The sequence below is a fragment of the Symsagittifera roscoffensis genome, chromosome 5, assembly GCF_963678635.1.
Source record: "Symsagittifera roscoffensis chromosome 5, txSymRosc1.1, whole genome shotgun sequence".
Lineage (NCBI taxonomy): Eukaryota > Metazoa > Xenacoelomorpha > Acoela > Convolutidae > Symsagittifera > Symsagittifera roscoffensis.
In genome coordinates, this window is record NC_087066.1 from 40,083,098 (window position 1) to 40,145,510 (window position 62,413).

The 62,413-nt window shown below is 35.8% G+C and overlaps 2 protein-coding genes across 3 annotated transcripts in view; both read left to right on the top strand.

Annotated features, from left to right (window-relative positions):
• Window positions 1–23,961, top strand: part of LOC134845453 (phospholipase DDHD1-like) — a 332,903-nt gene extending 308,942 nt beyond the window's left edge. Inside the window, exons 9-16 of one of the 2 annotated variants that reach the window (XM_063862341.1) lie at window positions 1–45; window positions 433–566; window positions 1,461–1,745; window positions 2,563–2,758; window positions 9,032–9,238; window positions 12,024–12,059; window positions 13,832–14,007; window positions 23,414–23,961. The exon at window positions 1–45 is cut by the window's left edge and continues 114 nt beyond it. In XM_063862341.1, the coding sequence (XP_063718411.1) occupies window positions 1–45; window positions 433–566; window positions 1,461–1,745; window positions 2,563–2,758; window positions 9,032–9,238; window positions 12,024–12,059; window positions 13,832–14,007; window positions 23,414–23,473 (1,139 nt within the window). In that variant the 3' untranslated portion in view covers window positions 23,474–23,961. The remainder of the gene's footprint in view (window positions 46–432; window positions 567–1,460; window positions 1,746–2,562; window positions 2,759–9,031; window positions 9,239–12,023; window positions 12,060–13,831; window positions 14,008–23,413) is intronic. The other variant, XM_063862342.1, reaches the window with a different exon arrangement.
• A 7,739-nt stretch (window positions 23,962–31,700) lies between these two features.
• LOC134846249 (nuclear receptor subfamily 2 group E member 1-like) lies at window positions 31,701–39,734 on the top strand. Its single transcript, XM_063863521.1, has 6 exons — window positions 31,701–31,819; window positions 32,247–32,390; window positions 33,834–34,076; window positions 35,931–36,625; window positions 38,450–38,696; window positions 39,234–39,734. Exons 1-6 carry the CDS (start codon window positions 31,807–31,809, stop codon window positions 39,497–39,499), a joined length of 1,608 nt encoding a protein of 535 aa, XP_063719591.1. The 5' UTR covers window positions 31,701–31,806; the 3' UTR covers window positions 39,500–39,734.
• The last annotated feature ends 22,679 nt before the right edge of the window (window positions 39,735–62,413 follow it).

Sequence of the window (62,413 nt, forward strand, 5' to 3'; positions counted from 1 at the left end):
ATACTGTTGTGAAAGAGATACATCGACAGTACAATCTATTCATCGGTATGCACATCTTTGGCTCTTTTTTGATTTCCCTTCGTCCATGTAAAATTACAAAATGAAGCTGTTCAAAAATTGTTTGCATGGCATTTTTCGATCCTATGTTACGATGTGATTAAACAGATTTTCTGAAATTGTATCGATTTTTTTATGAAAATGTGAAAATCTTCAGAAGGGTTTGGGCCAAAGTTTTTGTTCTTTGACGAAGCTTTTGAAATTTATTTAAAACTCAATTGGAGAGCATGGCAAAAACTTTATTTTCAAGGCTTATTTTAGCCTTTTCTTTGTTTTCTTTACTGTTTCGAGCCAATTATTGGCGTTTTGTCGCTTGTTTGCGAGGTACAGCTTCGCCTCTGTGTAAAAACTTGATTGTGTTTTTCCTCTTGATAGAGTACAACCCTGAGTTTGTGAAAAATGGCGGGAAAGTGTCTTTAATTGGCCACTCGTTGGGATCCGTCATCTGTTACGACATCTTGAGGAACTACAGGACTATGGACGACTTCGTGGCCAATCTGCAAAATGAGGTGGCGAACATTTTGATTTGATTTATATGACCTTTTTTCTCTAAACACTGCCTTGCATGGAATTCAGCACCATAGTGTAACCATTGGTCTTCCAAGGTTGCGTTATCTTAAGAGTATGACAAGCAGTGCACATTGAAAACAACAAGTGACCAAAAGTTTTACTAGCAGTTGCATCGGGTGGGGGGATAAGGTACGGGAGGTGGTACGGTACGAGACACATAGCTAAGACACATACAAGTTATAGCCATTGGGAGCTTGTTGTGTCGTTTTGTCAAATAACGATGTTTTAGGACTCCTTACAGTCTTGTTTCTTTTTCAACATGAATTTCTGAATAAATCAATATAAATTCTTGCTAAAAAATAAAGTTCAGACTCTTATATAGGTCGCGATTTTTTTTTCGTTTTTTTTTCAGGAAGTCTTTAAAATTTTGTTCAGGCTCAAATTTACTGTGTAAATTTACTGAGCAAAAGTGTAAAGGTCAAGAAAAATGTGATCAAATTCAAGTTTCGAAAATAGAATTTAGTTTCAGATTTCCCAGCAGAATAAGAATTTTACCTATTGATCCAGTTTTTTCAAATTGGCTCAATTTTGTCGACATTGTCAATCATCAATTGTTCCAGAAATTCTATGAGTCTTAAGGCGATCTATTTTGGAAAATTGAATGTTTTTTTTTGTGTATTTGCGTTTATTGAATCTTTCCGAAGTGTCTCTTAGCTATGTTCTATTTCCAAACTAGGCTATATTTCCAAACTAGACTATAGTCAGAATGTTTTTGTGTATTTGCGTTTATTGAATCTTTTCGAAGTGTCTCTTAGCTATGTTCTATTTCCAAACTAGCTATATTTACCTCGATTTTATTGAAATGATCGTTATTTTTGTTCATATAATTTCAGGCAATGGCAAACTCTTCCCAACCATCTCCGGAAGTGGCCAAGTATTTTGAGCTCAAAAAGCAGCTGCTACAGCTAGAACAGTCCATTGCCAAGCCCTACTACGATTCATTCGGACCGCGGAGCCTCCCGTTCAACGTAGAAAACTACTACGCAGTTGGATCTCCCCTCGGCTGTTTCCTGGCTCTGAGGGGAATCAAACCCTCCCAAAATGGATCAATTGAGAATCTGCTTCCGAAAAATGCGGCAAAGAGGTTTTACAACTTGTTCCATCCCTATGACCCTGTGGTAAGTTATTGGGCGAATCTAGGATTTTTCGAGGGGGGTATTCTATTTTTTTGTTCTAAATTTTTGTCGACCTTTTTTTAGTCCTACCAAATTGATTTTCCGAGCTCCCTCAAATCGCGATTAAAACCCTATTTTGAACAAATTTTCTGGAGGCAAATTTTGGAAAACACTTTTTGAGCGTTTTCAGGCTCTTTTTTGTGAGTTTTGACCATAAAATCGTGTTTTTTTTTTCCGAAAGGGTGACCCTTTTGGTACTCAGGGGGTCAAATCCGCGCCCCCCGTAAATCTGCTACGGATGAAAACATTCAGTGCTACTTGAGTGACTCTTAGTTTCCAAACAAGATTCTTACTCTTGCGAGCGTTTGTGTTTTCGTGCAACTCAACTTTTTTCTAACCGAATTCGCAATCAAAAGTGTTCATTAAAAGTATTCACTTATTTGGTGGCACTTTTGCTGTTATCATGATCTGTAGCCTAGGAAATTTCATAGCATCTGTTCTCTGCTTTATTTGTGGCTAGTGTTTGTGATTTATTAAGCTTCCGTGACCGTGTGGTTAGTGTGTGAGACTCATAATCTCTAGGTCACAGATCGAATCCGAAACGTAGCCGAATTTTTATTTATTCGAGGCTTATATCTAACTTTTTTTATTGCGCTTCATAGAGCTACCTTTTGTCGCGTTCTGGCTTTTCTTTGCAAAGCACAGCTTTCCCTCTGTGTTAATTTTTTTTATTTCAGTCGTTTTTTTTCTTCATTTTTCCCTGAATTAATTGCGACTCTTTTCCAACTTTCTGTTAGCATTGTTTTTAACTTTGTCGTAGGCGTTCCGATTGGAGCCCTTGTTGCTGCCCCATTACAAGCGAGTGAGGCCAGTGGGGGTGCACGTGCACAGTCAGAGTGAGATGCCAGCTTATGAGGACATGCAACAGACAGTGTACGAGGAGGACGATGACACCACTGAGATGCAGTCTATGGGACCCAACAATAGTAGCCAGGCCAACACTGGAAACGCATCTGGTGAGACAAAAAAAAACGAAAAACGGGTCCTTTCTAGGATTAAAAAAAATGATCCGGTCCCTCCTTGCTTTTTTGTGCCTTGCGTCCGGGGGGGGGGGGGGATGTCATCTTTTTTGCCGTGGTTGATTGATGTCATCTATTTTGCCGTAGCCGGTCTCTTTTTGAGGAGGCGGATTACTGGGATCCCTCTAACGTTGACCTAAGTTAGAGGCCACGCATCATATACCCTTTTCTATTAACCCGCTGGCCCAGCTCTCACCTTTCACCTTGGATCTTTTATTCCATCACTTTTGCCGCAGCCGGTCCCACCACCCTGCCCTGGCCGCCAACTGGGATCTTTTTCAGGGCCTCCCCGCTGTAGCCCCACCCAATCCTAATTATAATAAAGTTATAGGCATCCGCACTGTGATTTCATTATTGCACTGGGGTATAGTTTGCTGGAAACTAAATGGAAAAGAGCTTTTTCTGGTTATCTCATGCCCTGTAATATTGTCTTAAAATATCAACATCAGAATTGAAGGCAAGAAGTATTTATTTCAAATCTATTCACTTGTTCATACTGGCATGTCTTATGATCATTAAGTGGTTGATCATTTCGATAGTTCGTATTTTTTCAGGAGATGTTTTTCCTATTGGTTTTATAGGTCGTGGTCGTTTTTTTTGTTTTTTAAGCTAAAAACTTGTTAATTATAAAAATTTTGAATTCTTGAAATTGAAAAGGCTGCAATGTGATATTTTTTTCTTTAAATTTTGAAAAGTGTTCAAAAAATCATTTTTGTTTTGGTTTCTATCAGTTTATTACACAACTGCGATGAGCAATTTGCAAATAAAAGTGTTCATTGAAAGTGTTATAGTTGTTTACATGGAAATTTCACTGTAGCAGTGGAAAATTCGGATCTTTTCGGTACCCCCATTTGATTTTTTTTTCTGAAATTCAAAATAAGAAAAAAATGCGTCTTTTTAAAAATGAATTTTCTTGTTTTAAACTGCAGTAAAACCTGTCAGTTTTAACAAATGAACAAATTATAAAAACATTTACATGCAAAATGCCCTGTGAACATTTTTGAACATTTTTATTGTAAAGTTACAAGGGAGTGGTAAACTGGAAAAGAGCTGAAAATGCGTACTATCTGTTCTCTGCTTTTTTGTGGTTAGTGTTTGTCATCAATGAAGCGTCTGTGACGCAGGGGTTAGTGCGTCAGATTCACAATTTCTAGGTCACACTAGGTCTTAAGTTCGAATCCGAGACGTATCCGTTTTTTTCTAATGCGAGGATTATTTGTACTTATTCTTATTGCAATTTAAAGAGCTGTTTTTGTCCTATTCCTGCTAGTGTTTGCGAAGCGCAGCTTAGCCTATAAATTGTCTCTTGGTATCTTCTATCAACAACGGCAGTTTTGGGAGTCGAAAGTTAGACAAAGAATTTCTCGAGCATTTAAATTTCCGTGATTAATGCTATTCCAAGAGCCGAAATTTCCCTGGGGAAAATGTGTTCCGAGACCAAATTCTAATTCGATTCAAAACAAATCATTTAGAGTTCTAACCCGTCGTACAAAATATCAAACTGATTAAGTGTTAAAACTTTAAGATGGCCACTTTTAGGTTAATACAAATGAGCTTGCGAATGGCTCATTCAAGTGCTAAAGTGACGTGCAAGGATTATGGAAATGAACATTTTCAATGAACTATTTTTTGAAACGTTTTGAAGATATCGACAACCTAATATCAAACTTAAAAATATTTGACTCTTGTAATGTAAATGTTGCTCATTTTTGTGTTCTTGTATCTTAGCCTTGACGCATAAATGCTACCTAACTAAAAACGGCGCTTAATTTGAAGTTAAAAGCGCTCAAGTAATAATTTCAAATTTAATAAGCGTAGTGTATTACCACAGAGTTACTTTTTTCCAAACTAATTATCAAATACAAGGGCTCTTTTGGTGGCACTTTTGGTATACTTCAACTTAATTACAGTAGCATCAGCTTCGTATATTATCAAGAACCTTCTTTTTTTCAAATTAAGTCGCAATATTGGTGCCACTTTTTGGGTACTTTCACATTTTGTTAATAGCATGTGCTTTGACATTCGAATAGTAATTAGTTAACACAGTTGATTTGATGCATTTTTAATTCATCAATTGAACCGAAAAAAAGCTATTTGTTTCTAACAACATAACTCAATAAAAATTCGAATTCTGAAATATCTCACAATTTTCTTGAAATATCTAATTTAAACATAATTTGGCTTAAGGTTTTGCGATTTGTTACATGCAAAGTTGGTGTGGATGCCTTCAGTTTGTTATATTCCGAATTGTTATTTGCAAAATTGTGTCTATTTGTATTTGGTGCCACTTTTGCTGAATCGCATCGGCAATTTATTAGCATCTGTAGCTGCTTTGTTCGTGACTAGTGTTTTTCGGTGGTTGACCGTGCGTGGCTGAATGGTTAGTGCGTGAGACTCAAAACCTCTTGATTGCAGTAGGTCGCAGATCGAATCCTAGACCTAGCAAATTCGCTAATTCTAGTTTTTCTTATTGCATTTTCTAGAGCTGCTTTTTGTCGTGTTTTGCTAGTGTTTTGCTAGTCGTGTTTTGCTAGTTTTGCTAGTGTGTTTTGCTAGTCGCTTCTGTGTAATATTTCTGCCTATATAAGCATAGGGAAATTTGAAAAATTTTCCTGCGTTATGTTCGGCTAGTGTTAGTTTCTGTTTAAAAAATTATGATATTATGAAAATGTATGGGATTTGTTGCTTTTGGGATTTGCGAAGATTTTGAGCTTTTTTGAGCTTTTCGCGGCAATTTCAGTTTTTTTTCTCAAAAACTTTCGGACTTTGGTAAGGCACCGCCCCTGTAACTCTCAAAAACTTTCGGCCTTTGAAAGTTGCAGTGGAGGTGTTTTTGTTTGAACTTTTTCATCTTCTCAAATAGTAATTTCACATATTTGAGATAGTTTTGAATTAAAAGAAAAAATCATATGGATAGCGTTTCATAAGCGGCCATTCCCTAACTCTGTTAGAAAAAAATTTGGCCTCAAAAAAGCTAATTTTTTGACATTTCGGTTATTTTTTTCCAAACTTTCATGCCAAATCTAAGATTCAGGGTTCAATCGCAGGAGATAGTGGTAGAAATTTGTCTTGCATGAAAGCTTGCATAAAGTCCACTTTTTGAAAGCTATTTCCTTGTCAGTACATATGATTAAAAATTTTCAAACAGGTGCATCAAGCATTAGCTGGGCCGCTCGTTTACTTTCAAGCGACCGTGGAACGGATGCGAGGACGTGAGACTCCTAACCCACTGGTCAGAGATTCAGATCCGGATTATTGAATTAGTTTTATTGTTTGTTTGGTCGAACATTTGCTGAATAGCTTTGGCAGTTTGATAGCAACTATAGCTGTTTTTTGAGATACGAAGAAAGTAGTTCAGACTCCTATTTAGGTCATGATGATTTTCAGTTTTTTTTTCAAGAAAAGTCTTTAATTTTGTTTAGGCTCAATTTTACTTTTACGCGGTTAGACTTTTGAATTTTTTTGTGCTAACTCCACCACTATCGCTCAGCAAAATTGTAGAGATCACGGAAAATGTGATCTACTTTTATTTTCGAAAGTGGGTTCGAATTTTTAGATTTCCCAAGTAAATAAAAAATTTACTTTTTGATTCAGTTTTCTCTACGGGTTGATTTCCAAAAAAAGTCAATCACAAATTGTTCCAGAAATTCAAAGATCTTTAGGCCATCTTTTTTTTGAAATTCGGAAACAGATTCTTTTCAAAGTAAGTCAGTGTTTTTGTTTTGTTTTGTTAGTTCATTGACTCATTTCCAACTGTATGTTGACTATGTTATTGGTGGCTAAAGTTAGTAAAATTACAAGCGGTCGTGGTGGTTATGATACTCCTAGTCTCAGCTAAATTGTTTCGAGGTGGTTATTCATCTTTTGCTTATTTCACTTTGTTTTGCATTCCTAGAGCTCTTTTTTGCATTTTCCCGCTTGTTTGCGAAGCGCAGCCTCGCCTCTTTTCTAGACCTAATTCTCACAAATAAGTGACAGGCTTGGAAGCGCCTATTTTTATTTCTAATATTTCTGCCTATATAAGCATAGGGAAATTTAAAAAAATTGTCCTGCTTTTTGTTCGGCTAGTGTTAGTTTCTGTTTGAAAAATTATGATATTATGAAAATGTATGGGATTTGTTGCTTTTGGGATTTGCGAAGCTTTTGAGCTTTTTTGAGCTTTTCGCGGCAATTTCAGTTTTTTTTTTCTCAAAAACTTTCGGACTTTGGTAAGGCACCACCCCTGCAATTCTCAAAAACTTTCGGCCTTTGAAAGTTGCAGTGGAGGTGTTTTTGTTTGAACTTCTTCATCTTCTCAAATAGTAATTTCACATATTTTTGAATTAAAAGAAAAAAATCATATGGATAGCGTTTCATAAGCGGCCATTCCCTAACTCTGTTAGAAAAAAAATTGGCCTCAAAAAAGCTAATTTTTTGAAACTTTTCAAGTTTTCGTCAAACTTTCATGCCAAATCTAAGATTCAAGGTTCAATCGCAAGAGATAGTGGTAGAAATTTGCCTTGCATGAAAGCTTGTGTAAAGTCCAATTTTCGAAAGCTATTTCCTTGTCAGTACATATGATTGAAAATTTTTAAACAGGTGCATCAAGGATTAGCTGGGCCACTCGTTCACTTTCAAGCGACCGTGGAACGGATGCGAGGACGTGAGACTCCTAATCCAGTGGTCGGAGATTCAGATCCGGATTATTGAATTAGTTTTTTTGTTTGTTTGGTCGAACATTTGCTGAATAGCTTTGGCAGTTTGATAGCAACTATAGCTGTTTTTTGAGATACGAAGAAAGTAGTTCTGACTCCTATTTAGGTCATGATGATTTTCAGTTTTTTTTTTCAAGAAAAGTCTTTAATTTTGTTCTGGCTGAAATTTACTTTTACGCGGTTAGACTTTTGAATTTTTTTGTGCTAACTCCACCACTATCGCTCAGCAAAATTGTAGAGATCACGAAAAATGTGATCTACTTTTTTTTCGAAAGTGGGTTTGAATTTTCAGATTTCCCAAGTAAATAAAAAATTTACTTTTTGATCCAGTTTTCTCTACGGGTTGATTTTACAAAAAAAGTTTATCACAAATTGTTCCAGAAATTCAAAGATCTTTAAGGCCATCTTTTTTTTTGAAATTCGGAAACTGAGATTTTTTTTTAAAAGTAAGTCAGTATTTTTGTTTTGTTTTCTTAGTTCATTGACTCGTTTCCAACTGTATGTTGGCTATGTTATTGGTGGCTAAAGTTAGTAAAATTACAAGCGGTCGTGGTGGTTATGATACTCCTAGTCTCAGCTAAATTGTTTCAAGGTGGTTATTTATCTTTTGCTTATTTCACTTTGTTTTGCATTCCTAGAGCTCTTTTTTGCATTTTCCCGTTGTTTGCGAAGCGCAGCTTCGCCTCTTTTCTAGACCTAATTCTCACAAATAAGTGACAGGCTTGGAAGCGCCTATTTTTACAATTAGTTAATTTGCAAATACTGTAAGTAAGCTAAGATTCAGTCCTTGATATGTATGCTTCATTATTAGGAATTGTTTTTGTTTCTCAAAGTTTATTTACCTTTTTTTCATGTCTTAAAACTATAATTTTTTTGCTGTTTGTTGGTTGTGGTTGCAAGATACAGTTTGGTCTCTGTGTCAACGATTGTTTCCGTATTTCTAAATGTCTATGAATGAAATGAAGACTTTTTTTAGATCGTGCGTTATTTTTTCAGGAATTGTGCTGAAAGGAAAGTTTTTCGCGCTCAAGGTTGATTGTTTGGCTTTTGATTTTTGTAGTTCAATTCAATTTCACTCGCAATCTTATATGCTTTGTAATATCAAAATTATAAATTGCGCCGAATTACTTGGTTGAATTTCAGATTCATTGGTGGGTTTTAGTTAAAATATATCCCAGCGGAATAAAAAAATGAACCTATTGATTTAGGTTTCTCAAATTGTGTTAGTTGTATCAAATTTCTGTTGACTCATTTATAGTTAAGGTGATATATCTTTTCTCTAAAACTCGGAAGTTAAAAGCTTCTAAAAGAAAAACCAGTTTTTTTGGTCTTCTTGAGTCGATTGACATTTTTCGATTTTCTTTTTGCTGTGCTCTTGATTTTTTTTTGCTCCAGATGGCTTGCAGTTGGTAAGCTGGACTATTCTGAATACATCTCCGCCTCTGTTTAAATTATTTCTAGCACTTGAGTTGTTCCTAGCGCGTGATACAATGACGCGAAGTGTGTTTTGTCATAGGATTTAGCGGCGGTGGTCTGAACTTCATAGATGGGTTGCAGAAAGAGATCAAAAAGAACACTCGACAGGTGAAGAGCAAAGTTACAGAGCCCATTTACAGTCGCACGGGCATTGTAAGTGGAGCAGGTCAATCGGGGTCAAATGACACGGCCTCTTCTTCAGCAGGGGAACACATGAAGTTTGCAGATGAACACTATCGAGAAATGAGTAAGTATATAATTGGTTTTAAAATTAAATGAAATACCTTTTAAGAAATAGTTTATTAGAGTAATTCATTTCTGAGAGAAAGGAAAAGAAACATGCTAGATTTTAAGATTATCTCCCAGGTGTTAATGTAACAGGCATTTTTGATTAAATGTGTGGGCTAGAATATAAAGCGTTTTGAGTTCTTCATAAAACAGTGTATTGCCTAATGGATGCTGGGGCTGAGCTTTAATTGCTTCCAAAAACTGTTTGTTAGAATTTTAATCATCGTCAGTGTGGATGCGAATCTAGAAGAAGCTCTGAACTAAATTTTCAGACAGAAGCAATGGGTTGGTTTGCCACAAAAGGTTAAATTTTGTCAAATTTTTTATGGCGACTAACTTGTGTGGAGATTTACTTTTAATCATACAAAGCTGATTTAATTTAACCGGACAAAACGCGCTAAACTTGAAATCTCAAACGCATTTTTCTTAAATTGGGCTGAGTTTAAATGAAAACTCATGAAGACAAAACTTGCTCGAAATTTTGACAGAATTAATATTGTGTAATTCGTTTTGCGAAATTTAGGTCCAAAACCTTACCCTAAAAGTGCGTCATTTTGGATTTACTTAGTTAAGCAAAAATTACGCCAAAAATGCCCAGTCGATCACAGACATAATTATATCAATGTGAGAATCTCACGTAGCCCAACAAATTTTAAGAAAGGTAAATTCTCCAAAAAAAGTTTTCGCAAACCGTTTAAAAATTGTTTTTAAATAAAAAAATTTGGTGTTTTATGTAGTAAAAACTACCTTTTTTGTCGATCAAGGAAAATAAATGAACTTATTCAATGTTTTGGAGAATATACTCTCCTTAAAGTTTGTTGGACTATGTGAGGGGCTAACTTTGATATAAATATGTCTGTGATCGACTGGCTATTTTGGCGTAATTTTTGATTAACTAAAAAAAGCCAAAATGAACCATTTTTGAGGTAAAATTTTGGACCCGAGTTTCCCAAAACAAATAACATCATATTGATTTTGCTAATAGTCTAAGCAAGTTGTGTCATTTTCCACATATAATTAACCCAATTTGATTTTTTTTAAAAACGCGTTTTATGCGTTTTGTCCGGATAATTTAAATCAGCTATGTAGAATTCGATTACGTTGTTCGTGACCTTTACACTTGCTGCTCAGCTCATCAAAATAACTCTGAAATTTGATCAAAATGGAATATCCTCGGACAGGCTTAACAGCTTTTGTTAGATCCTCTGCAATTCACTAAGAATTAAATTTTGTGTTGAAGACAAATTGCCAGAAAAAATATCCATAGTTTAGACTAAGAGTATGATATTGCATGACCATCGTTTCTTTTGTACAAAGTACGAGTGCCTAATCTGGGAACGGAGAAAACCAGCGACTACCTTCCCCTACCATTCAGCTGGATCAATCAATAACATCCTTCTCCTAAAAGCCGGCATAGAATCGAACCCAAAACTGCTGTACATCTGCCCTATCTGTGATAAAAAATAACGAGAGCTCACAAAAGCGTCTGGTGCCACTTCGGCGGATTGGTACACTTCTCTTGCACCTCGTTACATAACACTGCGGAATGGTCTCGCAATTACTATTGTCAAAACTGCTCTTACTGTCAATATCAAAATCACTGCCCCAAATACTATGGCAACATCAAAAAATATCTTGATGAAAATGATCGCCTAACACCAGGTCAATACAAAGTCGCTCTGAAAACAAGTCGTTCAAATGAGGTGAAAAACTACATTATCAAACATCCTTTTAAACTGGAGGGCTCTCAAACTCCAGAAATAGCTTCGGAAGAAAACAGCTTTCCCAGAAGTTCGCGACGTACTTTTGCTCAACTCCGCTGTGGATATAGCACACAACGAAATAATTATCTGTCGAGATTGGACAAAAACATCGAAAACAGCTGCCCAAACTGTAACGCTATTCCGCATGACACACCACTTCTTTAACTGTCAATTGAAGCCAACATCGCTTCAACTTGACGACCTGTGGGACAACCCCGTTGCAGCCGCAAAATGGCTCAACTTACCAACATAACGGGGCTTATTAGAAGTTTTTTTTTCGCTGAAATCGGGCACGGGAGTTTTGCTCGGTACTTCGTACCAAAAACTGCCCCCTAGAATGGGGTTTAATCAGCACTGTCGGAAGGGGGCCTTCCTGCTCTTAGCGAACCCTGGGAAAGCCACAGTTACTGTTTTACGGACGAAACGAAACAATCAATCAATCTCCGCAATCTTCGATTGTGGAGCACGGAAAATAAACGGCAGTGAAGACACGAATTTGACGAGCCCTCTTTTTGCAGCTACAAACAACAACAACGCCATCGTTTCGTTAAATTGAGGGCAACCCAGTGATCAAATAGCGCATAGAATCGAATTCTGAATGTATATTTATTCTGAAACTTCTGATTCCAAAAAAAATTTCTGGCTTCCAAAAATTACGCTCCAAAAATATATTTTAGGTGACCATATAATAACAATAATCACCTTAAGAATTAAAGTCTTGAATTCTAGACCCTTTTTAACTGATTTACCCCTGCTTTTAATCGTGAGATTTTTCGGAATTTAGAAATTCATACCTGTTTCATTCAAAGGTTTTTGGGAGCTATTTTAGTCTTCAACTATTCATTTTGTTGAGGTTTGATGAATGTTTAATTTAGTCAGACAAGGCATCCAATAGAGTCCTGAATAATGTACTGATTGGTTGATAAATAAAGAGAAGTAGAGGTCAATATCTCAGAAACAAAAAAGAACCGATCTTTCTAGATAAATTCGGCTCTCAAGAGGCGTCCTATTCCCATGGTAAGTTGAGTTGGCCTGCCAGCAATTCAGCCAGTAACTATTGATATGCTTCTTGGCTTCACTAACTGCAACCGTTCTTTTTGTGCCTGGTGTAAGTGGACGTTGTCGCCTTTCATTGATTATAACCGAATATTCGTCGCTTCTTCGTTATACCTCCGCATCTGATTTAGCTAAACTAAAATCAGTATTTTAATTCTGTTAAGATTTCTTAGTGTTTTTCTAAACACAGTAACTCTTGTACAATAACAACCTATAGATCTAAAAGAGCTTTAAAATCTAACGTGCAAACTGAAGTCTGAGAAAAGCCATGTATTCATGGGCGGATTTAGGGGGTGGGGGTAATGGCTACCCCCGACCCTCAGGGATTCGACCCCATGCCGACCCAAAGGGTCCCCCTTTGTACTATTTCGAGATATCCATTTTTGGCTGACTGAGCCTAAAAAATTTCTAAAGGCGCCTTTGGCGCCAATGTGTTCCATTTTTGAAGGGGGGATTTGAGCGCGCCGGAAAATGCGATTTTTTGGTCAACTTTTTCCCTAAAAAAGCTCATAATAGGGTCATTATAATGATTTGGGAGAGCTCACAAAATCAATTTGGTGGACCTAAAAAAATGTCGACAAAATGTTCAAATTTTCTTGAAAATCCTTCCTCGAGAAAATCCGATGAGTTGCAAAAATTTGTGATTTGATTTTTTTCGGCTTGTAAAATTATTTCTGTTTTTGAATTAGCTTGAAGTATTTTATACTGCTTATCAAACAAACAAACGAATAGTTATTTTTATCAAAAAAACTTACGAAGAGTTAACAAAGGAGGAAGTGAGGAAGTTTGTCTTAAGAGTCAGCTGTCAATTCATATGCTGGGTTATGAAGGAAAAGTGCCTTAAACAAGAAAAGTTTTATAAAAAGAAAAGAGTATTTTGACCAGTTTTGGCTATTTTTGGAAAATTTCAAGGATTCAAACAAATTGAATTGCTTTTGCTTTAGATAATTTACATTTTTCCTTGTTTGGAAATTTTTTTGACGTTTAAGCAGGTGTAATTATGTTTGCAAATGATTGATTGAGATTCACAAATGGTTCTATAGAGCGTTTTATTACAATGAAAACTGAAATCGAAATTTTCTTCTCGTTCTGAGGGCGTGGTCGGAACAGTAACAGTCTGGACGAAAGGTTTTAACCTTAGTATGCTAGGAACTCATAGCTTGCAGGGCTCTTGGGAAGGAATGCAAATCTTGCAGGATGTTTCTCGGACATTTGTTTGCTCTAAAAAAAATTTGAGAGTCAATTAACGCAATGAAGACTCTTATAATTATATATTTTCAGGATATCAACGCTCAAATTTGATTTTTCGTGGTTTGAATTTTGATTTCTTTTTAGGTTCGGTTCATTTCCTTTGCTAAAAGGAAGATAAACTCCTTTATTGAACAGCGAAAGTGTAAAGGTCACGAAAAACGTGATCGACTTCTATTTTCAAAATCGGATTTTAATCTTCCCAGCGGAGTTCCCAGCGGAATTAAAAATTAACCGATTGATTCATTTTTCTCAAGTTGAGTTAATTTATCAAAAAATTGTTAATCATAAGATTTCTTAGCATTCAAAGAGCTTCAAGGGCATTTATTTTTTAAATTGAAATGCGAAAGTTGAGATTTTTTTTATAAAACAAGTCAGTTTTTTTTTACTTGCGTTCATTGACTCTTTTCCAACTGTGTGTTGGCTCAACTAATTCTGTCTGTTTTAACTTTTTACAACTTATTTTTAATGCAACTTTTGTTTAGACCTTGAGTTCCGAGTGGATTACGAGTTGCGTGCCCAGAAGTCTCTCGTGGATTTCTACAGTGGCATCTCGACCATGCCCACTGCCCACGTGCAGTACTGGGAGAGCAGAGACAGTGCCATCTTCTTCCTCCAGACGCTCATGAAGCCACTGCAGAAAGAACCACTATCTCTACAGGCTAGTCTGCATTGCATAGTACATGCCAAATTGCAGGCGTAACGGAAAATTTCTGCTCGGGGTGGTTTTTTTTCAGACAAACTTTTTAACTAACAATTTTTGACGGGACTTTTTTTATATCATTCAAAAAGTATTGTTGCCCTGAGCTTAAATTTGAAAGTATATTTCACCTGTGATCATTTTTCACAAATGGGGGATGATTTTCACAAAAAAAAAATTTTTTTTGTTTTTGTTTTATTTAATTTTTTCATGTTATTACTGCTGCATAGACTGCTCTTTAAATTGAGGCATGCTAGGTGGTAATTTTTTTTAATTGACTGGTACTGCTAATGCGTCATAATTGGCGTGCGTCACTTAAGAAGTTTTGTAGACTCAAAGTTTTATTCATTCAGTTTTTCGCAGTAGGATTATCGGTCATATTTTCGCTTGTGTATGCGAAGGGCCTTTTCGCCTCTGTGTTAACCGTGCCAAGCCATTTTAAGCCATACAATCGATTGTTTTAAAATCATTTTTCCATGTTTAGAAAATCAATTTGTTCAAGGAACCCTCTAACTGCTAAAAGAAGCTTCACATTTTTAGTTCCTAAAAATATATTGATCTGGTTCCTGTTACCAATACTTTAACCAAATTTTCCGTATTCGCTGTTTATCCGGGGTGTGCGCTGTCAGAGTTTGACCCTTTGCACCTCAACATGTACCCCTTTTGAGGTGTCTTCAAACTGTCGAATTCTTTGATGCCCTTTACCATGATTGCCAATGTATTAATCATAATAATAATAAAACAGAATTTAGGGTAGCACCCAGGGGAGATATTCCCGAGTTCCAGTTTTCCAAAGTTCATTTGAGTTTGTGTTGATTTCTGCAGTTCTGACAATTACATGTCAGTCTCCAGGAGCATATATCTTCGAGATTATATTTATTGACAAAATAGTTTTTGTAAACTTCCGCGATTTTATTTTTTGGATTTTTTGGATTAATCCCTATCTTTTGTGCAACTGTGTTTGCTAAGAATGTAACTCTTGTCCAAAACTCACTTTCTTGTTTCTTCTTCAACCGAATTCGTGTTTTATAGAACTTCAATTCCTGTGCTCTGGTGTTTTGTTCTGATTGTACTTGAACAAAAGATTCCCACTCAATATGATACCTGCCTTTCAGTATGTCGACAAATGTCAAAAGAACGTGCATATCGTGATACAAGGATAGTGGTAGAATCGAAAGTCGTTTTAATCTATCTTTATAGTCTAATCTATTGGTACCAAGGATCCACTTCGAAGCTTTTTCCTGAAGGTTTTCTATCATTCTCAATTCTGATTTACTTGGTTTCCAAAGAATTGCACCGTATGAAATGATTGGGACAATGTAGCTCCGGTAAAGATTCTTTTTCCCAATCCAACTTGTACCATTAGCGATGTTTCGTTTTATAGTGAAAAATACTTTGATTGCTTTCTCACATCTTCTTTCGACGTTTGCAGTCCATGTCAAGTCGTTCGATACAATTATTCCAAGATCTTTTTCCTTCTGTGTTTGTTCAAGTGTCTTTCCATTCATTGAAATACTTCCGTTTCCTTTTAAGTTCAGCGTTTTACATTTGCTGATGTTTAATGTCATCAAATTCTGGCTACACCATTTCCATATTCTGGTCGCGTGAATTTGTAGAGTGATCGTGTTGGTAGCAATAACTTTAAAATCATCCGCGTATCCGAAACAACTTGACATGATACACTCTGGGAGATCATTTATAAAAATTATGGAGAACAGAGGACCCAGTACTGAGCCTTGTGGAACTCCACTTTTGACTTCGAGTTCTGAAGAGATCGAGTTTCCAACTTTTGCTCGGTGTTTTCGACCTTTCAGGTAGCTTTCAAGCAGCTCCAAAGCTCCTCCAGTGATGCCATTATTTTGCAATTTTTCTATTAATTTTTCATGACTGACCTTGTCGAACGCCTTTTCGAAGTCGAGGTATAGAGCAGTCAGTGTTGGAGATTCGAAGTGGTCAAATACTTCACTGAGATATAAGATCATTTGAGTCGTTGTGGATTTACATTTGGTGAATCCATGTTGTTCTTTGCAGATATTAAGTCCAATGGCTACGTATAGTTTTTTCGAAAATTAATGTTTCAAGAACTTGAGAGGCACGCCGTGAGCGCAATGAGACGATAATTTGAAATGTCTTGTTTGTCTCCGTCTTTAAATATTGGTATAAGGATACTCAATTTCCATAAGGAAGGGTAGTTATGTTTATTAACATTTATGTTGAAGACGAGTGTCAGTGAAGGAGCCAAGTATTTAGCTAAACTTTAAAGAGGTAGATTTCCTAAACCGCCAGGACATTTTGCTTTCCCCATACACAAGTTCTCAAGTGTAGTTTGCACTTCTCTCTTGTAAAGTGGAGTTTATCTACTTTTGAAGTTTTGGAGTTATTGGAGGTTCTTTGATAATCCGAATTAGTAAAGACTGATTGAAAGAACTCATTAAAGAGTTGGGCTTTTTCTTTATCGGTGACAGCGATCTGATCATTTAAGTACATTTCTGAGGGAAGTTGAGTTGATTTTTGAATGCTCTTAAAATACTTTTGTATTTGTGAAAATGTTCAATTTTCGAAAACTAAGTGTTTTGATCTTCGTTTAAAAATTCACTTACTCCTGATTCAAGTGTTGCCGGCTTTAGGTAGTTATTCGGGGACGGTTTTTTATTCATCCATTTTCTCATTTTAATCCGCTTTTTTGCATTTGATGTTTCATTGCTGACCCAAGGAGGTAAACTCATTCGGTGTTTTGTCTTTTTGGGTATCTGTTTTTCCAATATCTTATGTAGCTAATCATACCATAAATCAACTACAACGTCGACATTGCTGAAGCAGTAAGGCAAGAAAGGATTTTGCACAATGTATAATCCGGTTTCATTCCAATTCGCTTTTTCGAACGAGAATATGCTAAAATCTTCTTTTTCAGGCAAAGTTTTTGTCACTTTGAACCAATCATTTAAACTTAGTTTGAGCTGGAATGGCTGATGATCGGATTTAAATAGTTTCTTAACGTAATTATCTGCACTTACGTTTAGTATTGGTTCTGTATTGTTGACTAGAATGACATCAAGTTGCTTTTTAGCACCTGTGATCAATTGCTGGTAATTGTGTTCAAACAACTCCTCTAGTACGAGTGCTTCGTCCAAATTTGAGGACTCCATATGATGCCAGTTTGTGTTATCAAAATTGGTGTCCCCTACAAGCATTGTAAGGTTGGTGACGTGATTCCTACTCAGTTCGTCTAAGCATTCAAGAAGCTCCATTAGAAGAATGGGCGAATACCTGTATGGACTGTTTTTAGGGGCACTGTAGATACAGCACAAGAGACATCTGTAGTCGTTAAATTCAAGCTGAACAAATACTGTATCAGTGAATTTTGAGTCAATAATTAATCACCGATGTTGAATACTATTGTGTACTGCAATAAGCACCCCACCATGCTTTGTTTGGCAATTAACCGTATTACGATCATTTCGATGTATGACGAAGTTATTGAGAAAAAGAGCATTATCGGGTATTTCTGGTACTAACCAGGTTTCCGTCAAGCAGATAATTTTGAAGTGATCGCAATTTTGTATGACATTTGAAAAGTCCATGCGTTTAACAAAGTCTACAAGACTCCTTACATTGTACAAAAGTAGGTGGGTACTGTTTTCAAAAAGGTTTGCGGCGAGTCATGACGACGATTCTTCGTCGTTTTTGACTTCTACCCAGTCATCCCCGTCTTTCTTATACAATTTTAGGTCGCGAATTTTGAGTTCCTTCCGTAATATTCCAGCTTCAATCATTTCTCGGCGTTTCTTAAGTATCAGACGTTCTTGTTTTGCTTCTTCAGCGTTGAGTTCTTTACTTACAAATATTAATTTGTTGTACTCCTTAAGCTTGCTGATGGACAGGAGAATCAGTCGTCTGTGGAATTTATTTGCAAATGTGAAAACTATTGTCCTTGCTCTTCCCTCTTGATAGGGTCCGATACGTTTTATTTCAGTGATCTCACATTCGATTGATGAAAACGTCATCAAATCGGATATCTCTTTCATATCATGCTCATTTCGCTCACGGGCAAGTTTTGAAGTGCTTTCAAGCACACCTCTTACTCGTATGCCTTCGGGGGTTTCGGCTTCCACTGTTTTCTTTGGTGTTGGATGATCTGCTCCAATATGAGTTTGTTTTGGAATTGGTTGCTTAACGAAGGATTTTTTTAAACTCGGTTATTGCTTTTTTGATTTCTGTTACCTCTGTTTGAAAAGATTTTATTTGTTTATCATCTTTGGCTTGTTGAATTTTTGCAGCTGATTCTATGATCCGATTTCGCTGTTTTCGCGCCACAAAGTCATTGCACAGAAGAAGTGCATTATTTCCCAGCTCTTTTACGCCTAGGAGCGCTGCATCATTTAGTGCCCTACAGACTTTTGTCAAATGAAAATTGACTCCACAACTGAAGCAGTGAAAATCAACCTCATCGGCAGATATTTCAAACTTACCGGTTTTACAAAACTTTTGGCCCTCTTTTGCTACATCTGTTGCAGATTTTATCCTTGTTTTATGAGACATGGCTAAACACTTACTTAGGAAAAAAGTCTGTAGTCCAAAATCCGTAACTCGCTGACAAGAGAGGTCACTAGAGTTTCACCACAAACTCTTTAAATATCCTTTCTAAAAGTCTGTAGTCCAAAATCCGTAACTCGCTGACAAGAGCGGTCACTATATTTTTTACCACAAACTCTTTAGATATCCTGTAACTCAAAATCTGTAACTCGCTGACAAGAGCGGTCACTAGAGTTTAAGCCACAAAATATTATTTCTGCAAGAAAATCCTTTTTAAGTTTGTATTACAAAATCCTTAACTCACTTAAAAGAGTGGTCACTAGAGTTTGTTCAACAAACTGTTGTTACAGATTTGAGTCTTTGAGTTTTGAAGTTTCGTCGTAGGTTGGTCGGTTTTTGCTTCGATTGCTTCAATTTCTTTCGGACTTTTCGCGCTTGTCCCGGGTTCAAATAAATACGAAAATTTTGGTGATTTACATTTAACCTCTCACAGTTTTTCCTCTCTGTACCGTTGTTCTGCCCGTATGATTGAATCACTGCATGCTGCATTTTGTTATTTTAATCCTAGAAATCGGTGACCTGGAATATCCGTGACCTGGGATATCGGTGACCTGGAATAGTGGTGACCTTGGAAAAGCTGTGACCCTAAATATAGGTGGCAATGAATATCGGTAAACTTGCGGAGTTGATAAAAAACAAAGCTTTTAGTGTGATTAAGGTTTTAGCACGGTTTTTACGTGCTGAATTGAATGAAAAATTAATTTCAAACGCCCAAAAGAGCAGATTTAATTAATTAACAGTTCTTTTTGTTGATTTGTTGACCAGAAAGCTTGTTACCAACAATTTGGCCTCTATATAGTGTTTGTCCACGGCTTCAATCTTGTAAATTAAATGAAATTCGGAATGCGCTATAGATGCAATATTTAACTGAAAGCAAATACACTAATTTTGTCGAGCGCTATACTCAAGCAAATACACTGTTAAACTTCTTAGAGAATGCCAAGAATGTTGTAGAAGTTTCATCGCTTCAAAAGCTTGCTTGAATTTTTTTTTGCCAAGCAATCCAAGCTTTCCCAATGTCGTATCGTGGCGAGACTTATGCTTAGAATTCAAAATGTTTGAAAACTTGTTAGTGCAATACAAATAAGTGGGAAGATTATTGATCAAAATGTACAAATGTTGCTCAAGTTTCCAAATCGATAGAGCATCCGGCTTGGCTTCTAACAGGAAGATTGCGAGTTCGAATCTTGTCACGGGGAAGAAATTTTTGAAAGCTGTACGCCCAGAAGCTAAAAGTGTTTCGAAACTGGTAGCAGTAGAAAACCAATAAATAGTTAGATCTTTTCAAAACAGAAAAAAATTGTTTTCTTTTTTTTGAGTGTGTACATTTCAGTCGCTTCTGTGCCTTTATATTGGTCGAAACTACGCAACCTATCAAAATGAAGCTTTCAGTTACTTTTATTTTGTTATCTCTATCTTACTTCCCTCAGGTTCTTTGAAAATCAGTTAACATTGTTTTCGTACCGTGGTGAGACTTGAGTTTAGAAATTAAAGGTGTTTCAAAAGTGGTTGTAGTAAGAAAAAACATTAATCGGTACGACCATGATGAAATAGAACAAATACTGCTCAAGCTGCCGAATGAATGGAGCGTCCGGCTTTTTGCCTGAAGTTTGCATGTTTTTGAAATAATTTTGACTTTGAGACTTCAAAAAGACATTGAATTTGAAAGGTTGAAAATCTTTAAATGAAGTGCAACGAAAAAGAAACAGACCAAAATGGCTGCGCATTTGCAGCGACGTACATTGTTTTGAATAACTTCAAGACAATGAATGTTTTAAAATTGAGTCTGAAAGGTTTGGGCTAATTGGGCGAACAATTTTATCACATTTCTTCAATATAGGTAAATCAACTGATCACCAATTGAAAGTAGAATTTTGTAAAGACGTTTTTCTCAGGATTCCTCAATCATTTTTTTATCATATTCAGGTCCGAAGAAGAGGGTGCCCAGCGCAATGTTGGGATATGGTTGTCGATTAACTAAAATATTTATTTTTCCTAGAGGTGTGGGCTAAAGCGTTTTCATTGTCGTGTTGGAAGACGTAGCCCTCACCCGAAAACGCGAAATTTTTGCTGTGAACATAAAAAATTTCCCAAATTGTGGTTTTTCTCCGTTGATTATTCTGTGGCCAGAGTAAAGACATCCAAACCGTTTAGCAGAGAAACAGTCCTAAACAACTATACTACTAGTAGTTCGAATTTCGGGTTGAGTAACTACGATTTTGGGTGCTCTCCGTTTTTTTATTGCAAAATGTTGTCCTGTAAATTTTTCTACTGGACTGTTGAAGTTTATTAGAAACTTCAATCTTTTGAAGGTTTATCAGAACTTCTTTTCTGGCTTTCACCTAAACTTAACAATTTTCACGGATGTTTCGAAATCATTATCTAGCAAACTTATGTTCCGAAAATGGAATTTGAACATTGAACTCTGAGAGAGATACGTTGCCGTTTCTACCTAATTTTTCTGTTTAGCGTCTGAAATTTTGAGTTTGAGCGTTTTTTCTGTAAAATTTGGCGGTAGTTTTGCCCGATGCGCCGTTTAAAAATATTAACGACAGTTGAATGGAATAAAAAAGTGTCTTGGCAGTTTTGTGCGTTGCAATGTGTCTATTCTTTTTGTTAATATTTTCGGATAAATCATCAGACAAAGGTTTGCCACCCATTTTGCACAGCACTGATTTAAAAGAAACGACAAAAACTAATCACGAAACTTCAACTGCATTTTCTAGACGTTTGACCGAAACAGTCTTGATTAAGAGTCGATGAACGTAATGATGACCCTTATGTACGTCGTGATTGTTTTTTGTGGTTTTTTCAGGAAAAATCTTGAAATTCGTTCAGGCTCAAATTTGATATATCACGATCTGACGATCTCGAAGAGCACGCCTCACCACTATGCTAAGTGCATCTCCAACTAAGTGCCTCTCCCACTATCGAAAAGCAAAAGTGTAAAAATCACTAAAGTTGTGGTCCACTTCAGTTTCGAAGATAGATTTCATTTTCAGATTCCACAGCCAAATCAAAAGTTAACTTACTGGTTCAGTTTTCTCAAATTGGGTTAATTTTATCAATAAAGTGTCAATCAAAAATTGTTGTAGAAGTTCAAAAAGCTTTAGGGTCAGTTTTCTATTTTTTTCTTTGGAGCTCGAAAGTTGGAGTTTTTCAAAACAAAACACGACTATATTTTTTGCTGTTTTTTGCTTCTATTTACTCTCTTCGAACTCTCATATGGCTATGTTTTAGTTCTAAAAATTAGGACATTTACCTTTAAGTTAGTTAAATTCTTTAACAAAAATGGAGCGTAATTTTGTTTACTTTTGGCAGCCACGAATTTGCCGATAAAAGTTGTATTCAAAATAACATCCCTAAAGCGGTTCAGGGGATGTTATTTTGAATACAACCCCGGTTCAGGGGATGTTAACTTGATTCTAAGTTGGAATTTCTAGCCAATCAGAATTGAGTATTTTATTCACTCCAATGAGCATGTTGCCTAAATCAAAAAGTAATGATGGATTTTCTCTTTGTCGATTTGGGCTCGAATCCTAATTTAGTTTCCTATTTTACACTATATTCCCTAAATGCGAATTTTTTTGCGTGCAATTTATTATTTTCTCTTGCTCATAAAACATTAAGAAACATTAACCAGATAAAAATTATTTTACTTTGTATTTGACAGTCTGTGTGGGGGAAATTTAACCAAAAAACTTCAAAAGTCTCCTTTTATAATTTCAGGGATTCAAAGAAAGTGTGGTCGATACCTGTAAATGCAGTCGGAATATTCCGGGCTTCTTGTTATTTTAATGAGTTTATCCGCAATCGAGATCATGCTTTTTGTTGTCAAATTGGTTTTTGGTTTTCACGGAAAAGATTATGAGAATTTTTGTAATTTTCTGTGACAGCTAAATGGACCCGGAAGTTTAATTAATGTTTTAAAGTTATTAATTCGTCTTACGGAGAAGGTTACTGAAAAGTTATATATATTTTACCGGCAATCATTCTTTAATTTTATTTGGGATTTTGAATATTGCCAATTTGGGATAGTTAACACGCTATTTTGGTCTATTACGCATCAGCGGCAATTTGATTCCACCTCTAATCCAGCTCAGAAAACATTTGAATTGAGGCAAGCTATTTGGTTTAATAGAAACGTAGATAGATGCGAAAAGGCCCACTTTTTTGACATAAAGCGTGAGAGAAGAGCTTTGAAAAAAATATGAGCAAAGTTTCTTCTTTTTTGAAAATCTCATCAAGTTTTTCAATCAAAAACTACTACTTCACAGATGTCAAGGGCGGATCTAGGATTTTCTTGAGAGTGGGGGGCGGATTTTCAAAAAATTTTCGGAAATTTTGTCGACCTTTTTTAGATTGACCAAATTGATTTTCCGAGCTTTCCCAAAGCACTAAAAAGCCCCTGTTTTGGCCAAAATGTCTGTGTCGCAGGCAAAATTTTGAAAAAACAGGCCAAAAAAGGCGCTTTTAGGCACTTCTTGGAAAATTTTAACCAAAAAGTTGCGTTTTTCTGCGTGCCTTCCCCCTCAAAATTAGTATATATTGGCGCCAAAGGCTCCTTTAGAAAATTTTTAGGTTACGTCACCAAAAATTGATATCTCAAAATAGTTCAAAGGGGGACCCTTTGGGTCGGCAGGGGTCTAATCCCAGAGAAGGGACGTCCACCCCTGATAGATGCATAGATATTGAATCGCTATCGCAAAATTCAGGGTTAAGAGCTGTCTTGTTATGGTGTGAAAAGATTGATTCTAAAAAATACATTGTTTAGGCTAGGAAAATGGTCCCGTCAGCTCCGTCTTCCTCTTCGACTGCAAACAACAAACTATGACGACACGATTTGTGATGAAAACAGAAAGGACAAACTCAGTTATAGCGTAATCAGATGAGACGCAATCAGATCCTAATCCGAGCTATCTTGGCAGAAGGAGTGGAAGAATGATCAACTTCTATCAATCAGATGCGAAATACAATTAGTTAACAAGCTACTATCGTATGACCTGCTATGCTGCAACACAATCACTGTTACTGAAAATACGGTCAAGACTATCCTTAAAAACCGATATAATTGAACTTGCATAATCCACAACTCCGAGACTTGATAACATCAATAAAACATAGCGTGCTTTTGTCGGCTAGTGACTTTAATTGAGATATGATCCGAAAAGTTTTCGATAAATTTGTTGTGTACTCATTGGAGAAAAGTCAATATAGTTTTCTATGCTTTGATCCCCGTGTAAAAATTGTAAATATTGCGATGTTACCAATTTATTACCATTTCCTTCATTTTTAGTTAAATTTGAGTTATTCAAAATCTTAGTGCGGTTGATATCTGAATATAAGTAGACGTTTCACACTCATAAAGTATACATATTTTTATAGTACACTCACTTAACGTATACTTTTTAGTAGTGTAGCTTAGTTTTTTTCTACATTTTTTATATTTGTTTCATCATATCGATTGTGTTGGCTTTCGAAGTTATTGTTCGTAACAAAAGTAACGGAATATTTGTGGTCGGGGTGGTTTTTTTTTCTTCAGACAAATTTCAAATTTTTAACTAACTAGTTTTGACGGAATTTTTAAAATATCATTCAAAAGGCATTGTTGTCCTGAGCTTAATTTTGAAAGGATATTTCACCTGTAATCGTAAAGTTATGGGGGTTTAAACATTGCCATTTTGGATATTTTGGGACAATTATCGCGCGATATATTTCGCGATATTAACGCGTAAGCGGAGATTTAATCCGTCTTAGAAATCGTTCCAAATTGGTTGAAGGAAGCTTAGTTGCCATAATCGATTTGTTACAAGGAGCGAAATCTATCACATTGTACTTTATATGGCGTATGGGGGGATGATTTTCACTAAAAATCTCAAAATAAAAAAAAACTAATTTTTATTTTGTACATTTATTTTTTTCATGTTATTACTGCTCCATAGAACTTAAGAGGCAGTCGGAACATTCTAAACTTTGTCCTGATACGAGCAGTCTTGTTCAGATCAGAGCTCGACGGAAAAGATATTTCAAACGTTCACGTAATAACTCACCGAGAAAAATTTACATAATTAGATATGTACGCTGCGCTACGCCGCCGCATATTAATAGTTTCAGGTTTTATAAATCTCAATCTAACTTCATTAAAAGTACCTTAACAATTTAGTCTACACGATTTATGTGGTTCTGAGGTAATAGATGCTTAGAATTAGCAGTTGCCTACATAAGGCAAACAAGAAATCCGTATCGAAGAGAACGATTGGGTCAAAAATGTTGTTTCTCAAAATCAGGTTCAACGTAAAACATCCTACGGGTTCAAACATTTCCGTTTTTACCAGTGGTGGGAGGAAAAAATTTTCTAGGGTGCGGTTTTTGGAAATATTAACTTTTTTATGGCGACCAATTTGATTTTCAGAGCTCTCCAAAAATACTTAAAAATTTGAACCGTTTGAATTGAATGTGATGTTGTGAGTAAGTTTGAAATACTGATTCTTTTGCTAGTTCAGCAAATATTTAAAATAAGTTCACATGCGGTAGCATGTGTTTTGTAATATAAATAGTGTTCATAAAACACGTTTGTCTGAAAATCATATCTTATTTCAACATTCTTTTTACTATAGGCAGTAAACATCAGCGATTTCTGATGATATTTTTGAACAATTTGGATTAGTTGTGCTTTTTTCACAGTTTGTAAAATTTCACTGCATTTTGAGACCAAAAAGCTCACATAGTCTTGAAAAACAAACCGAAGGAAAGTAAAGTTTTTTATCTAGCTTTCCTCAAACTGTGCAATATTTAGACAAAAAAGACGAAGTCAACTAATGGTGGGAGGTATTGTTCCGACTTTCGATACGAAAGTAACGGAATATTTGTGCTCGGGGTGGGTTTTTTTTTCTTCAGACAAATTTCGACTTTTTAACTAGCCATTTTTGACAGATTTTTTAAAAATCATTCGAAAGCTATTGTTGTCCTGAGCTTAAATTTGAAAATATATTTTACCTGTGATCATTTTTCGTAAAGTTATGGCGGTTTAAAGATTGCCATTTTGGCCAATTTGGGACAATTAACGCGCGATTTATTTCGCGCTATTAACGCGTAAGGGGAGATTCAATCCGTCCTAAAATCGTTCCAAATTGGTCGAAAGAAGCTTATTCGCCATAATTGATTTGTTGCAAGGAGCTAAATCTATCCTTTTGTGCTTTATATGGCGTGTGGGGGGATGATTTTCATAGAAAAATTTTCAAATTTTAGAAAAAAACTTTTCATTTTATTTTATTTCATTTAATTTTTTTATGTTATTACTGCTCCATAAACGTTCAAAGGCAGTCGGAACTTTCAGGGCTTCGCCCTGATACGAGCAGTCTTGTTATGTTTCACTTATTTTTTGCAAAATTTTGACTTTTAACAAACTTTTAAAATGGGCAACTTCGTTTGGTTCATTGAGCACTTGAGCAAACATGAAAAGTCAATTCATGTTAATTTACATCAATTGACCCTTTAAGTTTGCTCAATCTCGAATCAAACAAAATGATCAGTTTCAAGGGCTTCATTTTGTAATTTTATTTAGAAAAAAGTGCACTATAAAGTTTCTAGCTAATTTTCACGCAAATTTTATCTTGAGCTTTTTTTTGTCTAAACTCAACCCAATTTGAGGAAAACTAGTTGAAAATTTTTGTTTTTATTGTTCCCACTTTCGATACGAAAGTAACGGAATATTTGTGATCGGGATGGGTTTTTTTTCTTCAGACAAATTTCGACTTTTTAACTAGCCATTTTGGACGGAATTTTTTTTCTATCGATCAAAAGGTATTGTTGTCTTGAGCTCAAATTTGAAAAGATATTTCACCTATGATCATTTTTCGTAAAGTTACAATTTGGTTTAAAGATTGCAATTTTGGCCAATTTGGGACAATTAACGCGCGATATATTTCGCGCTATTAACGCGTAAGCGGAGAGTTAATCCGTCATAGAAATCGTTCCAAATTAGTTAAAAGAAGCCTATTCGCCATAATTGGTTTGTTACAAGAAGCAAAATCTATCCTTTTGTACTTTGTATGGCGTGTGGGGTGATGAGTTTCATAAAAAAATTTCAAATTTTAGAAATTTTTTTTTTCATTTTATTTTTTCTTACATTTAATTTTTTAATGTTATTACTGCTCCATAAACCTTAAAAGGCAGTCGGAACTCTAGGGCTTCGCCCTGATACGAGCAGTCTTGTTAAATTTGAGAAACGTTTCACTAACGCATTCTTATAGTTTTTATCATTTTTTTGTTTACAAAGTTTTTTGGATTTTTAATTCAAACTGAGCGTTTCTTGAAATTTACTGAGTTTATGACAATTTGGCCCTCAATCTTTTCGAAATCTGTACCCTTTCAATTACGAATTTTCAATTGGCTTGTTTTTTTTTAAAAAACCAAATTTTATAAACGAGTGTTACGAGGCCTATAGAAATTAATAGTTTTTCATAAAAGAAACTAGCAATCAAGTATTGTTGTGGTTGAATCGGAATCACAGTTTTGATTGTTCAGAACTTCATTTGATAATTTTTCAGAAACGTATATCTTTTATCATAACTATTAATTTTGCGGTCGGAATAAATGAAGTAAGAATGGAGTTAATCCAAAAGATTTAAAAAATTGTAAAATAGCTGCCAGTAACTAACTCCCTGAATAGATTTCAAAAATGTACTGAACATAGCACTTTTTTGAAACCTATTTTTCAGACATTGCCTAAAATTTAAAATAGGGTTAGCTAGCCATTGATTTTCCCCTAAACTTCGGTCAATGGTTTAATTGAGGAATTTTCCAATGTTTCGATAATTAAAACCCCATTTTATTGCAGTTGATATATTTTTTAAGGATTTTTTCTCAAGAGTATAATAAACGGATATCAAGATTTTTTTCCGTTTCAAAATTTCTTAGCCAAGTTTGCTTGTGAGAGATGAATGCCTTAACTTTTTCCATTATGATGACCAACAAACAGTTTCTTTCTCATTATTTCAGAAATAGCTAATTCTCGTCAAGACAAACGAACAACTTTGTTTTCAATATTTCAGAAATTGTTTTTCGAGGCAGAGACTTTTGTCTCGTGTTCTTTTGGATCATTTGAATTGCTATGTTTGTGCTACATCATAAAAGACGCAATGCTCTGTTCGTTCGATGTATCTCAATTGTGATAATTTTGACCTATGTCTTGCAAATGACGCAACGTTCAACTTTACTATTTTGTATAGGATATTGCTTTTTAATAGCTGAGATCTTGAGAATAGACAAAAAAATTATCTCTTAATAGGAAAAAATAATATTTTTTGTTATGATAAACGAGCTATCAAAATCGTGTCATCTGCCTGAAAATCATTCATTGCAGCATCAATATATTGTATTTTTTTCAGAAAATAAAACGAAACAACTTAATTTTTATCAGCTTATTTTTAGTTTATTTGAGTCTTGATGTGAAGTAAAGGGATTAGATACTCACACATTTGTTTCAAAAAGGCGCATGTTAGTTATTCATGAGATGTTTGGTTCAAATCATGTCTGTTTGTTTTCATTTTTCTAAGCTCATTTAACTAATTTTAAGTTTTGCATTTTTAAATCGGTCTTTCGTTGGCTGTTCTTAATTAAATCGAAAACTGATTTTGCGCACCCTGGCTGATAATTCTTGTTAATCATCAAAGCGACTTAATATGTTCTGAATTTTTTTTTTATTTTCATGATAATATTGTATATATCAAAAAAAATTTTATATGGTTTTTGATATGGATTTTATATGGATTTAAAATTATAAATTATCTGTAGACAATTTTTGAAAACGCTGGGCTCTATAAAGATAGGAGTCTCAATCAGTCATTTGTTTCTTATTGTTGTTTTTTGAAAAATTTAAAATGAAATTCAACTATATATGGAGTTTTCTTGTTTTGTCCAGTTCATCAAAGTAGGAACTTTATATGCTTTGTTCAAATCCGGTGAAAGACTATTTTTTCAAGCTTATTTCTTTATCTTTTTCAAAAAATCCTTCTGAAATCAATTTTTTGTCGTTTTTGTTTATTTGCAAAGTTTGTTGAATTGATCATAAATCTGTCTAGAGTTATAGTGAAGTGAATGGAGTGGAGACAATTAGATCTAAACTACAGTCTTTCCAGAGCTAACCAGTTTGAATTATTGCATTTTTTAAAATACAAGCCCACTTTGTTAAAAAAACTGCATGCAATCTTAAGGATTACCATTTTTAATTGCATGGAAAGCGTTAACACTTTTCTCCAAAAATTAGAATAAGATTGCTCTAATTAGAGCGTAGCTCTTTTTGTTACAATTGACCTGTGAGAGGTATCTCAAATACTATTTATAAATAATTTCTTTGTAAAAAAAAACGGATGTTTTAATAAAAATCAAGTGCAAAAGAAATGCCGAAATTACTGCTTTTTAGTTTCTTTGCATTTGTTTTATATAGTTGATATCAGCAAAAAAATTCGAATTTTCAGAAGATGCATTGCTTGACAAATTTCGTTTCGATTTGCAAAAAAAAACGAATCGGTCGCTAGTTATTTTTTTTATTCGATATTTAATTTTAATTGATGAAAATGATCATTGTAATTTTGACCAGTTTTAAAACATAGTGCTGATTTAAACTTTAAACTATCCGGACAAAACAAACAGAACTTGAAATTTTATACGTTTTTTTTCTCAAACTGGGCTAAGATTAGACAAAAATGAAGAGAACAAAAAAACCGAAATTAATATGATGTAGTTTGTTTTTCAATTTCTTACCCACAATTTTTACCTAAAATGGGTAATTTTAGCTTTTTTCTAGTTAATCAAGGCTTGCGCTGAATTACTGAGTTGAGTAATCAGAAATTTTTAGATCAAAAAAAGCCTCTTACACACACAGCCCGACAAGGCTCGAGAAGGGTAAAATCTGCAAAAATCTGTATAAGGGAATATATTTTTAAATGATAGCCAAAACAGGTCATTTCCCGATTTTACTATTCTAAAACTTGGGCATGCTGTGTAAGAGGCTTCTCTGATTTAACTTTCTTATCAATTAAGTCGTTAGTTTCAGCGTAATTCTTAGTTAACTAAAAAAAGCCGAAATTACCCATTTTTGGGTAAAATTTTTGGCTACAAATTTCGGAAAAAATGTTCACGTTATAAGAGAAGAATGTAACAATCAGTTCGGCACACACTCAGGCGCACAAACAAGGAAGAACAAAATTTGGACGTTAACTTTTCGTTTTGCCAATTTGTTTTTTATTGATTTTTGAGCTCTAATTTAGTAAAATATATTTTCAAATTAACGCCTTTCATTGTTTATGTTTGCAATCTCGACCCCCTACCGCAGCAGATTGTAGATTGCTTTAAAAGTTTAGCTACAAATTAATTAGAATCCTGGAGTGCTATTAAGGAACAGATTCGTTTACTTTTCAATCAACTTTCAGTCTTTTACAGAAAAAACTCATTTGATATTTCATCAGTTAGTAATTGGTATCGTCGTAAAATTTTAGGCATGACAGGTCAAAAATGAAGCAGTTTCGAAAACTATTCGTTGTTGTATTACAAAAGCAAGCCAGCAAGCCTTGTGTTATTATACGAGTCACTATTTATCAATCCTTTTGCATTAAATAGTGCTCATTTTGCTGGCATTTTTTCTATTTTGTTTTGGCAGTTTGATATTATGTGGTCTTTATTTTAAGATTGTCTAGTTTTTTGGTTTTTTGAGCGCACATAACTCACTTATGTTCAGCAGTTGTTTTGCATTCTCGAGGTTTGTGGTTTGACTCTCGTTTTGGGTATTTTTTTAAAACTTTTTTTAGTCAATCATATTTTAGCTTTGTAAGTTTCTTTTTCTGTATACTTTTTTCAAAGCTAACTTTGAGTGTTTTGTCTTTTGTGTTTGCAAAGTGTAGTTTCTCTTCGGTTTGAAACAGTGTTATTAGTTTGAAGCTGATCTATTTCATCATTGAAGATACGCGTGTTTAATTTTCGTTAATGCATAAAGATTGGAAATGATACGCAAATGCTACCTTTTTCTTAACTTTTTCTTGGCAATTATAAGATGAAATTGAAAAAATTTAGCGCTGCACAACCAAATATTGATATCGTAAAGTAGAACCAAAGGGATCCCTAAATCCGCTGATTTTTTTGTCCGTAGCTTCTTTCCAGTTTTTCGAGTGGCCGGAATGATAACTTGTATCTGTCAGTTTTTGATAGGTTTTGTTTTAACACTTAAAAAGATCCCCCACGCACTCCATATGCAAAAAAAAGTTTTTTTTTTCATTGTGTTCCAGTTAGATGATACTGACAAACAAATTCTTTGATTTTTTGTTGCTTTTTTGTTATATCTCTGCCTTCTGTTTTCACGAAAAAGAATCCATTACACAAACAATGGTTAAAACACTATTGGCTGTTTCAAAATGCATGAAAGGTTTTCAGCCATTTTTGGGATCACAAAGTCTTTTTGTGTTTAAAAGCAGCTGCCTTTTCAGCCAATAACTTCAAGTCAGAATTAAAAATTTCGAAGCTACTTGAAGTAGAAAAGACTTTTATGTTAAAAATTCAACATTTTTCTCTCTTTCTCTACTTTGGAAATTATAAAAGTAAACAATAGCGTTTGTTTTCAAAAGGATGAAAATAACAAGGCTTTTTTGTTGAAGAAGCTTGACTGTGAGACTGTATGACTGATGGCTCAGTTGTTCAAGTCGCAAATTTGGATTGAGGGCCGATTAATTTTTCATCCGAGCCCGAAAACGAAGAAAAAGTGTAGAAAACAAAAAAGTTCTGTTGCTGGGCACCTGAAATGTCTTTGTTAAGAAATCAAGCAGTGAATAGAAAAACGGCGGTGATCTGATTAATTTTTAATTGATCAATTTTGCAGTATAAGAAGCCAGTACAAAATGCTGCTTATTTTACAGGGATAATTCTGGAATGTAGGAAAGGAAAAAACACTTAGATATGCAGACACTGGAAAAGTAGCTATGATTGGCTGACGAGTTTAGCCAATAAAAAGCCAGGTCCATTTGCCTTTTTTCAAACTTTTAATTAGCCAGGTAACCATTCCATTCTTTTACCGCAGAAGAAAAAAGAACAGATTTTTTTATTTTCGAAACTCTTAATTTGAAATAACAAAAACTAAAAGAAAACTCGTGAAAACTAGTTTTGAGCCTTATATTCGAAATGAGCGAAACAGGTAAGTTATCAGTCGAGTTGCAAAATTTTTGATTTATAATATTTTAAGATCTACAATGATCTAAAAAAGACCGATTTACAATGATTTTTTGGTGGTAAAACAAAAACATTTTCAAAAACTTTACACGAGACGTGTCTAATTGTATCAACAAAATCATGACGTCCTTGCAACTAGGTCAGAAATCAATTACAAAATTTAAAACCAGCCATTCTCTTCACTTATTTCAAATCCGACAGTTATGTCAAATTGACTTTTTTTTTCCTTTTATGAGACAGAATATATTTGCAAATCTTTATGGTTCAAAAGAGCAAAAACTTTGATATAAACTTTTTAAAATTTTTAAGGTGCGATCGTTAAAGAATTTTTTGTCGAATCTTTTTCCCCTCTATCACGCCCATACATTTCAAAGATTTCGTTCGGGTTTCAGTAAATGCAGTTCTCGGGAAAATACGACAGGCGGCAACGGGGCCTAACGGGGGAGTTCGGCCAGGACCTTTCAGCGCGACGACAGCCGCAGCTGAGTACAGTATGTATCAATCGCCAATGCTGCTCGGATCGCCACGACTTAAACGTAAGTAATCACCACTATCAATTCGAAAGCTCATGCGCCAAAAAAATTGCTTCATTTTCAGTTCTTTTTAATTTCGATTTCAGCTTTTGCAATGCCGATTATTCCTTATTGACTTAACTAGGCTGAATTTCTTGGCATATTTGACGTGAAACGTTCAAAATTGAATTACAGGATATCAGAATTATCTAGTTGTTCCGACCATTGAAAATGGGAGGAAATTTTTTTCGGGTTTTTTTTCTTTTTTGTTTGTTTTCTGTTTGGTTTTCGTCTAATTTCGAGCCAGTAAAGCGCGCGAGCAGGCTTTTTAATGAAGTATAGCCGCAGATTAGTAGTAAATAAGCCCCTGAAAAATCTAGAAAACGTTTTTAAGTGCCATATAGGGAATTGCAAACTTAGAAATTCAAAAAATTTCTGCAAAAAAGTTATATATATATATTTTTTTTATTAGTCATCTTTCAAAGAAAATTGTTTTTCAATATTCTAGTATGCCCATTTCACTATGAAAATTGCAAATGCCTGAAACCTTGTCTTTCGTTCAAATCTTTTCATACTACGCGCAAAAGAACTTGTTTTTTTTGTAGTTTTTTAAGAATATGGTGGGAACATTCTGTGCTACTCGCACAGCAACCGACTATCCTTGTTTTTTTTCTGCTATTTTTTCCCGATTTTTAAAGGAATTTGACCAAAGATACGTGTTTCTCTCCCAATGTTTGCTACGCCATCATTCGAGTGAATCTTCATAACAAAATTCGTTTGGGTCCGGCTTTTGGTTAAAGAAACAATCTTATAAAAAGTATCGTGGCTTTCTAAATTATTGTTTGCAGTAGACTAATTTTTTGAGGCTTCATATTTAATTTGAACTTGAGGTTAATTTGAACTTTTTTTTTCTCAATATGTTCATACAAGTGAGAGCTATAAAAAAGGCAACCTTTTTTTTGAGAAAAAAAAAGAAACAAAATGCGAATGGAAAATGATGTTCTATTTTACGGTTACCTGACTTCTTTTGTTATAATCGCTTTCTGATGCTCACCGTTTATATATTTTTATAAACTCTCGATTACGTTTAAGTGAAAATTTTCCCTTTTTGCCACGAGTCTTCTCTGTGTCTCAGGCTTGCTAAAATGGCAAATGAGAAACAATATGTTCGAAAACCACATAATTTTTTCCACGCGCCCCCCCCCCCACACCTCTTGGATTTCCATTTTGAAAAACTATTTGAACGTGTCATAATTTTAAAAAATTAATGGTGAAGAAAAGTAAATAGTGAACACGTTTTCTTTCCATAATTAATACCGTAACTTTGCTCATTTAGCGGTAATAAGCCGTGAAGTGAAGCAACTTTGAAAATAGAAAACTGAGCTTTTTTTTGGGGTGGGGGAGGGGGGAGGGGTAATTGAAAAAAGCCAAGCGACACTCTTCTCAAATTGGATTGTTGATTTTCAGACGACCGACTTCTGGACATCCCGTGCAAAGTGTGCGGAGATCGGTCCTCTGGTAAGCACTACGGGGTGTTCGCGTGCGATGGATGTTCCGGATTCTTCAAGAGATCCATCCACCGCAACAGAGTCTACCAGTGCAAGAGTCAGGGCTCGGAGGAGGGCAGTTGTCCCATTGACAAGACTCACAGGAACCAGTGTCGCGCCTGCCGACTCAAAAAGTGTCTCCTAATGCGCATGAACAAAGATGGTAGGAAAAACTTCTTCAAATTATCTCTTTTATTAAACGTATTTGAAAAACCGTGAACGCCATAGTTTTTCACATCAATTATGCAAATATTTTTTGCTACCTTCTATTTAAAAAAAAATAACTGACCGTAATGTATAAATATTTTAAAAACAGTTGGAGCTAGCTCTTGATGATTGCTGTTGTTCCGACCGGGTGTTTTTCTTTTTTTTTCACGCAAAATCAGCTACCACAAATAATCATCGCAAAGAGTGATATACCATGATAAAGTCGTTATTCGTTTAGAGAAAATTTTTCCAGTGTCGAGAAAAAACCGGTTTGAAGGCTTTTTCGTCTTACTTCGAGTGAATAAAGCGAGTGAGTAGGCTTACAATAGCCTCATTTTAGCCGTAAAATTTAGTTTACTCGAGTAAAGCGCGTTTTTTGAATTTTTTAGCGTCTTTCTGGAATCAAAATTTCAAAAATTCAGTTAGTTGAGTTGCTTGAGCTCTAGTTTTTTTCGTTCAGATCCTTTTATCGCACCAAGCCGAAAAAAACTATACTAATTAGAAAAAATTTTGTCGTACTTTTTATACTATGGGTGAAAGTTCTATGCCACTTGCACAGTAACCGGCTTTCCTTGTTTTTGTATCGTTTTTTCATTGAAATTAGAAATTTTGCATTGGTACAAAAAATGGTTTTATGAAGCGTAAAAGTTAGTTTTTTAACAATTTGGTTTTTTTTTGTAAAAACCGTTTTGAAGTTTCTAACGAATGTTTTTTTACATATTAGTTTAAACAATCAGCGTTTGCACTCTGCATTGTATATTGAACACGAAACGAAACTCAAAAAAGGTATTTAGTATATTGTTCAAAATACGATCATCAAATTACTTTTTTCTAAAATTTTTGAAATTATCGTGCCGTGAAAGCATTAACTGAGCTTCAAAATCAGGTTTATTAAAGCTTAAAATTTACCCTTCATAAATTAAAAAAAAGCAGTTAATCTGCTTGTTTGTTTTATTTGCTGCAAATAAAACCCAACTCGAATCGAAATTTTTCAACCCGTTTTTTTTCGACAGTGTGAGTAATTTTTGGATCTACTCGCGGTTTTTAAGGCTTTAATACAAATCTCCAATATTTATTTGTGATGATGTCTGATTATGAGTGAAAAGAAAAGTAGACAACATCTAACACACACCTTGAAGTTCCCAGAGGCGCTTAGCACAATTGTAAGGTGTTCACTTCCAGATCATCAGATCGTGTAATCGATCCACTGCCATGGCAATGATATTGTGTGAGGACGAGCTCTCACTTGCCCTCTAGTTTCAGGTCAACCACATGGCAGAAACCACAATCATTATTACTATGATTATTATAAAGTATTTTTTCCGCTTTCATCCTACAATCAATGCTATAAATTTTTCGCACTTCGAACCAAATAATGGTTTGAGACCAATTTTAATCAATGGTGAGGCAAAACTTGTTCCGAGACCAGAAAAGCTAACCAGCAATAAAAATACTTTTAAGCTATCCTCTTTAAGAAAGTTACGAATTTTTGCATGTTAATTCCGCTTAATGTTTGCTTAGTATGAAATTTTACATAGAAGTGCTGTTTTCTCGCTTTTTTTCTCATGAAATTTGAGAAATGTTAGTTTATCTTGAGAAACGTTTAATCAGCGATTTAGCGGCATTCGAATTACCAGTATTTTGAGTAGCGGTTTGGAGTAGCCATGTCAGAAGCTTAACGCTAAGTAACACTGGTCTGAAATACGGAGTCAGTAGATGGTGTTTCAATTGCCTACCTTGTAAAAAAAGTACTTTCTCCGTGCTTTTACACTTTTGTATTTTCACTACTATTTTTAAATTCGTTTTTCAGCCGTGCAACACGAACGTGGACCTAGAAAACCGAAACAGAAGTACTCACCTCTCGATTTCTCCACGACAATGAACGAAACCGAAACAGAAAAGGAAGCCTCGCCTTCTAAGCTTCACAAACCTCATTCCAACTCCAACTCATTTGTAAACTCAATTCCGAATCTGAAACCCACCCAAAACCTAAATGATAACAATAAAATCAAAGCGCCAGTTTTCGAAACAAGCAGTTCGAGAATATCCCCAAGCGAAAAAGCAAATCCACCAAATTGGCTCAATTCGAATTTTTACTCAAACGTCATGGCGAATATGTTGCAGACATATTTCAACTCATTAGCCTCAACGATCAATTGCACAGCTTCGGCACCCAAGGGTCCGGGTTCGATTCCCGCATACAGCCTGATGATGCCTTTTTACACGAGACAAGCACTGTTTCCAAACTTATGTTCCCCAGAAATTCCAAATGCAAATTTGAATACATCTTCGTTCTCTCCCAAAAACGATCAAATTTTGAACTTGACCTTGCCTCGAGGACTTAACAGTAACTTTGTCGAGAAAAACACGAGATTGGAAGAAACGAAAAATGAAATACACGATCAACATTTGAGCACGTCTGACAAAATTTGCAGAATAATTAGTGGAAATTTTCTATGGACGACCCAACTGCCTGCTTTTCAACTGCTAACCCCTCATGACCAGGTAAATTTTGGAGTATTTTTGGATATTTTTAAGAAAATATTATCATCAATTTACTCTTTCCTTTGAAACATGGAGAAAACAAGTTTGTTAAATTTTTTTTTTAATAGACTGAATATAACTTTTTAACTGACGCTTATTATTTCATAAGCGTCATTTTAATAAGAAATAGAAAACAAAATTGAGGTTCCATTTTTCATCTAGCTCTTTTTTCCGTCAAAATACTTGTTGGAAAAACATATATTAAGTAAAAAGGAAACACATATGGGGTAAAAGGACCGGCGATAAAAAAGTATCCATAACTAAACGTTTTTGTTTGTGAGGAGGGTGGTTCAGACCAAACGACCTTCCAACTATAAATTCTTGTTGCCACATTCATTTTAACAAACTCAATGTACGTTTTTGGCAAATTTTTGGCAGATGAAAGGATTTGCTTATAAAGCTAAATATCCACTTCGACTTTTGACTCTTTTTCAATTGGCAATATTTGTGCAATTTTTTTCTTTGAAAAGAAGCCAAGAAAAGGTGAATTAGGAAACAAACGAGGTCGAATTCATATGAAAAAGCACCTTCATTTCAATTCTAAGCCGCATCATTATCTTGTGAATTATTGATTATCAACTTTGTCGCAGGTAAACTTGGGATGTATTGACTTTCGCGGTCAAAGTGGAAAAATAGATTTGGGATAAAAAGGAGAGATATTTTACACAGGTGATAAGGGAAACAGCGGCAGCCTGTCAGTTAAAAGCCAGAGCCGACTTCGGTCTGGCTGCAAACCAGCATGGAGCTATTTGAAAAGTAAAAAAATCAATCCGAAGCTGATGAAAAATTGAAAGGCTAATCAGAATTCGGAGGGGAAGTGGGGGTGAAGCGCGTCTGGTTTTGTAAACAGAAATAAACAGAAAGCAATCAAGTTGAGAATCGATAAGTGACATTAAAGTACGCAGTTAGATTTGCACAAGTGACTACAGAGGATCAAGTGATCAACTTAGTGCCTCTGCTAGTAGTCCATTTGAACAAACAGATCGGGACATGAAAAGACAAAATTGACACCCAAACCCCCAAGCTCAAAAATCAACGCAAAAAACTCAATATACTCATGGAGACGGATCGATAATATCATTATATTGCATTCTGAACTGACTATTCGTTTTCATAAAATTATTATCAATTAAGACGTTTTATCCACAAGGGTAAAACGTCCGCAAGGGTAAAACAAACATACGAGCTGTTCAGCTTTTCACGGAGATTGCTGTTGTGCCCCTGTCCACTGTTTAAGATATTTACGCAGTTTTTTCCTGGTTATATTTCTGTGCTGGGTAATGTTGCCTCACCCTCAAACAACTTGATATAAAGATAACTTGATAACCCCGTGCACAGGGGCGGATCTAGGATTTTCTCGCGGGGGGGGGGGGGGGGGCGGAATTTCAAAAAATGTTCGAATAATCTGATCTTTTTTTGTCGACCAAATTGATTTTCCGAGCGCTCTATAATATTATAAAAACCGTATTTTGGCAGCAAATTTTGCGCCGCAGGCAAAGTTTTGAAAAAAAAAACAGGTCAAAAAGGCAAAATTTTCACCAGAAAGTTCCGTTTTTTTTGCATTTCTTCAAAATGAGTATATATTGGCGTTGAAGGCGCTTTTAGAAAATTTAAGGGTCGATTAGTGAAAATGGATGTCATAAAACTTCCAAAGGGGGGACCCTTTGGTTAGTGAGGTGGTCAAGTCCCTGAGGGAGAGAGGGCGCATTTGCCCTCTCCCCCTAAATCCACCGCTGCCCGTGCTAGTATATTTTTAGACCCCATTGACCATTTTGATTGTTTTAGAAGCTGTTAGTTCAAGCATCTTGGAAGGAGACGCTTTTGCTTAACTTGGCACAACACCTCACGGCTTACGAAGTTTCGGCTAATTTCTCGCTTTCGGCCACAAGATACCAAACTGAAGGAAGTCTAATAGAAAACAATAGTGAACATCAGAACAGTTCCCTCGGCTCTGTGGTGAAGAAGATCCATAGCTTGAATTTGGATGTCACCGAATATGTGCTACTTAAGACCATCGCAGTGTTCAAACCAGGTATGCACATCAGCTCAGAGTTTAAGGGAAAATTATTCAGATAAAATTTCTCAAAGCTTAAGGCTCAAAAACAATTGCTTGTTGCCAATTTCAAAAACAAATAGGCGTTTCGGTGCAGCTTAGTTTTAAATAAAAACTAAAACAAAAACTCTCGACATCAAAAGTAAATAAAATGTATTTTGTTAGATTGAGTCCCTTTCTCATTGAAATAAAAGACTAAAGATATGTCCACATTTTTAAAGAAAACCAAGCAGAAACGTCGGTGGCTCGAAGCTCACAATGATTTGAGCTTGCTTGAGGAAGACAACTTTGCCCAAGCCACAAAAATAGCGTGTAATTCTGAAAAAGGCGCACAAGCCCACAGCAACGAATCTGCATAAAAAACTGAATAGGTGGTATGTTGTTCCTTTCTTTTTCATCCTTGAGGATAAAACGTCTTGAAAAAAACTTATATGCATGTTTTCATTGCCATCTTGGTCCCCTTTTTCTAGTAAAACTAAATGATGTTTTAAGTTAATATTTTGAATTTTGTTTTAGAAATAGTGGACCTGGTTGACCCCAAAGCGGTCGAGGGAGTGCAGGACCAGTGCCAGGTGATGTTGGGGGACTACATTAAGAGACAGCACCCGTCAAACCCCATGCGATTCGGCAGACACCTCCTTCTAATGAGCACTCTCAAGACAGCTGTGGATGAGCGAGAAGTCGTCAGCCAATTGAAAGCCGCCACGACTGCAACGACTAAAAATGTGTCCAGCGAAATGAACAGAATCGACCAAGCCAAAATTGAGAAAGCCGAAAACTAAGATGCTCTGAAAGAAAGTTTATCCAAAACGTTCGAAAAAACTCAACAACTATAGAAACTTAAAATTAAGATTCAACAACTATAGAAACTTATAGTGCTAGTATTCGTACAGGATGTATAAAAAACTTTAACAGTCACAATCGATTCGATATTTTACAAAAGTTGAACAAAACGTTCGAAATAATTTGACTTTTAAATTGAAAACGCATGTGTGTGAATTCATATATTTAATTAAAGCCTTTTTAAATTTAAGAAAAATTAATTAAGATCCTTTATCCACGGGGGAAAAGACCAACACAAGAGCTGTACAGCTCATCACGGCGAACCGCTGTTGCGCCCCTGTTTAAGAACTACATGCAACTTTTTTTGGTTATTTTTCTGGGCTGGGTAATGTTGCTTCACCCTCAAGCAACGAGCACGGATCATGGTGGGCCTCGAACATCCGACCTTTCGATTGAGAGGCGGAGACGTAACCACTTCACCACCTCTCCACTAAAAGCTATATTGGAAAAAAAATATAAAAGCTAGATTGGAATTTATCAAAGGAATATTTTTTTCACTTGATTCGGTCGATTTTCGAACATCATTGATAGTCGCAGGGGCGGATCTAGGATTTTCTCGAGGGGGGGGGGGCGGATTTTCAAAAATTTTTCCAAAATTTTGACGACCTTTTTTTTTTTTTTAGGTCGACCAAATTGATTTTTCGAGCTCTCCCAAAGCACTGTTTTGCCCCTATTTTGGCAAAGTTTTTGGGCACTTTTTGAAAAATTTTGACAAAAAAATAGCGTTTTTTTTGGCGCGCGCTCCCCCTCAAAGATAGTATATATTGGCGCCGAAGGCGCCTTTAGAAAAATTTTAGGGTCGGTCGGCCAAAAATGAATTTCTGAAAAAGTATCAAAGGGGGGACCCTTTGGGTCGGCAGGGGGTCGAATCCCTGAGGGGGGGGGCGTCCGCCCCCCCCCCGCCCCCCCCCCCCCCCTAAATCCGCCCCTGGATAGTCGTTTATAAAATTGCTAGTGTTAAATAATTTCCCCCTACTTCCCTCTTCCTCGATTGAAATAAAAACAGCTCAATTAGCTTGTTATCACATATCTTGTTATTTTTGTCAGAAGTGAATATTGATTTGATTTGGACGAAGTTTACAAAGAGGCACTTTGAAAGGGGAACAGTGTTGATTGACTTTGTGTCATTTTCCCACTAAGTTAAATATACTCTACCAGCGGGCTGAACAAATACTACAACACCGGAGCCAATATTTTATCTGCATCTTCATTGTCGCTGCCTGTTATTTTTTTGATGAAGAAAATCTTGATGGAATGGCCAGCTGATAGAAATGTCACTCAAGTCGAAAAATTCAAATGGCTAGCCTTAAAATGTGTCAATGAGGATTGTCGAAAATGGCAACCATGTCAAAAAATATTTTCGGACTTCACTGCATGCCATTTTTATTCAAAAAAATCTATACCCTTTATTTTATACTGGAGATTTTCATCGAAATTTTTCAATCTAAAAAAAATCAAAACCCATTCGCATATCTAAGGAAAAGCAGTCTGTAACTTAAAGAACTCAACAGTTGTTAGTATGCGGCGCAAATTAGAATTTTTTTCTCCGAAACTTTAGAAAAGTTAAATCTGATCACTTGAAATTTACCAAAACAAGTTTCTAAAGTGTTCCGAAGTTGAAAAGCATTGAAATTTTTTTGGACTGTAAGGACGCAAGCTATGCAGCTATAAAAATGACAGCCGATTCGGAAACAAAGTTTAATAAATAAAGATCGATTTTTTTGCAAGAATGGCATGAAAATATATCCGAAAATCAGTAAAATTTAAGAATAACTTTTGTTCTTTGCAGCCCCAAAAGATGCTGTTTTATATTTATTTTTTTGGATTAAATGCACGGAATTCTTTTGCCTAATGAATTATAAATTTAAAAATGTGAAAAATTCACTGGCTGTTGTTCGTCGATCATTTGGACGTTCTGCCAGGAGAACAGTAGCCCTGCAAAAAGTAACGAATTGATTTGATTCGACTATTTTCCCTCTCATTTTGGACTTGTGAAAAGTTGGGAATAACAAATACTTCAAGTGTTGATTTAAAATTCAAAGTTGGGAGCTTAAAAAGCCCCAGCTATGAATTACAATTCGACGTGATAAGATTGTAACGGGGAAGATATCGGGTCTTGCTGTAGGTTTATCTTGTCAAAAAGTTGTTACTTAATGTATCAGCTCTTAGAATTAACACTTGTAAAGTTGATTGAATTTTAATTTCTGGCCGCAATCGATTTTAGCCGCAATCGATAGCCAAATGAAGGGTTCAAGTGTTTCGAAATAAAAACTTTTTGGATCTTTTTCTTTCTTAGGCGGAACTGATTGTGTAAGCGGTCTAACTTGAAACTACTCGGTTCTTTTTAAGTTTGTTAAATCATAGTCATTTCTGATGATCTGTTCTTTAAACCGAGATACCATTGGCAGAGAGATAACGGGTTTTAATTATATATAAATTATAAAATACATCCTCTGCATCCAAATAAACCAATGCAAAAAATGATCCGGAGGAAACGAATGCAACTTTATTAAAACGAATAAAAGAGAAAAATGAAACCCGTTTTTGCCACACAGTGTTGAATTTAGACAAAAAATGATGAAGACAAAACTTCGGTCGTAAAACCTTGGAATTGTCGTAAAATCTTAATGATGCAGGTTGTTTTGAAAAATTCGGGCCCAAAATGTTCCCCCAAGAGGTATAAAGTTTGGCTTTTCATAATCAATCAAAACGTAAGCGACAACCTCTGCGTAATTGCTTACAAAAGTACATCATAGTGAAACCTTTGATGCAGTTGGTGTATCCTCGAACTGTGTGTAAAATTCTCAATGTCGAATGGCTGAAAATTCTAAATTAGAAGCCAGTTAACATTCCTAAAACGTTTCAGCGAGGAGGATCTTGACTTGGTCCGATCTAAAAAAAATAAGACGAACAGAGAAAACATACAAAAATAGAGATCAAAACTGATATATTCTTCAGTTCGCTTTATAGAAAAATATTGACCAAAAATAAAGGTTATTTTTGTTAAACTGCTCAAAATTATGCAAGGCTCAATAAGTATTTGTTTGAAACTGACATTTGCCAAAAATGCCTTCAATAGATTCCTTTCACAGCTTCCATATGCTTTACAGCCGCTGTGATACCAGAAAACAATATTTAAAAATCGAAAAAAAATTTGCCCGGTTGCTAGAAGTTGAGCGGCAGGTTTCTGAAAAGTTTCGTAATTCAAAACACTAAGAATAAACTTTTTGTTTAAATTTCCGTCTTAGCTGCTTTTTTTTTCTTTACCAACAAAAGTTGTTAGTTAAGCAATAACAGTCTCGTGGGAGCAAATGGGGTATTTCTCAGGTTAAAACGACGTCATTTTCACCACACACAAGCACACAGCGGCTGCAGGCAAGATGGGAATCTCGGTGAACCGTCCCATTGCTTCAGTTTCTTTTAACTTCAATTCTTATTTGTCTACTGGATGTCTTCGTTCTTACGACTAATGCTGTCATAGCCTATTCTCGAAGCACTTGCCTCCAGAAGCTGTCGATCCTAAATTATACAGACTCATAATCAAAACATAGCCAATTTGGGTCGAGTCGGTAGAAATATAGCTCACTTGGGTCGAACACAGTCGAACGCATTTTTCATTTCGTCGAGTTGGTCGAAATATAACTAGTCCGATTAGCGTGAGGCGGAGCGCCGATTCCTAAATTTATCGTCCATTTCAATGAAAAAAATTGCATCGTCGGTCAGAATTTTTTGATTTTTGAGATTTTTTCATTGACAACGAATATCTCAATTTGTTTTGATGAACCTGTCAATGGCGAGATATTCATGTTGTGGTTTCTTGAAGAATACCAGTTTAAACAAGACTCAATTCTCCTTGTTTAATAATAAATTAGTTTGTAATTAATATAGATAATGTAAGTGATATAGATAATGTCATGACAAATTCTAGAGTTCAACTTAAATGTTTCATAAATTGAGACAGAGTGAATAAGAGCACTTGATGATAAGTAGAGAATGGATTGACAGGTCGGTAGCGACCTTGATAGCCAATAGGCAAGCTTAGCACGAATAACTAGCATAGAAAGTAATACATTAATGACGTCATAATAATACTGATATACTACGCCACACCACATTTCCCCCTCTAGGGAAAAATTCAAATGAACATTTGAATTTCTTTAAATTAAAATGACTAAACATGCCCTCACTACCGTTTAACAAAACTTCTTGTAACCTATGAAACACTAATAGAAGTTTACAAAGTTGACGGATAGAACTTGAGAGAAAATGTACTGAAAATGTTTTGAAAGATCGACGAGTTTGAAAGACCGGAAAGTTTTATTTGTCTGAACGACGCAAAGGATGATCTGAAGAGCTCTTTTTAGGGAAACGAGTAAATTTTCTACATAAACGTTCAGATTCAATGGGTGGAACAACCCGAGACTGCCCCGCTTGAACCTCTAGCTCTTGGTTAGCCACAACAAAACGAACTTTCTTGTCCGGCGAAACAGGAGTTGATGGGGAAGTAGGCGTCGAGGTGGTATTAACGACATTCACAGAATGTCTGATTGGACTGCCGTAGAAGGTTGTCTGCTTTTTCCGGCGCGAGGAAGTTCGAGAAGAGTTCAGTTCGATGATGACGAAATATTTCCGTCCGGTTCGGAAATTACGCCAGAACCATCCCGGGTGGGGAGACCCGATGCTGCCAAATTTGACGACGTGCACTCTTGTAGCTTCGGAACCAATGACTCATCGTCCGAAGAAATAGGAATGAGATCTGGGCATAATGGAGTTTTGACTTTAGTTGGTGATTTCGGTTTGATACTGATGGGAACCTCCGTTCCTTGGTTTCCTGAGGTGGACGAAGAAGCCGTTAAATCTACTACTGGAGTAGAGTATTGGGGATAAGGAATAACCTGATCTCCTGGAGCCTCCGATACTGAATTTTGCTTTGAATTGGACGAGAAAATTCGAACACGAGATGGTGTAGATGAAGTCACCAGTGACGGGAATTTCGGGCGCGCAGGTACGGCCACAGTTTTGGCCGAGATTCGTTGGTGAGAACTAGTCTGTTTCAAAGGCCGATTGTCCTCTGACGATGAAGGCGAAGATGACACAATGGGGCGTTTCTGCCCCTTCTTTACAGGCGTTGCTTGCTTGCGTTTTGGTATTGACGGACGGATTTGTTCAGTTGTCATCTGGTTCCTAAACCTAAGCGTCCCAGCAGACAAGTTGGAGCGAAGGGTGGCTGCGAGAACTTGGTTTCGTTCTGTCAGAGTCTTCAGAGCTTTGACCCCCTCTTGGTGCGTCAAGGATTTCTTCAAAGTCAGCCACTGATTAGCGGATTGAGCCAGACTCTCAAGCGCACGGTAGTGAGGTGTGTCCGCAACTGACTCCGTCGGTCCCCCAAAAAAGGGTGACACCGTCGGGCTTGACTGCCCCTTCTTGACTAGCTTTATTCTTGGTCGGCTGTCGCACTGTTCCGACGCTGTTCAGGTGTTAGTAGGTCCCGTTCCAATTGTTGGTTATCTAAATTAACGCCCGTAGACAAACGCTCAGCCGCAATAGATAGCTCCGTATTCGAAGGACGGCCAAAATGAAGCTGAAAAGGTGAAACCCCAGTAACAGAATTTTTTGTTATCCGAATATCTTCAATTATATTTCTAAGCGTATCTTGAACATTTGAAAAATCCGAGCTCAGACGCGAAGCACCCAAGCGACGCTTAATAGTTTGGATCGAACGTTCCACTAGACCACAACCACGATGGTCCACCACCGGGCAGAAATATTGGGCAATATTTTTGTCTTTACAAAAGGCCTGTACTAATTTGTTCTTAAAGCCTGAATATTGGTCAGTTTTGATAGATTTAGGAATACTTTGTTGCTGAATATACGATTTAAGAAACTTAATGATCTTCCGTCCCCCCGTAGAACGTGTAATCATAGCCGACGGATATTTAGAGTAACGGTCACTCGCGACCAAGATATAAATACTGTTACCGTTCAAGCTCTTCATTAGGACCAGACAAAAGGGGTAAAGGTTTGGTAGAGTTAAATGAAGCGTTCGCTTTCAAATTCTTACCAAACTTCGTGCACTGGGGACGATCTTTACATAGCTGGACAATATCTCGATGCATTCGAGGCCACCATATGTATTGCGCGGCGTCGACCATGGCTAACTGACCCGCATGCGACCTATGTAGTCGAGACAGTAATGGTTTCCTAAGACACATGGGAATATCGATCCTATTGTCCACGACAACACAGCCATCAACCACCGCTGCACAATGCCAAAAGGATTTTATATATGGGTCAATACGACAAAATCCTTCATAGTCCCGGTTAATAAGTGCCCGTTTCATCAAGCATAGACTGGAATCTTCATCCGTAAGTTCCGACAGTACATCAGAATCCAGAATGCCCACCAAACCGGTTAATGACTTCTGGTCCTGAGCGACCACCGATGAATTCAAAATTTCTAAACTTTGAACTAACTGTGTCTGACGATTCCCTGAATTGGTTTTCCTGAGCCTTTTTCATCTGAAATTGGCCAGTATTTGGGCATATTGAGTCCTCAACGCCGCACCACGTTGTACCGTTGTCAATCTCTTGGGACGCACTGCCCCCGCGCGAAACCGCGGCCGGGCACGATCCGACGAAAACCAATGTTCGTTGATTGGGATAAACTGGTTGAGTAGTTGCTCAAAGCTGTCGTTCGCATTATTGGTGTGAAGATCCATCACAGTCTGAAAATGAAAAGCGCCCAATAATACGAGTACACTCCAACAATTCCAATAAACTGAAACAAGGTCAAAAAGACCCACGGACGATGATAATAAATCACAATCACTAACGGACGTACTGATAATCCACACTGAAATCAAAACTGGCAGATAATTTGTAATCCATGCTGAGAAAGTGACAAAAATTTGCATGATCCAGCTCAACGCTGATTGGCTAGATTTTAAACCAGCAATTTTAACGCCCTCTAGCGGAGAAGTGACAAGCGCATTGAATTGTTGAAATAAATTGGTATAGCCACTGTCAAAATTTCCGTCGCCCTCTACCGATTTTATGCATTGCAATGTAGCTGGAATGTCCTGATTTGTGACGCCCTCTACCGACAAATTTCCAATATCATTAGATGAAACTAATAAATTACCCTTAACGGGACAATTGGCCCGAGGCTGACCGAAATCCAATGACTCGATTAGATTTATTAAATTAGATAAAACGGAATTTTGGCTGTTTTTTGCAATAACGGGTGATTCTTCTGATAAAGAACAACCCCTAGCCCATTCATCCAGATAGTCGCACGCATCAAAGAATCGACTAATACACTTGACCACATATTGTTCATCAAAACTGCTTGGTCGTGGCGCTTCAAACGTTGAAAAACGAGATAAATAATCCACTATACCCAATTTACATCCGGAATTATGGAAAATATCGAAATCAAAAGGCAATATTCTATCAGCCCATCTGGTAAATAGAGATTGATGAGTTTTATTACCTCGATTGGTCTTTAACGCCGAGATAATTGCTTTATGGTCCGTTAGAACCACAAAATGATTACCCAACAAATAATTTTGAAATTGCTCACATGACCACACAATTGCTAGAAGTTCCAACTCATTAGTGCTATACTTCTTTTCCTGGCCATTGAGAAAACGTGACGCAAATACAATAGGAACCCAATCATCTTTTTCTATCTCCTGTTCTAACGCAGCACCCAAACCACTATGACTAGCGTCACACTTCACTCGCGAGTTCCGACTTTGTTCATAATGATACATCTTTGTGATATTCGCTATCAATTGCAAGATGTTCCTAAAGGCAGTTTGTTGTCACTCCCCCCACACAAACTTGCTTTTATTACTTGATTTCAAGGAAGGGCGTAACTGGTCCGAATGGACCTGGAGGTTCGGCAAAAATCGTTGTAAATGGTTGAGTATGCCCATGAACGAACGAAGTTGCTTGAGCGACTTAGGAGGCTCCAGAGCTAACAATGCATCGATTTTAGAACGTTTCGGCCTATAGCCTTCTGCATCAATGTCGTAACCCAACCAAGATAATTGATTCAACGAGAAGTCACATCTCGACAGTTTCAGAGCGAAAACTTCTTCATCCAAACGAATTATCACTTTGTCTACAAGAATATTGTGATCCATGATTGATCCTTTCGAAACTATCAAAATATCGTCCAGGAAACAGAAAACTCCCGACAAACCCTGGAGGGTATTGTCCATCGCTTTTTGGAATTCTTTTGGCATGTCCGTTAACCCATAAAACCCAGTTTTGAACCTATACGTGCCAGTTTGTTCTCCGCAGACGATAATAAAGTTGCAATGACGACTAACTTCATCTCTGAGCGGAATCTGACTGAATGCATATTTTAAGTCTAGGGATGTAAACCAAACAACACCTATTTTATCCGATGTGATTATCTGGGCTGCCGAGTCCAACAATTCCAACAAATTCGGCATTTGATATTGGTTCTTATGAATCTGATCTTTCATGGGTTTTGCATCCATAGCCAATTTCACGGAACCATCCTTCTTAGCCGTAATTACGATCGGAGAAATAAAATATTCGCTTGTACATTTGTTAAGTTTGACCACGTGGCCTTCTTGAATTAGCTTCTGAATTTCCTGACCAACTTTATCTTGTATATGCACTGGAACCCGCCTTCTTTTCTCCTGAATCGGTACAAGTGGAGACTTGAATGTAGAGAAGACTTTATGATTTTTAGCTCTACCTACTCTGGAAAACACACGATGAAACTTCTGATGGAAATGTGTTTTCCAAGACTCAGACGTCACATTTAGGTTTAATAGGGACACTTCACCCACCAAAGACCGTTCTGGTCTAACTTGCGTTGTTCTCACCCCCAATTGGGGCTGCAAGTCCAAACCTAATAAACATCGTGTACGGTTTTCCGAAATAAGGAATTTTGCAGACTTGACATGCCAGCCCAAAGATGACACATCCAAAATCAATGTACCCATCAGTTCAATTCTTTTCCTATTGTAGTCAACATATATCGTATCGATTGGACGTTCCTGAACACTAAAAAACTTTGGCTGACGGAACAGTTTTCATGATATAGTCTGCTGTCTTCTTATTCACGAAAGAAGCGGGGCTTCCCGTATCCACCGTTGCTTTGAAGAACGTCTTCTCACAACGCAGTGTTATCTGAATAGAACGTAACTTGCCCGTAGCAGCATTGACCACCTCCAACTTCTTCACTGACGCAATTGGACGACTCGGTTCTTCTGCCGCCACTAATAAAACAGCAAATTCCGACTCACTATCGGATGTGATGAAATTACAATTCTCTTCCACCGTCTCATCTGACTCAGCTTCCACATTCGCTACGTTCTTGGAATTACAGCATTTTGCAAAATGACCCTTCTTGCTACAATACCTACAAGTCACATTTCTAGCTGGACAACTTTGCTTGTGATTTGCTGAAAACCTGTTACCACAAAATTAACATAGTTTCGCTCTCTCATTGGTCCCCTTTGACTTATTATTCTGAGCCCGACTAATCGTATCAGATAGTTTCTTCCCTTGGACAGAGAAAGTAGGTTCCTGTTTTATGCGAGTGTTCTGACCCGAAATGACTCCTGACTGGGAAAAGCTGCCCATCGAAGCCGAACTCTCAAGTTGCCTTTGCAAATCAGTGGCAGTTTGTGCCCCTTTTTCCTGCAGTAACGCTGATTTCAGCGTCTCTTCTGGAGTGGTACCTGGGCGAATACACAATTCTCTCTGAATATCTTTATATCTCATCTTGGCAATGAAGATATCTCTTACAACTTCTTTTTCCTGATCAATTGTCCACCCACACAGGGCGGCTTGTCCCGTCAATCGCAGATAAAATGCTTCCAAACCTTCTCGATCTGAATGTACGGCGTTGTACATTTGCATACGTTCGATAATGCAATTTTTCTCCTTCCTGAAAATGAGGACACAGAATTCGTGAAATTCCTGAAACGATATTGCACTGAGGTCCGCATGTGGATAACTTTGGAGGAACCTTTTCCTCCCTTCTGAGCCAAGCGAGAAGAATAAACGAGATTTAATTCGTTGCTCAACTTCGTAGTAGAACACTCCTGGTGCTACTCTGGGACCTTTCGCCCGGCGTTCTTCATTCATTTCCGCAACTCTTCGTACAGCTGCATAGTTTCGTGCAATACGGTTCGCAGTTGCTGCCGCATCCTCATCCATCCCCACAGCTTCTGGTTTTGGAACAGGATCGTCGTGTACTACACCCGGAGGTTTCAATAGCTCACGTGGATCACACCTTTCTCTCAAGGTGATTGCTAAGTTGAATTGTCCTATCCAAGAATCAAAGCTACTGGGTGGATCCGCTGTTGGTTTATGCCAGAATACAGATACACCTAACAGGTCAATCCGATCCTCCGAGATCGAAACTGCTGGCTGCGCCATGTGGTTTCTTGAAGAATACCAGTTTAAACAAGACTCAATTCTCCTTGTTTAATAATAAATAAGATTGTAAATAATATAGATAATGTAAGTGATATAGATAATGTCATGACAAATTCTAGAGTTCAACTTAAATCTTTCATAAATTGAGACAGAGTGAATAAGAGCACTTGATGATAAGTAGAGAATGGATTGACAGGTCGGTAGCGACCTTGATAGCCAATAGGCAAGCTTAGCACGAATAACTAGCATAGAAAGTAATACATTAATGACGTCATAATAATACTGATATACTACGCCACACTACACATGTTTTGACAGAAAATTTTGTAATACAAAAACTTCGCATTAAATTAGGAAAAAGTTTCGAAACTTTAAAAACTTTTGTGAGCGTTTGTGAAGTTTCCAAAAATTTTATGTGGGAAATAGAAGTAAGTTATTAATTAAGCAAAACCAAACCAACATACAAATAAAAAAAAGCCAATGCTGTTTGAGTTTAGTATGAGTAGTTTATTTTGTATGAAGAAACCTAGCACAAAACTTAGTAGCAGAAAAGAACAAGGACAACCGGTTACTGTGCAAGTAGCACAGAATGTTCGGACCATACGGTTTAAAAATCTATAATTTTTTTTCAAACAAAAATAGCTTTTTTTTGCGTTGTTTGATAAAAAGATCTGCGTAAAACTATCATTTAGGTATTTGCGACAGCAAACAGTAAAACAGTTTTTGCAGACTAGAAAAGCAAACAAAAACCAAATTGCAGAAATTTTTTGGTTCTTGAAGTTTCTGATTAACAAAATGGCATAAAAAAGCTCCAAAAGTAAAATTAAAATTAGACATAAGTAAGCTATTGTAAACGATTTATATTAAGCATAAGTTAGACTCTTCCTTTATCAGGACAAAGTCCTGAATGTTCTGACTGCCCGTTAATCCATATCGAATAGTTTTCGAGAAAAGATAATATCGTAAAAGTAAAAATTTGGAACGATTTTGTTGTGTGGGATAATTTACCGCGCATAAATAATTCACGTTACGCATACTGCATTAAAACAAAAATTTTCAAAACGCGCATAAATTAGTCTAGAGCATGTCCGAATTGGAAATAATTTTAAACTCCAGAACTTTGCAGAAAATGATCTGAGGTAAAAACATACTTTTTAAAATTTGATTACAAGGAGTCAATGTCTTCAATGGGGTATGAAATTTTTTTGTCAAATGCTATATTTTTAATTGCGGAAATTGACTGAATAAAAAACCATCTCAAGCATAAACTTTTGGTTTTGTTCGAAAGTAGGATTAATAAACGTGCTTGCTCGCTCTATTCGCTCAAAATTAGAACTTTCAAACCGTTTTTTTTTACACTGGGCAAAACTTTTTGACCATTTTTTACTATAGTTCAAATCACGACTAAAAAGGCTTTAAAATGATGTATCACTAAGTTCTCTTAGATGATTGTTTGTGGTAGCCGATTTGACGTGAAAAAAAAACTAAAATATTCCCGAATTCAAAGTTTTACTAATTTTTCAAAGTTTCAGAAATCCATTGTCAAATTGTGGTATGATTTTCTCATCAAAAATGTTGCTACGTAAAAATAGAGTGACCCAGCCAAAGTAAAAGAATAATAATGCTTCACTCAACCTTACTATGCCAAAAAAATTTCCATAATTAAGATGAGAGAAAACATCCCTGTGCCGAAAATTCGCAAAAAGTAAGATACCAACCAGCACAGTGTTCTTTGCCGAAAACACAATTGTTTCAGTACGAAATTGAAATCATTGCATGAATTTCTGGAACAAGATTGGTCAGGATTCAACGCATCCATTTTTAAAACATTTTTTGCTGTATTTTATCAATACCGCAAAAGATTCCACGAAAAGCCAATGACTTGCAATAGAGTATCAAATACTTAAAAATTATTTGACATTTAAAAATCAACGGCACAACATTTGCTATTGGATTTTACATACAGTTATAAAAAAAAGTTTCTGGGTTAACTTTTGTCTTGGTAAGGTACAAGTTTTGTCTGGAAGAAGGATAAAGCGAGCGAGCACTTTTTGTGCTCTGTTATAAAACCTTAAATTATTGTTCACACTTTCGAGGAAAGCAAAGATTATATGCTCGAAGTTGGTTTATTATTCAGATCAAGTTTCAAAAAAAAATAGGGATCATGTTTCCAGAAGGGTTGTGCTCACTACTATAATAACCAGACTTTATAGCAGCATGAATCTAACTAAACTGCCTGTTTTTTTCTTTGATGCGAAATGTTTTTGCGCGCGGCAAACTCAGCATTGTTCCAAATTGAATTGAAGCAAGCTTATATGTTTTATTAATTGCATTCGGGACTCAAACTTTAACACTTATAAGTTGATTTAATCATTCTAAAATTTTTTCTTCATCAATGATTCTTTTACCAAAAACTGTTGTTGTCCAGGTAATGGGCTGTCTGAACATTCAGGGCTTTGTTCTGATATAAGCATTCTCGAATACCATCGATGCATTCAATGAAAAGATTTCAAAAAATTGCTCCATTCTTGCTGCCGGATGAAGAAAACTGTTTTTTGTACCCAGTTGATTTTTGAGCAATTTTGATCCATTAAGAAAACTCAAATAATTAGATTTTTTCCCGGAAAAATTGAAAACTAGTTAGTCGCAATTTCGGAAATTGGTCTTTGGAATAAACAATTCTAGTATCCAGTTTTGGTTTTATCGGTAGCGTAATTTACCCCAATTTATTTTAAGGAGCCTGGACTAAAATAGTTCCTACATTAGAGTGGAAATGGAGAAAAACCAAAAATTATTGCAAGCTAAAGATTCAGTAATTCCTTCGATGTTAATCATATCTGGCGTAGGTTTATCTATTTGAGCCAGGAAAGTTTTGAGAGATTGAACTCGCTAAAAGAAAACCCAAATTTCGCTATGAAATTTAACTAGGAGCAACCGTATTTTTTGACAGAGCAAATCTTCAGCTGTATTCAACTGAAACGATCCAAACAAGATGTCAGACGCATAAGATCATGGGTTGTAAGTTTAAATGAATCACTCCAACAATAAGAACAGGCTTAATGATTATGATTCCGATTTTCAAAATGTTATATTTAAAAATACTAGCCTTTCTTACTTCTAGATTACCTTGGCTAGTGTTTCATCCAAAGTTATTCCGGTTTCACTAGAATGCACTTAAAATGTGTTTTGAGCTATCGGTTAATTTAGGTCAACCTTTAGGGCTAACGTAGTCATTTTTTTCATTGTTTTTTCTGCAGATTTCTTAAATGTATTAAGATTTTTTAAGGATTTTATTTTCCATTTTAAGGCGCCCTAAATTACTTTTTGATGTCCAACCAAATGCAACAATTATGTTCAGTACCATCCCCCAACTTCCAGGCCCGCTTAACAATCGCGCTCGGGTTTATCTCAAACCAATGTTTCCTCAGCCGCAAGCAACGAGCACGGGTCATGGTGGGCTTTGAACATCCGACCTTTCAATTGAGAGGCGGAAACATAACCACTTCAACACCCCTCAAGTTAGACTGAAGTCACGAAAATGAAATAAATTGCACTTTGTACTACAAAATTTGAATATAAATATGTAAATAAGTCGGGAAACAAAAGAATGAAAGTGTGTAATAAATAATTTGGTACTACTATGATAGAGTGGTCCCTCGAAAAGCAACTACGATGAACAGGTCCCGCGTGCAATTCCCATGTTACTATTTTTTGTTTATAAATTATTCATTTCAAAAATGTGGCAAAATATGTTGAGTCAGAAACCTTTCAGTTTGAAAATTGCTTCAATTTATTTTACAGTGTAACAATCATAATTGGATTGGCTTATTTCTCCTCAAAAATCAATTTTGGAATTTTTTTCTGAATTTTCCACATTAAAATGTTGAGGGGGGAGGCTTTACTATACAGCGACTTCTTTTTGAATGGCAAAATCATAATTGTTAACTATTTCACAACCCTATGTGTCTTATTCCTCAAGGGACCTGGGTATTGTAAGGGACCACTCCATCATAGTAGTACCAACAATTTTCTCTAAATGGCAAAATAATGAGTGAAATAGATTGAAACAGCAAGTAATCTACTTGTGCTTAAAATAACTCTGAACAAACAAAAAACTAGCACCAAAAAAACGCAAAATTATTTCAAATTCATTACAACTAGATAAAATTATGCTTTTTGTCGTCAAAAAATCAACTTTTTTTCGAAACAAACCCATTCCAAGTTTATCTGATAATCAAGAAAAACAGGTCTGACAGTTGTTTTTTTTTCAGATCAAAACTAAATTGAAGCAAAGTTTTTCCGTCCACCTGCTCATAAACAAAAAAGATTTAGAGAAGCTACCCAAGTAATTTGTAAACAAAGGTATTTTTCGCGGCCACCTGCAAAAAAAAAATTGGTATATATAAACTAAGCAATTGATCATTGAATTAAAAAAAACAATTATGAGCTTTTAAGTCATTCATATTTATATTTTGAAAAGTTGCGTTTCGGTCATTGCCTCAAATAATTAAGCTACCTTAAGAAATCGGACTAGCATACCCACCCACTCAACAACATCACTACCCCGTAGCAAAAAAAATACAAAAAGTGATTTCTATAAATGATTTTCTGCAAATCTTCTTGTCCTGGGCTCTTTTAACTCCCCTGCGATTGTTCACTCTTATTTTTTCTGTTCAAATTGTCCAATTGTTACAAAAATTGGCAGGCGGACTAATTAGGCTATGACAAACATAATTGGTCTTCATTCCCCCAACCTTGTAAAGCCACTCGTTACACCATAAAATTGATGTTTATGTGAGGTGGGAGGAGGGGGGGGGGGGGGGGGTGCGTGGGCGGAGTCTTGTAGGGGGTGGGGAGGGAAAAGAGCTTTTGTCGGAGTTTTGTTGCTTCGATAATTTTGGAGAACAATTATCATAGGAACCGGGTATCAGCCGGCTTTGGAAAGGATCTAATTTGTTCAGGGTTTCTCAAACTCATAATTTTCATCTTTGACTTCTAGCTTGGTTTAACTTTATAATCTGACTTCTTTATTGACTCTGAAACAACCGAAAATTCATTTTGTTTGTGTCTGTCTGTGTTCCATTTTTTATTTCAGATTAAAAGTTGACAGCAAGAAAAAAAATCTGTTTTCATAAGATTTTAAATGATTGCCGAATTTGAACATATATCATTATAATCATAGAAGCAGCTGGAAAAGAGAACAGAACTAAAAAAAAAACTGTTAGATCAAAATATTTAGAACACTTCAAAGCTTTCATCTTTTTGGACGAAAACTTGATTATTTAATCTAGAAAAGATTACAGTGTTGCAGAACATTCTAAAAGAATCTAGAAGATGAGTAGAAGAACAAGTAACTCGTTGTTCACGATGCCACGGAACGTGAGCCAGACATTTACACGAGAAGAGGTATTGATGAAGACCTTTCGGATCTTTATTTTTGCGCCCTCCCAGCCTATTAAAAACAAAATTGTAATTCCATCACGCCTCGGCTTTCGTATTTTGGGGGCTATAATCTGAGGTGAGCTTATTCGGATCTTGCATAAAAGGAAAATGCACCGGATCTTGTGTCGATTCTTGTACTATAAGGGGAAATTGTGTAAAAGTCGGGGCGTGTATTCAATGCAAATTTTGCAGGTAGTATATGCTTGAGAAGAGTGTGTGTGTGTGTGTGTGTGGGGGGGGGGGGGGGTTGTGTCTGATGGTTACCTCTTGTTTTAAAATTGGAAATGGATTATCTGTCACCAAGCTATAGAGTAGTATAGTGAATACAATTGGTAAGACTTTAGTTTGTATACCCTGTCAAGAAAATGGTAGAAAAATTGAGTTCAACATGCACCTCCTAGTTCTTCTTACACATATACTGCGTTTGTAATAATTATTTTTTTAGCAGTATGAGCAGGTTGAAATAAATTTTCAACTCGAAAGTTGAAACAAAAACTGTTCTTGTTTAGGTGATGCGACTGAACATGCGCTTCCGCAAACTGGACGCGGACAAGAGCGGCAGCCTATCTGTGAAAGAATTGATGGCGCTGCCAGACATCCCGAAGAACCAGCTGATCTACCGCATCATAGACATCCTGGACACCGATGGCGACGGGGAGATCGACTTCCACGAGTTCATCGACGGACTTTCCCAGTTCAGTGTCAAAGGTCACACCCCAATTTCTAACGTTTTGTTTTCTCTCTTTTTTTGCTACTACACGCAAAAACTACCTTGCCAAAAAATGTACCTTGTTAAATTGCCCTAAAAGAAACGCTCAAAATCATTCATGATAATTTTATACAGCAAAATCATTATCAGAAGATTTCATGAAAGGTCAATACGCATTGGAAGTAAGAGAAAAATAATCAAAACTTTATTATAAATCGTTTACGAATTAAAATTTTAAAAACAAAATTCTACTCATGACAATGTCTTACAACGACCGGAGTTTTCATCGAAAAAGTTCTCAAACATTTTTGTAATTTTTTTACTTTGTAGATGAGTTTTTTGAACAAAAAAACTCAGACTATCATTCCATAAAAATTTGTCTCTACTGAAAATTTTGTTTTCCAAAAAACTATGGCTGCGGATGCCAAAGTTTAGTTTATCCGATTTGCTATGCTTCGTTTAACTTTGCCAAGGAGTTGCCGGATTGAATCAAAGTAAAATTAAATAATTAGTGGGCAAAATCTAGAAAAGAGTAGCGTCTTTTGAGATCAGAAATAGATTCTAAATTACTTTCGTCCACTCAATTATTATTCCGACTTTCGAAACGAAAGTAACGGAATATTTGTGCTCGGTGTAGTTTTTCTTCTTCAGACAAACTTCGGCTTCTTAACTAGCCATTTTTGACGGAATTTTGTTACATCATTCAAAAGGTGTTGTTGTCCTGAGCTTAAGTTTCAAAAGATATTTCACCTGCAGTCACTTTTTTATAAAGTTATGAGGGTTTAGAGGTTGCCATTTAGGCCAAATTGGGACAATTAACGCGCGATATGTTTCGCGCTATTAACGCGTAAGCGGAGATTTAATCCGTCCCAGAAATAGTTCCAAATTGGTTGAATGAAGCTTAATTGCCATATTTCATTTGTTACTAGGAGCGAAATCTATCTCTTTGTACTTTACAGGGGCGGATTTAGGATTTTCTCGAGGGGGCAGTTTTACAAAAAAAAATTCGAATTGTCGAGCAAAGTGAATTTCCGAGCTCTCCCAAAGCACTATAAATACCTTGTTTTGGTAAAATTTTCTTCGCCGCAAAATTAGTATATATTGTGCCAAAGGCGCCTTTAGAAACACTTTAGGGTCTGTCATCAAATATGGTTATCTCAAATTATTACAGAGGCGGGACTCTTTGGGTCGGCAGGTGGTCGAAAACCTGAAAGGGAGCATTCACCCCCTCCCACCAAACCCCCTAAATCCGCACCTGGTACTTTATATAGTGTATGGGGGATGTGGAGGGATGATTGTGTTTCATTTCTTTATTCAGTATTTAGTTTTTTTATCAAGTTATTACTGCTCCATAGACCTTAAAAGGCAGTCAAAACATACAGGGCTTCACCCGGTTACGAGCAGTTTTGTTTTATATATCTAGAAGAACAATCAAAATATATGAAATTGCGCCGTTTGGATATTTCGTTTAGTAAGCAAAGATTTAATCCGTCCTAGAAATAGTTCCAAATTGGTTGAATGAAGCTTAATTGCCATATTTCATTTGTTACTAGGAGCGAAATTTATCTCTTTGTACTTTACAGGGGCGGATCTAGGATTTTCTCGAGGGGGCAGTTTTACAAAAAAAAATTCGAATTGTCGAGCAAAGTGAATTTCCGAGCTCTCCAAAAGCACTATAAATACCTTGTTTTGGTAAAATTTTCTTCGCCGCAAAATTAGTATATATTGTGCCAAAGGCGCCGTTAGAAACACTTTAGGGTCCGTCATCAAATATGGATATCTCAAATTAATTCAGAGGCGGGACTCTTTGGGTCGGCAGGTGGTCGAAAACCTGAAAGGGAGCTTTCACCCCCTCCCACCAAACCCCCTAAATCCGCACCTGGTACTTTATATGGTGCATGGGGGATGTGGAGGGATGATTGTGTTTCATTTTTTTATTCAGTATTTAGTTTTTTTATCAAGTTATTACTGCTCCAAAGACCTTAAAAGGCAGTTAAAACATACAGGGCTTCACCCGGATACGAGCAGTTTTGTTTTATATATCTAGAAGAATAATCAAAATATATGAAATTGCGCCGTTTGGATATTTCGTTTAGAAATTCCGTTTGTATATTTCGTTTAGAAAGTTTTAGTCCAAATTATTTTCCAAGATACTGCACGAGCCTTCGCAAATTGATTGCCAGGGTTGATCTTCATAGACCCAAAACGCTGATCATAAAAATCCATAAACTATCTCAATGAAAAATTGCTAGTCATACAAACTTCATACATTTGTACTAAAATGATGTAATTTGTTTTTTAAAAGAAGTTAATTTTGTATCGTCATAAATTAAAAAGAAAAAACTTTTCGGCAAAAACGCTAGTGATACGTAGTGATACAATTTTGTCAAGTAAAAATTGTATCACTAGTGTCTTTTTGATGCAAACATTTCCAAATTGCTTCAAAAAACTTTTTAAAACTTTTTTCAAGCCCAGAACAAATTTAGTTCTCCAACAAACATTCCCCGAAAATTTTTGTTGCAAAATTCAACTTTTTGTGAGCATAACTTTTGACGTAAAAATTTGAACTTTTTCCGCTTCTCTTGATAATTTTATTTGGAAAGGCTCAAAAAAACATTTTTTTGGATTGCATTTTGAGTAAAATTTGGGGAACGCATGATTGAATGAAGTTTCAAATTTGAAGAAATAGCGTCCTTGGAACTTTTGCCACAAATCAGAAGTTTGCTGTTTTCAATAAATTGGTTTGTGTTAGGCATCTACATCAAGTTGCTTCAAAAGCAATGTACACGCAAGACTATAAAACTATTGATGACTCTATGTTTGAATAACTATGGTTCCTGTCACTTACAAGTTTCTACCAAGCTTTAAGGACTTGGATCTTGTCAAAGACGAAGCTAGTGTTGAAACATTGTATGCTTTTGACATAAAAACGATTGATCTAAAAGAGTCGAATAGGTGTCCTTTAGCATCTGCGACCATTTTTACAAGTAAAATTTTAACTGGATTGACCAAAAATGCTGAAAATATATGGAAAAAATATATGCTTTTATATGCTTTTGATATATGGAAAAAATTTGAATCATACAGTTTTCTTGCAATTCCCTAAATGTAGAAACTAATATGAAATCTTTGCATATCAAAATTTTTTTTCTAAGTCAATATCTTAAATTTTCTCAAATATCGTAAACAAACACAAATATCGTAAAAAACTTTGAGAAAATAACTTAGAAAAAAAATTTTGGCCTCTAAAAAAGGGCAAATATACAATATCGACACATGAAAAATTTTTTATCACAGACAATTCATGTTACTTTCTGCACTCATGGAATTGCATGATAAAAAAGGACTAGTTTTTTTCCATATATGAAAGTGTATGGCTAGCATTTTTGATCAACCAAGGTAAATTTTTTTTGCAAAAATGCTTTCAGATTCTGAATGAGACCTGTTCGGCTATTTTCAGACAATGCCAGGTTCAACTATTTTTATGACAAATGCAAACAATATTTCAGCAGTAGTTTTGGCTTTGATTAGATCCAAGTCTTTTTTTTTATTTTGTATGGTGTTTTGTATAACCGGCTTACTTGATATTTTTACAATCAGCGGAATTATTTGGGCATCATTTAATTAAGTGTCCATGAAAAACAATTGTCCAGGAATAACCTACAAAACTTTCCAATAACATCTGAATAGTTTTATTGAGTCATTTTTGAGCAGTTATGAGCCGTTTTTTTAAATCTTGAATTATAATGGTGAAAGTTCTTTAAATTCCTAGACTGGACTTTCTAGTATCAAATATTCAAAATAAAGCTTTATATTATTGTCTCATAAACCAATAGCAGTGTACTTAACTTTATCAATTGAAAACTACACATGCCAGTAATGCATTCTGCATAGAAAAACAAGAATAAAAGCCATGCTAAGAGTTTTACTACATAGTTTTTAAGGCGTTCTGTTTAATTTTAACTGTTGGTTAGACTTTTCGACAATTTTCATCTTCTTGGAATCAAAGATGTCATTTAAAAATTTCGTCTCTAAAAAAATTGTCTCTGAAAGAGGTGCTGAAAGAGTTGACCAAGGGTGCTATGTAGAGTTTAAAGCGGCCACTGTACTTTTGGTTTTTGTCAAAGGAATTTCTACTGAATCACGCACGCATTCAATTGTAGACAAAGCTTGCAGTCATTATCCGTGGAAGAGAAACTAAAAAACTAAAAGCGAACCATCATTAATAAAAAAAGGATAAAATCGGGCGAGGACTTTTGAGAGCAAAATAATTAAAAGACAGCAGCATATGAATGAGAAGGAATAACAAAATCACGCCCGGGATGACCAAAAATACTAGTCATACAATTTCCATATATGGAAAAACGCTAGTCATACACTTTCCATACAATTCCATACGTACAGAAAGTTGCATGAAAGGTCTATGATTAGTATTTTTTCATATATGGAAATTGTATGATCAGCATTTTTCCATAAACCAAAAATATTGATTTTTTACATTTTAATTTCTCAAAATCTTTTGGTTGTGTTCCTAAATTCGCGAATGATGACACTGATGGTGATAAATGCAGCGGATTGAAAGAAGCAATATAAGACACAAGTGAACTAAAATTATTCTGAATATTATAGTTTAGATAAAGGATTTAGCCTAAAGCGGCCATTCATAGAAGGCGAGGATAAGCAGGAAAAAAACATATTTTTGCTCAAAATCGTAATCAGTTCATTAAGCACAGGAGATACGCAGCATAGGTCTTAAAGATTAAAATTAGGTAATAGTGACGACGTTTCAATACAATTCATGAAAAACATTACTGCAAGCTTGTGCATAATGATAAATTTTATCAGGACCTGCAAGCAAGTAGCGAAACGAGGTACCATTTTCCAAATGAAATTTCTTTGATTTAATAATTTAATGTTTCAGTACTCTAATAGAAGCTCAAAACAGCAGTTTAATTGTTCAACTATATGATTTTTTTTTTGCTAATGGGAGAGAGAATCGAATCTTGAGGCCGCGACTGAAATAGTTCAGCACAATATTCTCCTGTCTTCAATTAAAGTTCCCTCACTCATTATGTAATGCTTTGTCGGTTAAAAAAGTTATTTTTCCAACAGCCAATCTCAACTTTTTCGCTTCAATTTGATAAACATGCTATTTGATCAAACATGTTTTTAAAACACAGCGGTGCCATTGTCCCTACTGAAAAAATAAAGTGATGGCATTGTTTAAAAAAAAAACACGTTTTTTATGCGTTGAGTCCAAAAATTTTACGCAATTCTAAAAATTGGTTCCGAATCGTTTCTTAAGCACAGGAGCTACTTAGACTATTCTGAGGGTAGAAAACAAATTTGGAATTAGAATACCGCTTGTCGTTTCAGTCATTTAATTTTTTTTCTGTATTTTACAGGTTTGAATCGCAAAGCAACCAGAAAATTTACATATTTTTTTTTCTCTGTACAGATGAAACTTTCAAAAGTGTGTTGAAACGTTAAAGAAAAAAATCACTCCTTGCGTTATACATATATATATATATATATATATATATATATATATATATAATTTACTAAGAGAAACGCTTGGGTTCGACTGATAGATACCTTTCTTTCAATTAGTAACTAAAATTATAAGTCTCATTTCAATTATATCATAGATCATAGTCGATCTGATCCTAGAGTTGAAATGATTGCTATACAAACAGATAAATTGAAAGAAATGATTAAATAGACAAAGGTTAAGTGTTATGCACAATTGTTCATCTTATGTTAATTTTTACCAATAGGAGGGGGGGTTGTTTATTTTATCAATTAATTGCTTTTTATTTCTTACAATAATCGTTGGAAGGTAGCGGAGAGAAAGTTCCGAGGAGTTGATTTTCAATCCTTGCTGGGAAAGGTACACTGTCTAGTCCTCACTGTCAGTTGGGGTATTGCCCGATGCTGGGGGCTGGGGTGGTGGCAATTCGCTTTCCTTTGGGTCCGTTAAATTTGACTCAATAAATTTCTTTACTTGTATTTGTTTCAGTTCTGAGTGACTCTTTTTTATGTGAAAATTTACTTTAAGAGAATTTAATATTTACTATTTTGAAGAAGACGAAAAAGTAGGAGAATATTGATAGTATTTTAGCTGACCGTGTCAGCGTAAGAAATTAGAGTCACTGAAAAACGCAGGCAGGATCAATCCGAAACAATTTTAGTTTGGTTTTCGCTGCACCTGCTATAAGTTTCAGTCCTCTCCTTATCTCCTATCCTCCGTTTGATCAGGAGACTGACATTT

What these genes read in the sequence shown, in the direction of transcription:
- LOC134846249 (XM_063863521.1), top strand. An exon ending in CGGATCGCCACGACTTAAAC is followed by an intron (nt 32,391 to 33,833) that starts GTAAGTAATCAC and finishes GTTGATTTTCAG; the next exon opens with ACGACCGACTTCTGGACATC. An exon ending in CATCGCAGTGTTCAAACCAG is followed by an intron (nt 38,697 to 39,233) that starts GTATGCACATCA and finishes ATTTTGTTTTAG; the next exon opens with AAATAGTGGACCTGGTTGAC.